We start from the raw sequence: 72,089 nt of genomic DNA on the forward strand, positions 1-72,089 counted from the left end.
TTAATCAATTATTAAATTTGCCAATTAATTATTTATTTCATAAATAAATTTTTATCAGCCATTATTAATTAATTCCTCCACCATTAAATCATTCTCTTTTATGGTGTGACCCTGTAGGTTCAATATTAAGCCGGTAGTAGAAATAAATAATAATAAAACTATTTTATCATTATTTATATAAATTCTCTAATTTATTAAATATGATTAATTAATTAATTAATTACATTTATTCTACATCGTGAGGGATACTTCTCAGCATATCGCGACTATCCGGATAATATGAATTCACTGCTTAGAATACCAAGAACCTATTCAGTGAATAGTTACCGTACAATAAACTCCTTCTACCCTACAATGTCTCGATTAAATACAAGGCATGGATCTTGTGTCAAGCCTATCTAATTCAATCACTTGCTTACCATTTACTATGCTTAGTTCTATGCAAATTAGAAACTCCTTTCTAATTTCATTCACTCTGGCCAGAGATTCCTGAACTAGCATAAGTGGATCAGCCTTGAACATTCGCTTCCTTCACTGGAAGGGGTAGATCCTTTATTGATCATACACTATCTTCGTGTACAAATTCCTATACCTAGTAGAGCCCTAATAATTGTCCCTGGAGACTAAGAACTAAACCAAAGCATAGTTCAGTGTACACAAGATGACTATGATGACCTCAAGTCTAATGATACTTGTACAACTATCACTATGTGAACAACTGCTGACACGTGAGTGAACTCCATCAGTTGTTTAGCTGGGCGAGTCATGTTCAGTGAACTTATTCTATAATAAGCACCTACATACTAGCTATAGTGTCACCACACAAATGTCTATGAGAACAGACATCTTTCATAATGAAGCAAACATAGTATGTACCGATCTTTGCGGATTATTAATTACCAGTTAGTAATCCTATGACCAGGAACTATTTAAGTTTAGAGTTATCATCTTTTAGGTCTCACTATTATGATCTCATCATAATCCATAAAAAGCTTTACTCTAAACTATGGTATATCTTATTTAAACACTTAAATAGATAAAGCCCGTAATAAAAACAAAACAAGTCTTTTATTAATATCAATGAAATCAAAACAGATTACATAAAAGTTATTCCTAAATCCTCATACATGATTGGACTTAGGACATATTCCTTTCAATCTCCCACTTGTACTAAAGCCAATTACTCTGATATCTAATACCCATCTTGTCTTTATGACGATCAAAGTGACTTTCATAAAGTAGCTTTGAGAGTGGGTCTGCTATGTTGTTATGTGTGTCAACTCTAATTCAATACAATACAAGAAATGTTACCGCGCTCCCACTAACCCTTTTGTAGACGCATGATTCATCTTCATTTTTGATAAAATCAAACTTTTTGATTGTCTCATCAAAACGTATGTTCCATCTTTCGAGAAGCTTGCTTTAACCACATATGGTTTGCAGCAGCTTACACACTAGGTTTTCATTTCTCTTAGAAAGAAAACCATCTGGCTATTTGCCAGATCTCATAGTCGTAGTAAGCAGCAATCGCAAGCAAAATCCGAACTGATTTTACCAGGGCTACAGGTAAAAGGTTTCATCAAAGTCAATCCATTGCCTTTGTTTGAATTCTTTTGCCACAAGCCTGGCCTTATAGGTCTCCACCTGGCCATCTGCTATAATCTATCTTTTGTATACCGTATACATAGATTCCATTCTGGATTTCATGGCACTATGCCATTTCTCTGAGTCAACACTACTCATAGCCTCATTATAGGTCACAGGGTCATCATCATCAATGATCGACAACTCATTGTCATTCTCAATGACAAGGCCAAATTACCTCTCAGGTTGGCGAGACACTCTCCCTGATCTATGAATGGGCTGTTCCACAAAAGGTTGTTCAGTCAGAACAGGTGTTTCCACTTGATCCGTAGTAGTTTGTGCTTCTTGAACTTCATCAAGTTCAATTTTGCTCCCACTGTTTCCTTCAAGGATAAACTCCTTTTCCAAGAAGGTAGCATGTCTGGAGACAAACACCCGATGATCGGTGCAAAAGTAATACCCTAAAGTCTCTTTAGGATATCCCACAAAACTACATTTTACGGATCGATATTCCAGCTTATGTGGGTCAACTTTCTTGATATAAGCTGGACATCCCCAAATTTTAACGTGTTTAAGACTCGGTTTCCATTCTTTCCATATCTCATACGAAGTTTGAGGAACAGATTTTGGAAGGCACCTTATTCAGTAAATATGCTGAGGTTTCCAATGCATAACCCCATAGGAATACTGGAAGATTTGCATAGCTCATCATGGACCGAACTATGCTAACAAAGTTCAATTTCTCCTTTCAGATACCAATCTGGAGGAGTCCACTGAGAGACTATACCATTTACTTTGAGATAATCTAGAAACACTCCATTAAAGTATTCACCACCTCGATCTAATCGAAGAATTATAATACTATGTTTGGTTTGTTTCTCCACTTCATACTTATATTCTTTGAACTTTTCAAAGGCATCGGACTTGTGTTTCGTCAAACACATATCCGAATCTAGATCTATCATCTATGAAAGTAATGAAGTATGAAAATCCACCCATGGCTTGCTTAGACATTGGTCCACATACATCTGTGTGTACCATTCCTAGCAAATTTGCAGTCCTCTCTCCATGTCTACTAAATGGAGACTGCAGTGCCACTATAAAGTGAGATTTTCATCATCCCTTTTCTTTTATTAGTTTGTTCAATCTGAAGTAAATTATGTCACATATATACAGACCATTATTTAAAGCACCACGTCCATAAAGAATATTATCTCTAAGAATAGAACATTCATTATTCTCAATAATAAATGAAAATCCAGCCAAGTCTAACATGGGAATAATATTCCTCACAATCGAAGGAACAAAATAACAATTATTTTAAAAACAATAGTCTTGCCCGTAGGCATATGTAAATGAAATGATACTACATCTTCAGCAGCAACTCTTGCTCCATTTCCCATCAGTAGAATCACCTCCTCTTCCTCAAGAGTCCTACTTCTCCTTGGTCCCTGCAACAAATTACAGATTTGAGAACCACAGGCGGTATCTAATACCCAAGTAGAAATTTAATTTAATGACATATTCACTTCTATCATGAACATACCTGAATCAGAAGCGGTAGTCTCACTACCCTTCTTCTTATTCAATTCTGCAAGGTAAACCTTGCAGTTCCTCTTCCAGTGCTCCACCTTGTTACAGTAAAAGCAAACAACTTTGCTCTTGGGGTCTTTAGCTTTTGGTGGAACCGGCTTTTCTTCACCTACTTTCTTCTTCTTGGAAGAGTTCCTCTTCCTTTTCTTAGGATTGGAACCTTCACCAATTAGAAGAACAGAACTCTTCTTAGGGGGAAAATTCGATTCCGCAGTCTTCAACATGTTGTGGAGTTCAGGCAGGCTGACATCCAACTTATTCATGTGAAAGTTCACAACAAACTGCGAGAACGAACTCGGAAGCGATTGCAAGACCAAGTCTTGGCTCAGCTCCCCATCCATGGCAAAACCAAGTTGTCCAAGATGTTCAATCAAATTGATCATCTTAAGTACATGGTCATTCACAGATGATCCCTCAGACATCCTACAACCGAACAGCTCCTTCGATATCTCATATCGAGCTGTCCTCCCCGCCACATCATACAACTCTTGTAGATGCATTAGGATAGTGTGAGCATCCATATGCTCATGTTGCTTCTATAGCTCAATGTTCGTGGAAGCTAGCATGATGCATTGAGCAACATTTGCATCATCTATCCACTTACGATACACAACATGTTCATCATTATGTGCATCACTAGCAGGTTCAGTAGGCTTAGGTGAGTCAATCACGTATTCCAGCTTCTCAATCCTGAGAACAATTCTCAAGTTTCGAAGCCAGTCAGCATAATTAGGACCAGTCAATTTGTGAGCATCCAGTATGCTTCTGAGTGATAGTGCAGAAGACATAATGTATATTGTAAATCTGTAAATGATAAACACATAACAACACTTAGCAAATATTCGATTTCATTTTTAAACACTATATGAATCGGGTCTTTATTCATAAGTGGCTCCCACTAGTTTATCTAATTTATTCAACCCCCTACGTGAAAAATTAAGCATTCATAATGCTAGTGGGAATAGGGATCCTACATTTCATTACACAACCCCGGCTGTGGCACGAAATGCCATGTAATGTTCAATAGGCAGACAACTCTTGTCAATTACATCTAATGTTATTCCCTAATCAAACTTTAGCCTCTTGAATAATTGAGTCACGGCTGTGGCACGACAAACTCAATATTCTAAGTCAAGTCTAACCCAACATTCCGTACAATTGAATCAGTCCCCAAAGGCCCACGGCTGTGGCACGTAACGACCTTTAGATTCTTATTCAATGTACACATCTCTATGTAATAGACAAGTATTTCTTACTTCGAAATCAAAGCCCTCGGCTGTGGCACGAAACGACAATGATTTAAAAATAAGAACTACTTTTCTATCATGTTGGAAGGCTATGACCGACACAAGCCCGTTGTGTCATTGGCCAATTACTACTTGATATTATTTAATTTTAGAGGGATTATATTACGTTACAATCATAATCATATTATAAAGAGATTCTTCCTTTTAAATTAAATATTTCAAATCAATAATCAATAATCAGATGATTCCCAGATCGGGTGGAGCATTGTCAAGAGGCGTCACTTAATAACCCTTTCTTACAGATAGAAATCTGTTGTTGACAGAATCATCCTTTCTCTCATATCGAAAATTCATATTCAATTACGTGTTTCATAAACACAAGAATCTCATGATTGTATTCATAATATTATTATTAAGGTTATGAAACAATTTCACTATACTAGGTTGTCTAACAAACGCCTTATGTTCATTTAAGTTCACCTAAATCTATCATCACATGATAAAATAAGCATATATCACATATATAAACATGAATAAATATCAAGGTAGGCATGTTATATCATCTAGCACATTAGTCTAAGCATTATACATCTCTATGTATCACATGAAACATTTAAAAGCAGTTAAAAACAGCTTTAAAACACTTCCGGAAATATAAACAGTTCAAAACTTTTATATAAACTAAAATTGATCACTCCATTAGATCCGTCTCGGAAAAATGAATCCAACGGTATATTGCACGCCCAAAACGGAGTTACGAAACTCCCAAAAAATCAATTTTAATATGGACAGTCGGGCTGTAACGCATTACAGGAACGCGTTACAAGCCCTGTAACGCATTCCGGTGATGCGTTACAACCCTTTTAACCAATTAAAAGGTGTAACGCATTCCGTGAATGCGCCACAGGGTGTAACGCATTCCCGGAATGCGCGACACCCCTTTTTTCTTTCTTTTTCAGCAGCCGCCGTTGCTTTCCTCGATCAGCGTGCCGCACCTGTCAACTCTGCCATGTCTGTCTCCTTTTCCGTGCAGCAGTACAACACAGACAATACAACAGCAGATATACAGATATATACATACATACAATTCATATATATATATAATTATTTAATTACGAATTTAATTGCAACAACTTCAAAAATTCATAATAAAAAATCTATACATCATAAAATTATAAAAAAAATACCCAGACGATCTACAACACTTGTAGAACCCAGATCAACATTCAAAATTATTTTGAGAAACGATTTCTCATCAGACAAAATTAAACCATGATATAACTTGTAAAAATCATAATTAATTCATACAAGCACATAAAATTCTGAAATTTTTACCACAGATCTATATGCATACAACCTATGCTCTGATACCAATGTTGGATTTTAATCGCAGCGGAGGCATGGAAAAACACTTTCGCACATATAAAATCCAAATAAAAGCATACAGATCATGAATAAAAATTCGAGGGATCGAATCTAACCTTTAAAATAATTCGGAGACAACGATCAGAGATCCTTAGCAGTTGCTCCTCAAGTGTGAAGCACTCCACCGGTATCCACCAAGAAAACGATGTTAAGGAGGAGGAAGGAGGTGGAGAGAATTGGGTTTTCCAAACTTTTTGGGTTTTGGGGTTAGAATGAAAATAGGGTCTATAATAGTATATTTATAGGCAAAATTTTCAGCTGAAATTTTCCCATAAATAATATTATTGTTATCCCATTTATTATTCTCATTAATAATTAAAACACCTTTTAATTATTAATCCTTTTTCTAAACACTTTAGAAATAATTCTCTCTCTTGATTTAATTTCCAAAAATTAAATCCTTTAATTAATAATATTAAGAACTTTTCTTAATTAATTTATAATCAATTAAATCTCATTTAATCAATTATTAAATTTGCCAATTAATTATTTATTTCATAAATAAATAATTATCAGCCATTATTAATTAATTCCTCCACCATTAAATCATTCTCTTTTATGGTGTGACCCTGTAGGTTCAATATTAATCCGGTAGTAGAAATAAATAATAATAAAACTATTTTATCATTATTTATATAAATTCTCTAATTTATTAAATATGATTAATTAATTAATCACATTTATTCTACATCGTGAGGGATACTTCTCAGCATATCGCGACTATCCGGATAATATGAATTCACTGCTTAAAATACCAAGAACCTATTCAGTGAATAGTTACCGTACAATAAACTCCTTCTACCCTACAATGTCCCGATTAAATACAAGGCATGGATCTCGTGTCAAGCCTATCTAATTCAATCACTTGCTTACCATTTACTATGCTTAGTTCTATGCAAATTAGAAACTCCTTTCTAATTTCATTCACTCTGGCTAGAGATTCCTGAACTAGCATAAGTGGATCAGCCTTGAACATTCGCTTCCTTCACTGGAAGGGGTAGATCCTTTATTGATCATACACTATCTTCGTGTACAAATTCATATACCCAGTAGAGCCCTAATAATTGTCCCTGGAGACTAAGAACTAAACCAAAACATATTTCATGTACACAAGATGACTATGATGACCTCAAGTCTAAGGATACTTGTACAACTATCACTATGTGAACAACTGCTGACACGTGAGTGAACTACATCAGTTATTCAGCTGGGCGAGTCATGTTCAATGAACTTATTCTATAATAAGCACCTACATACTAGCTATAGTGTCACCACACAAATGTCTATGAGAACATACATCCTTCATAATGAAGCAAACATAGTATGTACCGATCTTTGCGGATTATTAATTACCAGTTAGTAATCCTATGACCAGGAACTATTTAAGTTTAGAGTTATCATCTTTTAGGTCTCACTATTATGATCTCATCATAATCCATAAAAAGCTTTACTCTAAACTATGGTATATCTTATTTAAACACTTAAATAGATAAAGCCCGTAATAAAAACAAAACAAGTCTTTTATTAATATGAATGAAATCAAAACAGATTACATAAAAGTTATTCCTAAATCCTCATACATGATTGGACTTAGGACATATTCCTTTCACAAGTTCAGTCCAAATTAGTACACTTCCTTCGTCAAATATCTACCTCAATTTAAAAAATGATTATGTGAATGAAATGAAGATCAGGTTTATATTTATGACTATCTATCCATACATTACATTGAAACATTTACCAATTTTTATCAAATGTTCTTTACTAATAAGTTAACATGTTCTCAATGATCTAAGGCTACAGGAAGAAGGTTACAAATCAGCTCCCAACACACAAGGTTCTTCGATTCCAAGTTCACCAGTGTATGTTATTAAAACTATAACAGTGCAACAGCTCAGCCAGAAGACTAATTCTAATGACTTGGAGGTGATAAAATTTTGTTTTCATTTTTACTTTACTTTTTTTTCTAAGTTAGAATCTATAATTACTAAAGTAAGTGATATGTTGAGAATTACGTAGAAAACCTTAATATGCTCCGTCAAAATATCCGTTGTAGAAGAATCCAAAAGTTGGTCGTATTTGAGCTGCGTACAATGTGAGGAAGATGCGTACAAGTATGAAGGAAGGTACAAATGTTCAAAATATAGTTATATTATGTCGGTGCCTGTGAAGAGGTATAGTACAATAAATAATATGCATAAGTTATTTATTTTAATGATGAGTTTAATATTTATTCTTTGCGTCTAACCAATCAGATACAAGATTATTGTTCTTGCTGGTGATTCCAACGAGGCTTTTAACTTTGTACCAATGGACAAGCCTGTGAAGCGTATGGTTGGCCAAACTGCAACCAAGATGATACTGGACGACAATCCTAAGGTAAACATAACAACTATTTAAGTAATTTAATAGTCCTAACACCTTTTTCCAGTTTCAATGTAGTTTATCAATGCTTAAAATAAAATTATTGTGTTGAATGAAGATGGTTATCCCAAGAAAATCAGAGACATTGCTCAAACTAGTAATTAATTAAAGTAATTATTAATTAATCTGTTAAAAGATACACGTTTTGTTAAAAAAAATATTCGTGATTTTGTTATTAAACTTAATTTTATTTTATAAGTTGGAAAGCCAAATCTATAAGGTCATTGACTGTTTTGATAAAGATTATTCAATCTCTTCTCCTTATGATGCTACAATGGTTGGCTTTGCTGTATCAAGTTATTCTGAGGTAAACAGGAGACAAAAAATGTTGTTAATTAACTGTTTAAAGGATTCTTTGTCCTAAATTATTTCTTCTTCTACTCAGAATATGGTTGATCTATCAAATCATTCTGAAACTCCCAGCTCTGTTCACTCCACTTCGAAGAAAATAAAAATGGTATGATGCATGTTAGGAATATGTGTATTAGTTTGATGATAAGTTAAGAAAAACACTTAAGTAGAAATCTAGTGTTTGTAGCCTCAACGGATAAGACCATCTTGTCTATCCGTTGAAGGAGTAGCCTTACTTAGCAATAAGTTTGGTATTGTAGCACATTTCACTCTCTGGTTTCAAGCTGTAATTCTTAGATGTTGTTAGGAAATAATCAGTCATGTTGACTACTAATGGATGTACAAATAGGAGGGCTAATTATAAATATTTCATGCCTTGTAATTTTGTATAAGTGAAGAAGTGTCAACGGATATTGAAGACCTTCAACGGATAAGAAACAAAGCTTCAACGGATGTCTCTAATGCTTCAACGGATAATATCCATCAACGGATAAGTATTTCAATGGATAAAGCTTCAACTGCTAGAGCATCAACGGATAAAGTCATCAACGAATGAAAGCTTCAACGGATGCTCAGTCTCATAGCAGTTGATAGTGACAGTTAACAAAGCTGACAGAGGTACATGGATTGACAGAGATGTGGTAGCCTATTTCAGGAACAGCAGAAAAAGCAGCCGTTTTTAGTCTGGTTCAAAATCGAAAGTCAACAGATAATTCCATATTACACTGGATAAAAATGGAATAGAAACAAGTGGAGAACTATTTTCTTATTATACTTTATCTTTATCTTCACTTGTAAACTTGGTGATATATAAACCAAGTAGTAGCTAGTAATTAGATGTGAATTTTCCCTGAGCTGTTTAGAAATATCAAGAGAGAAAATCATCTAGTTTGTACTAGGAAGCAGCTGTGATTTAATTTTGAATCACAGATTTTCTGAAATAACACATCTCTGGTGGAACAACAAATCCACCAGAAAAGTTTTTAAGTTCTTTGTGTTCATTACATTTGTGTTTGAATATATATATCTGTCTGCATCAGCTCCAAGCAATTCACACACATTTGATCACTCAAACACTTAGCCTTACAAACTGCTCAAAACTTGAAAAAGTTTTGAGATTTACATTCAACCCCCCTTCTGTAAATCTCATTGTTAGTCCACTGGGAATAACAATTGGTATTAGAGCAAGCTCTTAACATATAAAGAGTTTAAAGATCTATTCTGCTAACATCATGAGTGCATAGAAGAACTCTCCTGTTACCATCATGAATAGGAAGGATATTGGTGTAAAGATTCCAGTCCTGGAAAAGGATAATTATCATCACTGGAAAGTGAAGATGCATTTACATCTTCTTTCTCAAGATGAAAGCTACATCAACTGTATTGAAAATGGTCCTCACATCCCTCACAAGGTAGCCACAGCTGCTACTGCAACAGTTGCTGTTGGACAGTCTATTCCCAAGCCAAGAGCATAATGGACTATTGAAGACATGGAAGAAATCCGCAAGGATAAGAGAGCCATGAACATTTTGTTTAATGGCTTAGATCAAGATATGTTTGACAATGTCATCAATTGCCAAACTGCAAAGGAAGTTTGGGACACTGTACAAATCATCTGTGAAGGTACTGAACAGGTCAGAGAGAACAAAATGCAGCTTCTTATTCAACAGTATGAATATTTTCACTTTGAAGAAGGTGAATCATTAAATGATACCTTCAACAGGTTTCAGAAACTGTTGAATGGATTGAAGCTGTATGGTAGAGTGTACCAAGTCAAGGATTCCAACTTAAAATTTCTTAGGTCTCTGCCAAAAGAATGGAAGCCCATGATTGTCTCTTTGAGAAACTCTCAATATTATAAGAACTTCACACTTGAAAGATTATATGGAATTTTGAAGACTTATGAACTTGAAATGGAGCAGGATGAGTTGTTGGAAAAGGGAAAGAGAAAAGGAGGAACAGTTGCTCTTGTAGCTGACTGTGAGAAGATGGAAGCCAGGAATGAGGAGAAGACAATGCCAAGTCTCAAAGTTGGCACAAGCAAATCAGAATCAAGCAAGGGTAAAGAGCAAGTTGCTGAGGATGAAGACAATTCCAGTCAGGATGAATCTGATGATATTGAAGAACATTTGGCCTTTCTGTCCAGGAGGTTTGCAAAGATGAAGTTCAAGAAAAACACAAAGTTCACTAAGCCAAACAAAAACATGGTGGACAAATCAAAGTTCAAATGTTACAACTGTGGCATTAGTGGACACTTTGCAAATGAGTGTAGGAAGCCAAATTCTGAGAAAAAGAAATTTGAGCAAGTTGATTACAAAAAGAAGTATTTTGATTTGCTCAAACAAAAGGAAAGAGCATTTCTCACTCAAGATGATTGGGCAGCAGATGGGGCAAACGAAGATGATGATGTGGAATATGTCAACCTAGCCCTGATGGCTAATTCTGATGAAAATGAAACTAGTTCATCAAGCAACCAGGTAATTACTACTGATCTCTCTCAGCTCTCTAAACATGAATGCAATGAAGCCATAAATGATATGACCAATGAATTATATCATTTGCGTGTTTCCCTTAAATCTCTAGCAAAAGAAAACACTAGGATCAAGGAGAATAATGTGTTTTTAAGTGATAGGAATGATGTGTTAGAGGATCAGGTAATTGAGCTTGAAAAGATAAAACTTAAATGCCTGACTGTTGAGAGTGAACTAGCAGAAGCTGTTAAGAAAGTGGAAATTCTTTCTAAACAGTTAGAAAGTGAGCAAGAGGTAATCAAGGCCTGGAAAACATCTAGGGATGTCAGTGTTCAGATTGCAAAGGTCCAGGGAATTGAATCATTCTGTGAGGATGCCTGGAAGAAAAACAAAAAGAAGTTAGAATTAATTGATGGATTGTCAACGGATGTGGAATCAACGGATGATGAAAGTTATCCGTTGAAGGAAGAAAAGGAGCATCCGTTGAAGGCTCATAAATTAAAACAGGCAAGTTCTTTTAAAAATAAAAATCTAAATAAAAAGAATGATTCAACTCTCAAGAACTTTGTCAAAGAAGGAGCTAGCACATCCAGAGATGTTAGTAAGGTGAATATAGGACATATGACTTTAGATCAGCTAAAAGATCGACTTAAGTTGGTTGAGGATAAGAAGGAAACTAAAAGAAATGGGAAGGTAGGGATTAATAAACACAACAATTACACACCTGATAGGTATGCTCCTAGAAAAAGCTGTGTGCATTGTAAAAGTGTTAATCACCTATCTGATAATTGCAAATCCTGTTAAAAATACTCCCATGCCTTCAAATCCCTCCATACCTAACATGTCTATGTCATCTCTGCATGCTATGCCTGTTATGTCTCACCAGAATCCCCATGCATATTTTGCAAACATGCCATACATTAACAATCCTTATTTTACTGTATTTAGTATGCCTCAAATGCCATATAGTATGCCTATATGGAATAACATGCTTGCACAACATATGCCTTATCAAATTCAATCAAATGTGTTAAATGATTCTGTGACTAACCCTACACTTCAACCAACCACATCTGAGACCAAGGTTGGCCCAAAGTTACCTAAGTCAAAAGATGCAGGAGGAATGAAGTCTAGGAAAAAGACTAACAAGGGTGGACCCAAGGAAACTTGGGTACCAAAATCAACTTGATTGATTTTGTTGTGTGCAGGGACAAAGAAGGAATCTATGGTACTTGGACAGTGGTTGTTCAAGACACATGACAGGAGATTTCACCCTGCTCACAGAGTTTAAGGAGAGAGTTGGCCCTAGCATAACCTTTGGAGATGACAGCAAAGGATTCACTATGGGATATGGCTTGATTTCAAGAGAAAATGTCATCATTGATGAAGTTGCATTGGTTGATGGTCTCAAACACAATTTATTGAGCATCAGTCAACTATGTGACAGAGGGAATACTGTTTCCTTCAATTCTGAAGCCTGTATTGTCACAAGTAAAAAGGAAAATAAAGTGGTTCTAACTGGAGTTAGAAAAGGGAATGTGTACTTAGCTGATTTCAACTCTACAGATGCAGAATCCATTACTTGTCTTCTCAGCAAAGCAAGCTCAGTTGAAAGTTGGCTATGGCACAAGAAGCTGTCCCATTTGAATTTCAAGACAATGAATGATCTAGTCAAAAAGGACTTAGTTAGAGGAATGCCTCTAGTGAAAATCACAAGGGATGGACTGTGTGATGCTTGTCAGAAAGGAAAGCAAAAGAAAGTATCATTCAGTAAGAAGCTTGAATCTGCAATTGAGGAACCACTGCAACTTCTACACATGGATCTTTTTGGACCAGTCAATGTATTGTCAATTTCAAGGAAAAGATACTGCCTAGTGATTGTAGATGATTTCTCAAAGTTTTCATGGGTTTATTTTCTTGGATCAAAGGATGAAGCTAGTGAAATCATCATCAATCATATCAAGCAAGTCAACAATCATCCTAATTTCAAAGTAAGGAATATTAGGAGTGACAATGGAACTGAGTTCAAGAATTCAACCATGAAGATGTTCTGTGAAGAAAATGGGATCATGCATGAGTTCTCAGCTCCAAGAACTCCACAACAAAATGGTGTGGTGGAAAGGAAGAACAGATCACTAATTGAAGCTGCAAGGACAATGCTTGAGGAGTCAAAACTCCCAACTTATTTTTGGGCTGCGGCTGTTAACTGTGCATGTTACACTCAGAATATTTCTCTAATCAATCAAGCAAAATGCATGACTCCCTATCAATTATTCAAGAGAAGAAAACCAACTTTAAACTTTCTACATGTCTTTGGTTGCAAATGCTACATCTTAAGGAATCAATCTGATCACAAAGGAAAGTTTGATGCAAAGGCTGATGAAGGAATATTTTTTGGTTATTCTGTTGGAAAATCATATAGGGTCTACAATCTAAGAACCAACATTGTCATGGAATCTGTACATGTTGTGTTTGATGATAAAAAGATTGATGGACTAACAAATGAGGGACATCATGAAGGACTCAAATTTGACAATATTGAGATATATTGTGATGATAGTGAAGATGAGAATGATGAAGAAGGCATCTAAAGAAGAAACCAGAGTCTGCCTTTGGATAATGCACAGAATGCTGCATCCGTTGAAAGTCATAATTCAGCTTCCGTTGAAAGAAGCAATGCAGCATCCGTTGAAAGACAAAGTGCATCATCCGTTGAAGTTCATAATGAAGCATCTGTTGATCACAGTCTGTCAACGGATAATCAATTCACCTCATCAGTTGATAGAACTCCCAATTCCTTTCAAAAGATCAGCAACTCAGGGGGAGTTTCAACAAATCAACATTTTATCTCATATCATGACAATACTGAGGCAACCCCATCAAGGGCTAATCTACCACCTCAAAGGAAATGGACCAAGAATCATCCTTTTGAACTGATCATTGGTGATGCTACATCAAAAGTACAAACTAGAAGGGCTACTCAAGATGAATGTCTGTATAGTAGTTTTCTATCACAGGACGAACCTAAGCGAGTGGAAGAAGCTCTTTTGGATCCAGATTGGATTTTAGCAATGCAAGAAGAGCTAAATCAATTTGAGAGGAACAAAGTATGGAAGCTGGTACCCAAGTCAAAGAACAAGAGCTCTATTGACATAAAATGGGTATTCAGAAACAAGATGGATGAAAATGGCATTGTCATAAGGAATAAAGCCAGATTGGTTGCCAAAGGCTATTCTCAACAAGAGGGAATAGATTTTGATGAAACATTTGCTCCAGTTGCCAGACTTGAAGCGATCAGAATCTTTCTAGCCTATGCAGCTAATGCCAATTTCAAATTCTATCAGATGGATGTCAAGAGTGCATTTCTAAATGGAGAATTGGAAGAAGAAGTTTATGTAAGCCAACCTCCAGGTTTTGAAGATCCAAATTTTCCAGACCATGTGTATTATCTGTTGAAAGCACTCTATGGACTAAAGCAAGCACCTAGAGCCTGGTATGAGACTTTGTCAAAGTTCCTTCTAGATAATCACTTCACAAGAGGTACTGTTGACAAGACTCTCTTCTTTAGAAATGTTAATGGCTCTAAGATACTTGTATAAATTTATGTAGATGATATTATATTTGGATCTACAGATGATAAACTTTGTAAAAAGTTTGCTAAATTAATGCAAAGTAAATATGAAATAAGCATGATGGGAGAGCTAACTTACTTTCTTGGTTTACAAGTTAAACAAGTTAGTGGTGGAATTTTCATTAGTCAAACTAAATATATTTATGATCTTTTAAAGAAGTTTGACTTAATGGATTGTTCACCTGCAAAAACTCCCATGGCCACTGCCACTAAGCTTGAATTAAACAAGGCTGAAAAGTCTGTGGATATTACAAGTTATAGAGGCATGGTTGGCTCACTTTTATATTTAACTGCTAGTAGACCTGATATTATATTTTCTACATGTCTCTGTGCTAGATTTCAAGCTGACCCTAAAGAATCTCACTTAGTGGCTATTAAAAGAATTTTCAGATATCTCAAGGGGACTCCAAATCTAGGAATTTGGTACCCTAGAGAGTCTGGTTTTGATCTAATTGGCTACTCAGATGCAGATTATGCAGGCTGCAAAATAGACATGAAAAGCACAACAGGCACCTGTCAATTTCTAGGGAACAAGCTTGTATCATGGTTCAGCAAGAAGCAGAATTCTGTTTCCACATCAACAGCTGAAGCTGAGTACATTGCTGCTGGTAGTTGTTGTGCACAAATACTATGGATGAGGAACCAATTATTTGACTATGGTATGACTGTTGACAAAATTCCAATATTTTGTGACAACACGAGTGCCATTGCCATTACTGAAAATCCAGTGCAGCACTCAAGAACCAAGCACATTGATATCAAGTACCACTTCATTAGGGAACATGTGATGAAAGGTACAGTGGAACTTCATTTTGTTCCAAGTGAAAAACAGATTGCAGACATATTTACCAAGCCACTTGATGAATCAATATTCACAAGATTAGTAAGTGAGTTAGGTATGCTCAACTATTCATAATCTATGTCATCTATATAATCTGTCTTATAGCCTGAAATGAATTTGCTGCAAGAACAAAGTTGGCTTTAATCAAGACTTATCCTGTCAACGGATATTCCCTATCCGTTGAAAGCCAAAATTGTTCTATCAACGGATATTCGTCATCCGTTGAAAGACAAATACATTTCTGGTAATTTTATCCTTCAACGGATAAAATGGTATTGTTCATCAACGAATAACTATTTACCTTATCCGTTGATGTGTCACGTCAGTGAGTCACAGCCGTTGATTCTTTTACTCAACTGTTGATACAGATATATAGTGTTGTATGTATTTGTATTTACGGTAGTTTTCAGAATTTCTACAGTTTTATTTATTCCTGAACGGCTGTCACTTACTTAAAAGTATCATTTAATTATTTTATTTATGTTTTAATTCAAGAAAGTATAAAAGCCCAATTGAATTCTTATTTTCACTTTACGCTTTCTTGCCATTATCATTCTCTTTCTCTCTCAATTCTCAAGTTTTTCTCTGCAACCTCTACTCACAACAATGGCACCAGTAGTCAAAATTATGTCTCAAACAGGATTTGTTTATGAAAAGAATAATTTCATAGTCTTGGTTGAAAAGAATGAAGCCCATTCTGATTATCACAAGATGATGGACTTCATCAAGAACTGCAAACTGAGCTATGCAATGCTGGAAGCCCCAACCATCTACTGTGAAGTGATTGAGGAAATTTGGACAACTGCAGAGTTCAACTCCACAGATATGACTATTGCCTTCTCTCTCAAAGGTAAGGACTATTGCATTAATTGTGATGATATACAATCTTGCTTTAAGTTGCCTGAGAATAATGCCATGACACCACATACTGATAAAGATGTCGCTGCAATGCTAGATTCCATAGGCTATGCTTTTGATTCTGCTAGTTTAGGTAGTATTAGAAGGAAAGGCCTTAGGAAAGAATGGAGTTTTCTTGGAGATGCCTTTATTAAGGTTTTCTCTGGGAAGATTAGCAATTTTGATGTTATCACTTCATCTCTTGTTAATATGCTCTTTATGCTAGTTTCTGATAGGTACTTTAATTTTAGCAACTGTGTTATGCTAGAATTAGGTTCCAGATTAGGCAACAAAGCTAATAGACCACATAACATCTACTTTGCTAGATTCTTTATGTTATTGGCTAACCATGTTGCTGAAGGTTTGGTTATATCCAATGAGAATAATAAACTCAAATGCTGGGCACAAGAGAAAAGGGTCCTTGCAGACCTTTTGAGAATGTACCTCAACAGCCAGGTGCCATTGGTATACTTGCCAATCATGAATGCACCACAGGTAAGTGAGGTAAATATTTCTATAACTCCTACTATTTCCAACCCCAATGTTTCTTTGCCTTCTAGTGTGGCTATGGAACCTGTGTCTTTGTCCAAACAGGCTCCTACCAAAGCCACCAAATCTAAAGTTTCCAAAGTCAAGTCAAAGAAACCTACCTCTGTTGTTTCTCAAAAGACAACAGTTGTAACAACTACCATAAACCCTGAAGGGAGTGAACATGGTGTGAGTGGTGAGGGGAGGGGTGAACATCAAAAAGCCCCCCAGGATAAGGTGGGAGAGGTGAGTGGTACCAAAACCAGCCAAGCCACAGTCTCTCAAAAGACTGTGGTGGTTCAAAAGGAGTCCAGCACATCCCTAGTTGCATCCTCCCAAAAGGATGTAACTATTGAAAATAGTCCCCAACCAGGGACACAGAACAAAAGAGGGAGGGACACTGAAGCTACACATTCACCAATTAAAGCCTTTTCAAGGAAGAAGAAGGCCAAAACCCTAGTTTCCACACAAGGGACACACACAGCATAGATACATCCACCAGTATCTGTGCCTTCTCAAATTTAGCATGATGTGATTCCAGCAAATGTGGAATCACAGCCCCATTCTCTTAATATAGAAATACACCATTCATCAAGCTCTCCAACACCCTCTCTGGATGTGGATATGATATTCACATCAATTCCTGATTCTCCCTCATTAAAACTCAGGGAGGAGCCCCACTCAAAACCTGGTGATCATCATCTTTTAGATGATTTGTTGGATCATCAGCCAATTCTTTCAGATGTAGTTGCAGAATCTGTGTCACCACACTTAAAATCAATCCACACAGATTCAACAATTATGTCACTTTCTATATCTACATCTTTTCCTTCTTCAACGGATATCTCTCATCCGTTGACAAGTGGTTGTTCTTCAATGGATAAGCTTAACAGCAGTTATCCGTTGATACCATCAGTTTCCACTTCAACGGATATTCCCTATCCGTTGATGGTCTCTACACACTTAACAGAAACAATTCCAACTGTAGAGGACATGGCAACTGTACAATCACTTTTAGGTTTGAGGGAAGGGAGTGATTTTTTGAGTGAGAGGCTGGATTGCTCCCAGGCAAAAGGAGAGGTTAAGAGTCACCAAATGCATGCTATTTCTTCCAGCATGGCAAAAGTAAGTGAGAGGAGTGCCACCTTAGAAGGTGAAGGTGAGGGTGTGAGGGTGTGTGTGAGCCAGGGGGAGCCCCTGATGCAAGAACAAAGAGAAATTGAGAGAAAGGCAGGTATAGAAGCTATAAGGGTGGATCCAGCCATTGCTAGTGAGTTAATGAAAGTGGATGATGCAGATAAGGAAAGACAATTTCAGCAACATTACAAAGCTGTCATTGATAACATTTCCTTGGATGCTGACACTTTTACTCACCCTGTTTCAGCCTTTCAATTTTTGGCTGCTCAGGGCAATGTGGAGGCAGAACAGACACTACACATTGTACACACTTCAGAATCTCTTCTCAGAGACAAAGTTGCTGTCAACAGGCTGCCTTCTCAAGCTGGTGAGCCATCTGAAGAATTTGGAGTAAATTCTAATGATGATGACTCTAATTCTTTGAATGAGAGCATGAACTTAGGGGGAGTAGAAGGCCCAAGTTCTGCTCCTGCTCTTCCTGAATGGGCACTGGCCAAATCACCAACACCAGGAGAATTTGGTGTCACTTTGGTCAGACAAGTCATGACAATTCAAAAGGCCTTTCAGGAGACTCAAGATGCTAGTACCAAGGCAATTCTTCAAGCTCATCTGGAATCTCTGCATCTCTTGCAGTTGCAGCATTACCAACAAAATCTAAGTGTGGATGAGCTCAAGCAGGACATTGCTGATCTGAAATCCTACAATGCTGAGAAATTTGATTCAGTTATACCCTATGGTACTATGCAAGATTTTTTGGGGAGACTGAGGAAAGCATCTGATGCTGATAAGAGGCTGGCCAGATTGGAAGATAGGGTTCAAATCATTGAAGACTCTATGGTCACCATTCTTCAGAATTAACAAACTCAAACAAATCTACTCATGCAGCTGGCAAAAGTACAAGGCTTGACCCCTACCCTTGATGATAACAAAAAGGGGGAGAATAAAGGGGAAGGGGAAGGAGAGCCATCTACAACAGTTCAGATTTCTCAAGTGCTAGTTCCTGTCATCACAACTTCTCCACCAATTCAAGTCAAAGGAAAGCTAGATGGAATTGATCTAATCCAGATAGCAGCAACTGAATTGCAAGTCAAAGAGCAAAGGAAGAAGATTGATGAAAAGATGCAACTAATATTTGGTTCTACAACTTCTCAATCACAATCTGTGAAGCATAGCACAAAAGTGGAATCAATTAGTATGGAACTCAAGCCAGTAGGGAGGCATAAGGATGGAGAAACTTCTTCCAAAGATCTGCAACCTATGGTTCTCAAGCCCAACAACAGCTTCAACAAGGACTCTACAAAGAACCCTCTAAGCCTTGCTCAAATGAAAGGAGTGGATTTTCCTCTTCCAAAGCCTGATGAAGACAAGCTTTTGGGTAGAAGTATCATAAAGCTCAAAGAGAACATGGATGAGGCTGTAAGGAGAAACATGGCTGTTATCTTTAGAGAGGGAAAGAACATCTATGTGATGCAAGGACATCCCAAATTCTCAATAGCGAAGAGGGAAGAAACCAAGAGGTTGAAAGAAGAAGCCAAACAGCTAAAGGCTAACAAAAGAGCACAAGCAAAGCTTGAAAAACAGCTAAAGTTAAGTCAGGCTGAAGAACAGAAAGAAATTGAGGACAAAGGTGAAGATAGAGCTATGGGGGACATGGTTGGTACTGAGATGGAGGAAAGAAGTAAGGAAGAATGGCAGAAAGGGAATAGAAAGAAGGTCAATGCAAAGAGAAAGATGGTAGATGAGACTGAAGAAAACCAATCAATATCCAAACCACTACCCTCTATTCATGAACCCATTGTGCCTGACCCCTTCATAAACATTCATGGTGAACCAATCATTCCTAAGGAGGAACCAATTGATTGGGACACCATCAAATTGCCCACCTTCCTAACCTCTTTTACACCATCAAAGAAGCAGAAAAGAAGAATCAAATCAACACCCTCTAAAGCCTCAATCAAATTCACACAGAAGCCTAAGCCTAAACCTCAAACCTCTAAAGATGATTATGTTCACATCAGTGACATAAAAGAATTTTAAGACATTGAACTCTATCTGGATGAGCTGGAGGATGTAAGGGGAATAGCTGCCTACAGACAGCTACCAGAAAGACTAGTGTTCAAATACAAAGGAGCTGGGGAAAGAATATGGCCTCTTCACAGAATTCTGAATGAAGGCTACTCTACCTTGATTAGAGTCTACTCAGCCATACAAAAGGATTCTGGCTTTACCAGGACTGCCAGGACTGAGATTCTCAACAAGATTGCCAACATAAGGAAAACTTGGAGGGAGCCCAATGCCTTGCCTAGAACTTTACTCATTCAAGAGAGAGGTATTATAATTCACAAATCACCTCATTGGTTGATGGAGTTCAGAGACAACAAAGGAGTCAGAAGATTTTTCAGAATTGAAGATCAGCTAAAGATTGCCAGTAATGAAACTCTCAAGGATATGCAGTCTAAGTTAGATATCAATGAAGAAGATGAAGCTGAATTCTACAGACAACTTCAACTTCAAATAGAGGAGAATGACAGGAGGCTAGGAAAGAAAACCAGGGATCAAAGGAAAAGAAAGTAATTTGCTCAGGCTAAAGGAGCACCCTTGGAAACAATGTATTTCTTCAATTTCATCTCAGCACATACACTTTTGTAGCACTTTTGAATTTCTGCTTTTTTACAGTTTATATATTTGTTAAGTGTTTTGTTATCATCAAGCTAAACCCAAATTTATGCCTACAGTTCTAGTAGACATAAATAGGGGGAGATTGTTAGGAATATGTGTATTAGTTTGATGATAAGTTAAGCAAAACACTTAAGTAGAAATCTAGTGTTTGTAGCCTCAACGGATAAGACCATCTTGTCTATCCGTTGAAGGAGTAGCCTTACTTAGCAATAAGTTTGGTATTGTAGCACATTTCACTCTCTGGTTTCAAGCTGTAATTCTTAGATGTTGTTAGGAAATAATCAGTCATGTTGACTACTAATGGATGTACAAATAGGAGGGCTAATTGTAAATATTTCATGCCTTGTAATTTTGTATAAGTGAAGAAGTGTCAACGGATATTGAAGACCTTCAACGGATAAGAAACAAAGCTTCAACGGATGTCTCTAATGCTTCAACGGATAATATCCATCAACGGATAAGTGCTTCAACGGATAAAGCTTCAACTGCTAGAGCATCAACGGATAAAGCCATCAACGGATGAAAGCTTCAACGGATGCTCAGTTTCATAGCAGTTGATAGTGACAGTTAACAAAGCTGACAGAGGCACATGGATTGACAGAGATGTGGTAGCCTATTTCAGGAACAGCAGAAAAAGCAGCCGTTTTTAGTCTGGTTCAAAATGGAAAGTCAACAGATAATTCCATATTACACTGGATAAAAATGGAATAGAAACAAGTGGAGAACTATTTTCTTATTGTACTTTATCTTTGTCTTCACTTGTAAACTTGGTGATATATAAACCAAGTAGTAGCTAGTAATTAGATGTGAATTTTCCCTGAGCTGTTTAGAAATATCAAGAGAGAAAATCATCTAGTTTGTACTAAGAAGCAGCTGTGATTTAATTTTGAATCACAGATTTTCTGAAATAACACATCTCTGGTGGAACAACAAATCCACCAGAAAAGTTTTTAAGTTCTTTGTGTTCATTACATTTGTGTTTGAATATATATCTGTCTACATCAGCCCCAAGCAATTCACACGCATTTGATCACTCAAACACTTAGCCTTACAAACTGCTCAAAACTTGAAAAAGTTTTGAGATTTACATTCAACCCCCCTTCTGTAAATCTCATTGTTAGTCTATTGGGAATAACAATGCCTATTTTTTATAAGGTTTTATTCTTCATAGTAGATAATGGAATTTTTTAAAAGTTGCTACAATTTTTTTGAAATAGGAAAAGTGAAAGAGGATGAAGAATTCTTCGTCGGATATGTCAACATTGCAGCATTTGTTTCGATTAGAAGGAACTATCTTCAGTTCGTAATAAGTTGTATTTGCTTTCCCATTCAGAAGATTGCTTTGATTTGCTTTTCAAACTTATTTCTTTTTAATATTGTCATAATTTCATAATTTGTTGCGGATTCTTTGATAAATGGAAGTTTTTCTTTAAGATTTTAAGATTTAATAATCCATTTATTTGGTATTTGTTTTATACTGCATATTTGATGTAATATAGTAAGATCAACAATAATTGTCTTTGCCAACAAATAAATCGCTCTAAGTTATAAGATCCCAGACCTCTTCTTTTTATAAGAGGATCTGCCACGTATTGATTAACTAATGCATAGTGGAAGTATATATGTTTCTCTTTTGAATATTTTTAGTTGTAACGAAATAATTCCAAAATGTGGTCAATAATCCACACAATCTATTAAACCTACTTTAATTGCTCCATTTTATCTAAATACTTATACTTATATAGTTTTTATCTAATTAGACATATGTTTCTAATCTCTGTATATCACAGATAAAGAAGTGTACAAAAACTAAGAATCTGTTATATATTCAACTCTATACATTGTGATCCTCTAAGACCAATATGAAACACACATTATAGTAGATTATATATATAGCTTATGACTTAGATTTTTTTGTAGTTAATCAGAAAGAGCATTTCAAATTCTAAATGCGAAAAAGATATAATAATTCAAGTTAACATTACTAAATAAATTCCAACATAGCTTGCCCGTCATGATAAAACTTTTACACAAACATAGTCTGGGAATAGTCTGGAACATTAACAGAAGAAAAATTGAATCTAACTTAGGAAAACATAGTACTTCAAGGCCTATCTGGGAAATTCACAAGAAAAACTGTTGCCTCCTCTTTTCCAACAAACTGAAGACAACTGTTTCATGTAAATCAATATTATTATCTCTAGAAAACTGATTCCAACCACCTGAGAATCATGGAAGTTTCCGTGATTTCACAATAGTAACATCCCAATCCCCATCAGCAGTTCTTAAAGTTACCATGTCACCAGCTTCCCAATTGTGATTTGGTCGTTGAATGTAGCCCGGGATATACTACAACGAAGATGTAAAAAAAATTAAAAGGCAAAGTATTAAAAATAGTTGGGCTGCTGTGTTATAATTTTGTTAGTAATTTAGATACCGCAAATTAATTCCGTACTGTAACACCCCCAGATCCGGGGTCGGGGATCCGGATCGTCACGAGTTCCATTTCCCTTAATAACACCCAATCTTAATAATTACTCAACTACTCTGTACTGTGACCCCACAATAAACACACACACCACATGTTATAGTCTCAGAGATGAACATCCAAAAATAACCACAATTATCTGCCAATACACCTTAAAAGGTTTTCTGAATAAATTTACATTTCTTTGCCATTATTACAATTCATAAATATAAATAAATCTGGTACATCAAAAGTTGAAAGCCTAGCCTATTGGTAATTCCTACCTCAGCTACGGCGGCATCAATGCTTCTAGAAAACTGCGGAACGTCTCCTAATCGCTCGCGAATCGGGAGCTTGGTTCTGTTCATCTTTTCTATCTGTTGTTGTGTGATGAAAGAAGAAAGCAAGGGTGAGCAGCAAGCCCACCAAAATAATATGTATAATGATTAATAGTATATGAGCCTACTCATAATACTCATGAAAGTCTTGGTCAAAAGAAATGAACCAAGTTTGATATCTTAATGCGATGAAGTCGCAAAATATTCAGTATATATACATATATACTTTTCAAAATATTGGAATTCCTCTTCCATGCATAATATACACAAAGTCCCAATGAATAACCGTATAAAAAAATATCGTTGCAAGGTGATCTCATATATCTAACCTTGTCTCAACGTTTTTCTGAAAATCTTTGTCATTCATAAGACAATTATTAATTAGATATAAGTTTAAAAGATGAGGTTACCAAATACCCCAATATACTTATATCTTTCCCAATACTACTTGAACTACCACCGTTCAAGTTATAATCAGTTTCAAAAGTTCATCACATAGATGAGATTACAAGACAAGATTTGAATAGATTCAATCTTTGAAATATTATTGAATGAAATAAAGTTACGAGATACTTTATTTAGTCCCGATATATATATATCCACATATATATATATATCTTAAACATTTCCTGGAACCTCTGTTATGTAAAGTATGAACAGAGTTTGAAACATCCAATGAATTTTGGAAAGGAAAAGAATTTTGGCATAAACCAGATATCTTGCTGATCAAGCAAAGATACCAATAAGTAACCTTTTCTACTGTAGATGGATGAATTCCTCACCGGTCATCACCCTGGCCGCATTAGGACCTCGCGCTAGACCGTTACCCGGCCCCTCACGCGTTGATGGACTGCCACACAGCCACTTACACTTTCATAGACCGTACCCCGGCCTGTCGCTTATGCCGACTCAATTAGATGGGCTTACTTCCCGAACGTTGGGCAAGTAATCAATTCATTTACCAAAACTGCAACCTCGTTGCGAATATAAAATACACCACAGAGCCGGATTCCCCAGGTTTTGAGCGAGTATTTAAATCCCCTTAAAAAGGAAGATCTTAAATATAAAAATGAGTTTTGGGATCCGCTCTGACTTTAAAAATCATTTTGAAGACTCGAAAACACTTTAAAGAGTGTTTGGAGTAAAGCTGATTTAATGAAGTAAATCAGTCCCCAGAATATTTAGAAAATGACTGAATATTATTATTTAAATAATATTCCCATAAAGAATAATCTTTATAAAAATAATTGAAGTAGAAGTATTAAAACTTATACTTGAAACGAGTATTAAATAACCAAAGATATACTTATATGAAAGTATTATCTTTATTTGAATAATCGAAAATAAGTTTGATTATTGACACCTTATTCTTTAATAAAATAAAGAATATACCTCAGCAAATAATCGGAGTCATAGATCCTCAAATGAATATTCAAATAATATTCATTAAATAATATAAACTGAGTCATAAGTCCTCGAATGAATATTCAAATAATATTCAATAAATAATATAAAAGAGTCATAAGCCCTCGAATGAATATTCAAATAATATTCAGATAAATAAATAAAAGGAGTCATAAGCCCTCGAATGAATATTCAAATAATATTCAGATAAATAAATAAAAGGAGTCATAAGCCCTCGAATGAATATTCAAATAATATTCATATAAATAAATAAAAGGAGTCATAAGCCCTCGAATGAATATTCAAAATAATATTCATTTAATATAAAGGAGTCATACGCCTTCGAATAATATTCAAAATAATATTCAATAATAAAATAAAGTTAAAGTTATCGAATAAACCTTATTCGATTAATAGTTTTAAAAACTATATCCATATATATATATATAAATAAATATATATATATAATATACTCGGGAACATCGACTCCCGATTTAGAAATATGTTCACCTTTTATCCCCTATACTAAGGGTATACGCAACTACTTACTTATTTCTAGCATAGGTATTATGCAACTATAAGCATTGAAATCAACAGATAGATAACCAGATTACGAAACAGACATGCATATATACCATATTAGCATGCTCCAATATATCGCAAAATTTGCTAATAACAATCATGCAATATCACAAGATAATGCATATACATATATTTACATCACAACAACAGTATAACGGGTAGAAAACTTGCCTGAGCGACTGGGGGTTACGAATGGCTCGGGACGAGTCTGGTAACCTATAAACAACAAGTAAGTTGGAATTAAACCAAAGTCACTTGTAAATCTATACTCTAACCAACTCAGACTCTAATGCTCGTTTTGCGCTTACTGATTCTCTTAAGTCACTCGAGTACCCTCGGCTCCACCATTTTTAATAATTTAACCTTTACGAGTTTTAAGGCGATTCCTTCGCGAGTGTCTTACCAACTGCCTAACACACTTACCATAAATGTTTCATGCATTAATTAACCCTTTTTGGTCTTTAACCTATGTTTCAAAGTAAGGCGAGGGGAAAAGTTTCGTTCGCGAAACGCCGTTACTTGAAACGGTCGTTTCTCCTAAACCGTGCATCGGAATCGAACGAACTACATATCAAAACGAAGCTCATAACATGAGCTATCTAAACATGGCAGTGGTCATAATCTAGCAGGGGGTTCTCGGGTCCTAATGTTATGCACAAAAACAGTCCAAAGAAAATCGGACGTTACGACGGCTATGTTTACGCGATTTCCAAATTTTAAACCATTCAAAAACCATCACAATTCAACCTCAAATCAATCATACAACCAATATTCCTCCAAACCACATCATAACAGCCCCAACAAATCCACATTAACCATTTATACTTATTCCTCACATGAACTAAAAGCTTTACTTAGGTTCTTTAACTAATTACCAAGATTTACAACTCCAACAATGCAACAAAACCAACTAATCTCTACAAACTCAACCAAACTTCAACCAATCAAGCATCATGCTTCACATATGCTATATCAAACACATTCAATCCTAATTACTCAAAACTAAAGCTAGGGTTTGTAGTTTATACCTTCCTTGGAGAGGTGGGATGAGCTAGGAAGCCTTAAGAAGCTTTGAGAAGTCTTAGGAAAGCTTGGATCTTCAAGAAAACAAGAAAACTTCAAGTTAAAAAACTTGAAAACACTATTCATAGTCTTCTTCTTTGATTAAATGAAGAAGATTGAGAAGGAATTGATGGCTTAAACTCATGGTATAGCCCTAACTAAGCATGAAGATGATTAGGGAATTTACTCACCAATTTAGGAAGCTTGGATCTTGAATTTTTGAAAATTCTTGCCTAATGAATAGTAAAAAGCCGAGAGCTTCAAGAACAAAGCCTTGGTTGCTTTTTGATTTTTGATGAAAATGATTTTTGCTTGGCTTGGTTGCTTGGTTTTTGTGCTTGATTTAGTCAATTACCTTCTTGCCCTTGAATTTTGTGTGGTTACAAAGCCACCACACCTCCTTCCTTCCCATGTCATGCTTATGCCATCCTCATGATGTCATCCTCCCTTCCTTGTCCTCTTTCTATTGGTTGGATGACATCATTCCCACTAATCCCTTTGATTAACTTCCTAATCGTTTGCCTAATGACCGCTGATCTGTTATACGGTTCGCTTAACTTTCGTTCTCGTTTATCGTTTGAAGGATCATACCCGGGATCTTATTACTTAGGTTCCTTTAACCTTTCTCAATACATTATATTCCTTTTTATGATCCTCTATTATAATCCTTTAATTTAAATCCTTTTTATCCTGTTACCTTATACTCAATTCTCTCCGTATCTTGTGGATTTCCGGGAAAAATCAAAGTGTTCGGAATTGGATTCTGACGATCTTTACATACACTTATATACCACATAGAGTACTAATAATATCCCATAAGATCAATAACAGAACCCCTACATAGCGTGGCATGAACAGTTTTCTCATTCAGCAAAAACACTATTCATAAGGGTTTCAAAAATTTCCAAAAATTGGGGTTATTACAGTCTCCCCTCCTTAAAAGGATTCCGTCCCGGAATCAAATTGAAAATAAATGGGGATACTTTCTTAGCATTACACTTTCTAACTCTCGAGTCAATTTTCCCACATTGTGGTTCTACCACCAAACTCTGCCTAGTTTGATAATCCTTCTCCTAAGCACTTGTTCCTTTTCACTCTATAACCCTTCCTGGTTGCTCCATATAGGTTACGTCGGGTTGCATGTCTATGCGCTCATATGCCCCTATTTGACTGGCATCCGAATTACACTTCCTTAACATTGATACTTGGAACACGTTACGACCTGCTACATGTTCGGGGTTAGGGCTAGCTCATATGCTAACTTCCCAAACGTCTTAATATATCCAAGGGTCCAACAAATTTTAGACTTAGCTTTCCTTTCTTTCCGAACCTCATCAATCCTTTCCAAGGGATACCTATATCATTACTAGGTCCCCTATTTCATACTCTTTATCCTTTCGTGTCAAATCAACATACTTATCATGTCCATCTTGGGCTACTACCAGCCGTCCTTTGATTAGATCTATCATATCCTTGGTCCTTTGGACTACTGCGGGTCCGAGCATCTTGCGCTCTACAACTTCATCCTAACATAAGGGAGATCGACATTGTCTTCCCTCAAGGATCTCATAAGGCGATACCTCAATACTGACATATGATCTATTGTCGTAAGATAACTTAATCTGAATTAAGTGATCATTCCAAATTCTTTCAAGTCTATTGCACAGACTCTCATTATTGCTTTTAGCATTAGAGCTTCTGCTTCTCAATACCCATTCTTTTCCAGTTCGTAATCGCTACTACCTTCCGTTCCTAATATTATACCGGTTATACTTTTGCTCGTTAGCGTTCTATAACCTTTTAATAACCATGCCAACCTTAGTATCACGAATGTGTTTCCATTCCGAATACTACCACAACTTTATTACTCCTTTTTCAGCTGTTTCTATTTTTCCAAAATTTGATCAATCAAATAGAAGTAAAGGAATTTGTTGAGAGATCACTATGATCATGAACACTTGTTATATCACATAGTTAGTACAGAAGGTGGCCAGCCTTTAGTACTTGACAAGCAATTAAACAATAGCTGGTATCCTACTCGGCTTCTATCACACAGATAGATAGTCATTCGGTAATACCTCCCCTTCTGGAAGGGTTATTCTTCTCAGCTTACATGAAATGAAAAGAAGAGAAAAGAACGAACTGAAGAGATTTTTATATATGAAAAAAAAATATATTGCCACAAAATATCTGGCTTGGAACCTACCTCTGAACTATAGAGGTTTGTCATAGAAGAACAAAACATATTTGTATTTATATCAACATCAAGCATTATAGCATCGTATTTCCCATGCCTAAATATTTCTATTCCGTCCATCATTCTATGGACCCATGCTCTTCATCGAGCTTACACAATCACCTTTGAAACTCCCTCGACATCGAAAATCGAATCTGGGATCTCATTCTATACATCATCGTTACTAGAATTCTATGCTCGCACCGCAACCTTCCTCGTATAATAATATGACTCTCTTATTGATAAGAAAGAATAATTATTCACTAGGTAGATACTCTACTTAATTAGTCTATCAATGATAACTTATACACTACCACGACCCGATTAGTGGTACTCAATCTCAACACCCATTCCAATACAACTCTCACGGTTGTAATCAGCTCAATACTCGCATAATCATTGTTGCCTTACCATGGTCCACCACTGACCTACTGTCGTCATTCACTTTTTCCATAAAATCTTAATATCTAACCATACGGAGTCCATACATCTCGTATCTAATTCTCCTAAGGAGTTAACATAACCACCAATCACAATTCATGAAGAACACTCCAAACTCTGACGTACTTACATGACATGAAGCAGATAAAAGTGCAGAAGAGTTTCAATCAAAGCAATGATAGCAGGTTAATACCATTCTTAATCATACGCCCTAAATAGAAGAATTAACTCAAGGGTTCATCTAGTCCTTTTTGAAACATGGTTCTGGCTTATCTCAAAATAGGACCTTCTAAGATAGATAGCCCGTTTATGGCGATTACACAGATTAAACCTTTACCAACTACTATTACGGTTGGGTATTGCACAGTCATCAGAAGGAATGTCAATCTTCCAAACCATAATTCAACCTTCAAATTTTTAACCATCATCACTGTATTCTTTTGGCACACGCGCCTATAATTATCCACTTACCTTTAAAGTGTCGGCCACCTCTTTGGCCTTCCCTGATAGTAAAATTTCCTTACAGTCAATGTCACTTTAACCATCTCCAAATAAATTTTCTACCTTATTTCAATCACAGCTTATGTGAAAATGCTTTCCTTAAAATCTGATGAGTAAAAAAAAATCACCATTTTTCCATAAGTTATTGCCTCAGTCTTTAGAGGTTAATCACTGTCATGACTGACTCTCAATCATAATTAGAACATCTTTTATCTTAAGTCCTAATTGCCCTGAATAATTTCGACCATTACTGGTTCGATCCATACTTTCTCGTGGTTTAACACGTGCCCCACTTGGCATCATTATAATTACGTCATATTTCCTTTATCCACATTTCTATTCTTGAGAATTTTGAATATTACCTTTCTCCTTGTAAAACCTCTAAGGTTATCCTTCAATCGTTCCTCCTGTATTCCCTAGATACAGGGCATATCAAAATACCATTCACTATTACTAGAACCATTGTCTATATACTTCTGAAAAATTTCTCCACTGATCCTTAAAGGTTGTTGTTACCTTAACCCTTTCCAATTCATCTTGTCAAAACTCATACTGTCCCTATTAAGGGTGACATGCCAACCTTTATGCAGTCCCCTAGGATTCATTTTAAGTTACCAATGTTCTATCCTTAATTCCACCTTTAAAAGGTACCTGCATCCTTCCATGGATAAATCAAGTCATATATCCCTGATAAGGGTGTCTTATTCAATCATTCCCACCTCGATAGTCTATACGTAACTTCATAATAGCATCCTTATTCAAATTGAGGTCAATCCATATGGCCTCCAAAAGATAACAATGGTCATCCACTTTTCTTTCTTGATTTGGTAATGATAACATGGATGTTCTGGAAGATATTGGTCATGTTCAACGTGAACTTCTTCTTAATAATTCCTTATTTACTTTTGTTGTTTATCTCAACAGTCATCTCAATGTTGGGATATCTTTCATATCTGGCGTCTCCCTTTCTGGGTATCATGCCACCGGTCTTACACTTTACCTTCTTGAAGGTCACTTCCTTCACCCAATTTTCTTAATTTCTTACTTTCTTGTCTCCTCAGTCTATCCGCGTCTCATTATTTATCCTTCGAATTATCTCAAGGTTTCCTCAAATCTTCCCAACTTACAGGGGATAAAATATATGTATCTCTTATACCTTCAACCATCAATTTAACTCATGGTGAATCACTCTCATCCGGACGATTACCTACTTTTCTATTTCTATTTCTACGAGTCTTTAGGGTTTCCTCATACCCAACTCCCTTATCATTCCTCAAACTCTCTTGCCTTTATATTCCTTTCTCTTATCGTTATTTCATGCACCAACACAACATAAGCATTGATTTCAAACATCCCGTCATTCTGGATTCGTGTCTTCAGAACGAATCTTGATAACTTTTACAACTTAGATTCATAATTCATCATACTCGTCTGCCTTTGTTCTGGCTCTTAAGCTTTTACACTATCTCCATAACCTTGGGAAGTACTTTCCTGAAAACAATTGACTGAACTTAAATCAGTTTATTATAATCTCTTGCTCCGTGCCTTCCTTGGCCTTTCACCAGCGGGTGGTCTCTCTCTTAGGAGGGTAAGTGACAAAACAGTCTTTTGTGGTTCGTCAATCATTTAGAATCTCAAATGATTCATCTATTTTCTTTAGCCAGGCTCTTGCCTCGACTGGGTCAGCTTGTTCCTTGGAACTCTGAGAGCTTAGCGACTTAAAGGTCATGAAAGAATTTCCCACCGCACTGTCTCCTCAGGGTGGTGGTTGGGGATAATAGTCTAAGTTCTCTTTAGACAGGTCCATGAATTGCCGTATAGGGGTACCATCTCGGGTCTCCTGTCCTTACTCGACTTTTGTTTCCTCAGTCTAAATATTTCTTCCTACTCCCCATAATTGGGGTCATCTTACATAATTTAAATCCTCATTTTCCACTTCATCATGTTATGGGTTCCTTTTGTCTTGGTGGCAACCTCCCTGACTATCACGTTCAGGGTTTGCTCTAACTCTTATTCCTCAAACTAGCTTTCATCTAAGATTTCATCTTTAAGCTCTTAAACCTTTGGAACCCAAATTCTATAGGAATACCTCATTATTCCCTTGTCATCACTCTCGGTATTAATCTCATACCTATTTGTTGGCTCTCTGCCTTCATTCATCACTTTTACTGGCACAATATGTTCTTTTCCAATACTTCGGGCTGTATTGCTATCTCAAACAGCTTTTCGGTACCGGCTCCGGTTACCTTCACTACTATTTCCATTTTCTCAAAATCTCTTATAAACTCTCCAAAAGACATTATCATCTTGAGTCTCTCCTTTTTACTAAGGGCATCAGCCACCATATTGGCTTTCCCCGAATGATAAAGAATCTCCCAATCATAATTCTTGATTAGCTCTAACCGCCTCCTCTGGCGTATGTTGAGCTCTTTCTACTTAAGAATGTACTAGAGCACTTATGGCTTAGGTAATTCTCGCACTTCTCTCCATACAAGTAGTGCCTCCAATCTTTAGGGTAAAACTATTGCCACGAGCCTAAGCTCATGGGCGGGGATATTGAATTTCATATTACCTTAATTGTCTTGACGCAGACGGGATTATCTTGCTGTGCTAAGAAGCACCCTAATTCCTTATGCGAAACGTCACTTACAAATCACAAAATCTCCTTTTTCCATCCGGCAATGCCAGCATAGGGGCCATCACCAACCTCTGCTTCAGTTCTTGAAAGCTGTTCTCGCATTTCTCTGTCCATTCGAACTTCTCAGTCTTACGAGTAAGCCGCGTTAAAGGGGCTACTATCTTTACAACTTGAACGAACCTCCGGTAGTGACCGGCCAATCCTACCTCTGGTAGTCGACCAAACCATGGTCATCAATTCATCAGTGGTCCTTTATCCAATCCTGTCAGGATCCTCCATGGGATCCTCCTCAGCAACTATCCCTTCTAGGACAACATCCTCAACCGCTACATCCTCAATATCAACATCATCCGGTCCCACGTTAGGACGCTCTATTGGATCCATAATCTGATCCCCAATAAATAATAAAATATCATCGCGTTGATGTTCCTCAACTTCAGGGTTCGGAGTCCCGCTACCATATACGATAACGAACTACGCTTCTATCGCTACATTTATAAGGGTTCCCATAAGGGTTTTAACTGTCAGTACTACGTTAGGTAGTCCGACTATGAACTTGGCAAGAGTTCTTATTATCTTAGTGAACTTATTATCTTAACGTCCCATCATCTCTGAGGTTTATAACGCTTAGCTCTGATACCATTTCTGTAACACCCCCAGATCCGGGGTCAGGGATCCGGGTCGTCACGAGTTCCATTTCCCTTAATAACACCCAATCTTAATAATTACTCAACTACTCTGTACTGTGACCCCACAATAAACACACACACCACATGTTATAGTCTCAGAGATGAACATCCAAAAATAACCACAATTATCTGTCAATACACCTTAAAAGGTTTTCTGAATAAATTTACATTTCTTTGCCATTATTACAATTCATAAATATAAATAAATCTGGTACATCAAAAGTTGAAAGCCTAGCCTATTGGTAATTCCTACCTCAGCTACGGCGGCATCAATGCTTCTAGAAAACTGCAGAACGTCTCCTAATCGCTCGCGAATCGGGAGCTTGGTTCTGTTCATCTTTTCTATCTGTTGTTGTGTGATGAAAGAAAAAAACAAGGGTGAGCAGCAAGCCCACCAAAATAATATGTATAATGATTAATAGTATATGAGCCTACTCATAATACTCATGAAAGTCTTGGTCAAAAGAAATGAACCAAGTTTGATATCTTAATGCGATGAAGTCGCAAAATATTCAGTATATATACATATATACTTTTCAAAATATTGGAAGTCCTCTTCCATGCATAATATACACAAAGTCCCAATGTATAACCGTATAAAAAAATATCGTTGCAAGGTGATCTCATATATCTAACCTTGTCTCAACGTTTTTCTGAAAATCTTTGTCATTCATAAGACAATTATTAATTAGATATAAGTTTAAAAGATGAGGTTACCAAATACCCCAATATACTTATATCTTTCCCAATACTACTTGAACTACCACCGTTCAAGTTATAATCAGTTTCAAAAGTTCATCACATAGATGAGATTACAAGAAAAGATTTGAATAGATTCAATCTTTGAAATATTATTGAATGAAATAAAGTTACGAGATACTTTATTTAGTCCCGATATATATATATCCACATATATATATATATCTTAAACATTTCCTGGAACCTCTGTTATGTAAAGTATGAACAGAGTTTGAAACATCCAATGAATTTTGGAAAGGAAAAGAATTTTGGCATAAACCAGATATCTTGCTGATCAGGCAAAGATACCAATAAGTAACCTTTTCTACTGTAGATGGATGAATTCCTCACCGGTCATCACCCTGGCCACATTAGGATCTCGCGTTAGACCGTTACCCGGCCCCTCACGCGTTGATGGACTGCCACCCAGCCACTTACACTTTCATAGACCGTACCCCGGCCTGTCGCTTATGCCGACTCAATTAGATGGGCTTACTTCCCGAACGTTGGGCAAGTAATCAATTCATTTACCAAAACTGCAACCTCGTTGCGAATATAAAATACACCACAGAGCCGGATTCCCCAGGTTTTGAGCGAGTATTTAAATCCCCTTAAAAAGGAAGATCTTAAATATAAAAATGAGTTTTGGGATCCGCTCTGACTTTAAAAATCATTTTGAAGACTCGAAAACACTTTAAAGAGTGTTTGGAGTAAAGCTGATTTAATGAAGTAAATCAGTCCCCAGAATATTTAGAAAATGACTGAATATTATTATTTAAATAATATTCCCATAAAGAATAATCTTTATAAAAGTAATTGAAGTAGAAGTATTAAAACTTATACTTGAAACGAGTATTAAATAACCAAAGATATACTTATATGAAAGTATTATCTTTATTTGAATAATCGAAAATAAGTTTGATTATTGACACCTTATTCTTTAATAAAATAAAGAATATACCTCAGCAAATAATCGGAGTCATAGATCCTCAAATGAATATTCAAATAATATTCATTAAATAATATAAACTGAGTCATAAGCCCTCGAATGAATATTCAAATAATATTCAATAAATAATATAAAAGAGTCATAAGCCCTCGAATGAATATTCAAATAATATTCAGATAAATAAATAAAAGGAGTCATAAGCCCTCGAATGAATATTCAAATAATATTCAGATAAATAAATAAAAGGAGTCATAAGCTCTCGAATGAATATTCAAATAATATTCAGATAAATAAATAAAAGGAGTCATAAGCCCTCGAATGAATATTCAAAATAATATTCATTTAATATAAAGGAGTCATACGCCTTCGAATAATATTCAAAATAATATTCAATAATAAAATAAAGTTAAAGTTATCGAATAAACCTTATTCGATTAATAGTTTTAAAAACTATATCCATATATATATATAAATAAATATATATATATATAATATACTCGGGAACATCGACTCCCGATTTAGAAATATGTTCACCTTTTATCCCCTATACTAAGGGTATACGCAACTACTTACTTATTTCTAGCATAGGTATTATGCAACTATAAGCATTGAAATCAACAGATAGATAACCAGATTACGAAACAGACATGCATATATACCATATTAGCATGCTCCAATATATCGCAAAATTTGCTAATAACAATCATGCAATATCACAAGATAATGCATATACATATATTTACATCACAACAACAGTATAACGGGTAGAAAACTTGCCTGAGCGACTGGGGGTTACGAATGGCTCGGGACGAGTCTGGTAACCTATAAACAACAAGTAAGTTGGAATTAAACCAAAGTCACTTGTAAATCTATACTCTAACCAACTCAGACTCTAACGCTCGTTTTGCGCTTACTGATTCTCTTAAGTCACTCGAGTACCCTCGGCTCCACCATTTTTAATAATTTAACCTTTATGAGTTTTAAGGCGATTCCTTCGCGAGTGTCTTACCAACTGCCTAACACACTTACCATAAATGTTTCATGCATTAATTAACCCTTTTTGGTCTTTAACCTATGTTTCAAAGTAAGGCGAGGGGAAAAGTTTCGTTCGCGAAATGCCGTTACTTGAAACGGTCGTTTCTCCTAAACCGTGCATCGGAATCGAACGGACTACATATCAAAACGAAGCTCATAACATGAGCTATCTAAACATGGCAGTGGTCATAATCTAGCAGGGGGTTCTCGGGTCCTAATGTTATGCACAAAAACAGTCCAAAGAAAATCGGACGTTACGACGGCTATGTTTACGCGATTTCCAAATTTTAAACCATTCAAAAACCATCACAATTCAACCTCAAATCAATCATACAACCAATATTCCTCCAAACCACATCATAACAGCCCCAACAAATCCACATTAACCATTTATACTTATTCCTCACATGAACTAAAAGCTTTACTTAGGTTCTTTAACTAATTACCAAGATTTACAACTCCAACAATGCAACAAAACCAACTAATCTCTACAAACTCAACCAAACTTCAACCAATCAAGCATCATGTTTCACATATGCTATATCAAACACATTCAATCCTAATTACTCAAAACTAAAGCTAGGGTTTATAGTTTATACCTTCCTTGGAGAGGTGGGATGAGCTAGGAAGCCTTAAGAAGCTTTGAGAAGTCTTAGGAAAGCTTGGATCTTCAAGAAAACAAGAAAACTTCAAGTTAAAAAACTTGAAAACACTATTCATAGTCTTCTTCTTTGATTAAATGAAGAAGATTGAGAAGGAATTGATGGCTTAAACTCATGGTATAGCCCTAACTAAGCATGAAGATGATTAGGGAATTTACTCACCAATTTAGGAAGCTTGGATCTTGAATTTTTGAAAATTCTTGCCTAATGAATAGTAAAAAGCCGAGAGCTTCAAGAATAAAGCCTTGGTTGCTTTTTGATTTTTGATGAAAATGATTTTTGCTTGGCTTGGTTGCTTGGTTTTTGTGCTTGATTTAGTCAATTACCTTCTTGCCCTTGAATTTTGTGTGGTTACAAAGCCACCACACCTCCTTCCTTCTCATGTCATGCTTATGCCATCCTCATGATGTCATCCTCCCTTCCTTGTCCTCTTTCTATTGGTTGGATGACATCATTCCCACTAATCCCTTTGATTAACTTCCTAATCGTTTGCCTAATGACCGCTGATCTGTTATACGGTTCGCTTAACTTTCGTTCTCGTTTATCGTTTGAAGGATCATACCCGGGATCTTATTACTTAGGTTCCTTTAACCTTTCTCAATACATTATATTCCTTTTTATGATCCTCTATTATAATCCTTTAATTTAAATCCTTTTTATCCTGTTACCTTATACTCAATTCTCTCCGTATCTTGTGGATTTCCGGGAAAAATCAAAGTGTTCGGAATTGGATTCTGACGATCTTTACATACACTTATATACCACATAGAGTACTAATAATATCCCATAAGATCAATAACAGAACCCCTACATAGCGTGGCATGAACAGTTTTCTCATTCAGCAAAAACACTATTCATAAGGGTTTCAAAAATTTCCAAAAATTGGGGTTATTACACGTACCGCTCCGTGACATGTGTTGTCCACATTGGATGTTGTCATAACATGAGTAAAAGTCATGTTGTCATTATTATGGACATCAACTTCCAAATTTGCAGGAATCAGAATAGGTTCCTGAACAATCTCCATATCTGATTCTATATTATAAAGAACAATAAGTTAAAAATAAAATAACCGGATATGTAAAATAGTTCAAAAAAATTACATAAGCTGTGAAGTAAATATAACCTGAACTGGATGAATCTTCATCAAGCAACATTGCTTCAACATTTGATTTGTCAAATATCATAATAAACAATTTTCCTTCACCGAAGTAGGTGAACAAAACTTTCTCAGTCTCGCTCAAACCATTGCCTTGCACAAGATCTTGAAAGCCATACATTTTCTTCTCAGTTTTGGAACAAGTTCCTGCATATCGACTTCCATTTCTCATGTAAAACTGGACTTTAGGTGGGAGCAGCTTCCCAAATGCCCTCCAGAAATGTCCGGGTATTGGCTATTAATGATTAATAATTAGGTACCAACTTTAACATGAAAAAGTCTTAAGTTAAACAATTACTAAAGTGCGGCTTGCTTATAGTGCATGTAGAAACTAATTATCAAAATTTCCGAAAAAAAATTAACTGACTGTAACAAGAAAATAGGTTTCTTATGATTTCTCCGACTTGAACTGTAGGATTATTAAGAAACACCAGGAACTTCCATCCTATATCAGTCACTAGGTCTGAAAAAATAGTTCATTCATAAGCAGCAAAATTCAAGATTAGCAGTCCAACAGTTTAACAAGGAATAGTTTGTGTATCGTACCTTGATCATAGAATGTGCCACATGGAATTGTCATATTCTTGAAGTATATAACCTCGCAGAGATCATTCTTTAAACAATTCACAAAGAATTTCATGTTCCCCTTATAAGAGTAAATCATAACGGAACCGAACAAACCGCGACAGTCAATATTGAATTCTTTCATATGACAGAGAGACTGTTCAGACCTCTTGAAACTCACATACGTTTCATGTCCATTAGCAAGTACAAGTATTGCTTTGCTTGGAATAGATTCTTCAAGACCATTAATGAAGTTATCAGGTAGTTTCTGGAATTTAACAAAATGATGTATGCATTAGTACTTTTAAATTATTAAATATTAACTGCAATTTCACTTTTCAGTCATGCAATAAGATTAAATCATGAGAAGATACACATTAGTATTAGAATACTAATTTCCATACCATTTCATGAAGGTTTCTATCTTCACGTGGAAGAGTTGCAAAGAACGATGGATGTTCCTTGTTATAGTACCTAAGCTGATGTAGACATATATCAAGAGTACACATCAAATTTAGAGGCAAAACCTCTGTATATACGATAGTAGATTACAATCATTATAGAAAATTTTAGTATACCATCTCTGAGTCCTTCAAGGTCTTCATATTTACACTATGGAAACCAGAATTTCCACTCATTTCTGCAATATAAACAACCAATATAGCTCTTACGGAATGTCAATAAATGTCTGTTAGCATCTCTGTAAACTTATTAACACATATTTCACGTAAAAAGTAGAAAGACAGCTCCGATGCAGTGTAGTAGGTGTGTTTATTTTATGGGATCATAACTGAAGAAAGCAGAGTAAAGCGAGATTCGAGATCAAGATACAGAGTCAATACATATATATCATAATTTTATACGTACTTAACACTAAATCCCAAGATAGATTAGAACTAAATACAGGCACTTGCTAGATATACCTTATCAAACGGATTAGGTAATATATAACAATTACTAAAGCCCACCATATTCACCGTTACTAAATAATCAAAATTTTGGCACCGAGTATATCCACACCTAATGTACAATTATGGAAAAGTAGCAGATATCGAACTAATGCCCATGACTTCAAACAATTAAAACACATAATTGGTTTTTCATATAGCAATTTCTACATTAAGCTCAAAGTAACAAATCATGTAACTGCTCATAACTATATGATAAAATTTACCAATTTATGCAGTTGGACCAAAATATATTAGAAATACATTTGAAACATTATACACGGTGGAACTTAATATTTATCTTTGAATATCTTTCTATGGTATCACAACTGAAGAAAGCAGCATAAAGTAAATGTGAGACCAAGATTCAAAGTCAAGACTGAGATATCATAATTCCATACGTAATTAACACAAAATCCGAATAATAATTAGAACTAAATAAAATGCACTTGCTAGACATACGTTATCATATAGATTTTTTTCACTTAGTGTATAGTATGAAATTAACAGAGTAGACCACAATTCAAGATAACAGAGTAGAGCAAGATGATATAATCGAAATTGGGCACCGATTATAACCACGGGTAATGTACAATTTTTGTAAAGTATCGCATTTCAAACTAATTCCCATCACTTTAAACAAATAAAACACATAAATGTGAATGGATATAGAAATTTCTACATAACTCTGTTTAGTACCAGTAACTATTCAAAAACAATAACGATTGGATTAACTCTTTACATGCATTAGTTAAGAATAATACAAATTGGATGACTAATTCAATTAGCATACAGATCAGTCCACAAAAATTATAACTATAACTAATAACCGATTGAGACAATTGAAGGATAACAGAGTTTTGTAGAAGTAATTGGACATGAATAACAGTAATTGGGTATGAAGAATTAGTACCTTTTACAGATTTCGGAGTGATGCAAGCTTATCGAGGTCACCGTGAGGATTGATATGCTGCCCGCAAGGGAAGATATTGTCCGAGAATCCTAAATCTGCATGCAGCCTCCTCTTTGTACCAAGGTAGAAGTCAATTCAACTATTATTCTTATATATCCTCTTTATGAAATAATAAAGTAAATTTTATTGAAATGATTTAATTATTTTTGAATATTATTGTATCACTAATGATTTTATAACTAATTTATTTTAATTACTTAATAAATAAAATAAAATATGTTAAAAATATATAAATTTTGCACAAATCTTTATTTTGTATAATTGTTCGTTCATAAAAATATTTAGGTCAATTATAGTAGATTTTGGCATTTTTTATATCTTTTTGAAAAAAAGATGAGTTTATGGACGGAATTTTGTGTTAACAGAGGAAAGTAATATTTTTTTCATTTTTTTTATAAAAATTATTAAATGGAAATTCAGGAAAATATTTTGTTAATTGAGAAAAATTATGTGTTAATAATAACTTATTGAAACGAAAGTAGTTCTTTAAATTTAACAATAACTTCTTGAAACGGAATTAGTTCGTTAAAACGGAAGCAGTTCGTTAAACTCCCTATTAATGATAAACTAAGATTTTGTGTCAGGGAATGATGCTACTATTTTTTATCACTTGACAATATTATGTCATTATAAATGTTTAGTATTAAATAATACATATATTACATTTTATAACAATAATTTATCTATTGCATAATTGTTTTTTGAATATAAATTAAGAATCTCAATATGAATAATATAATATTGATGAAATTTTTTGTAGAAATTTGAAATTTTATGATATTATTTACTTAAATCTAAAAAATAAAAAATATAACATGTGCGTGCCACAGTAACATTATTTGAGAACGAAAAGGAAATATGGTCAAAACTTATTTTATTCGAAGATGGGCCATCGGATCTGTGATCGTGGCCAAAACATGAATATAATCACTATCCAAGTTATTAGTATTCTTTTTACTGAATATAGTCTAAGAAAATGTCAAATTTTTAACTTCTTACTTCATTTTTTTTATAATTACGAAAATAACTAAACTCGTGTGCGTAGCATGGGCATATTGCTAGTTTAACTAAGTACACAGTTGGAGTCAGTCTCACAAAAAGATGCCCTTAAAGAAAATATTACATTACGTAATTTCCTCTTGTAACATGAACATAGTACGCCAGAGCTCCATAATGCATTAAGAAAGATTCAAGATGAAGTATAAGGCGACATCAATTTTAAAAAGATGCAGGTTACAATTAAGGCTTACTATAAAAATGCATCTTAAAAATCTATAATTTTGATGTAAATGTAATTATTGATTTATATATTATATGGGACTTATATTTATTAATAAAAATATTATCTTATAAATTTAGTGAATTATTAATTTAGCATAAAGGGCCCGACTCAGGGTTACAAGAAATTATTAATTTATCGAGTATTAATTTATCGAGGTTTAACTGTAATGGATACTCATACAATATTATATTGTTAACAACTTTACATACCCATTCTAATAAATTCTTAGGTACTAACAGTCGGTGACAAAACAATGTTGGATTATTCTTTTGCGGCTCTACAAAGTATTTAAACAGGAATGTACATCACAATTCCTTAGTACTGTGGTTTTTTAATAAAAAATTTGAAATATTATTTACATATTCTTTGTTAAGACTGCTAAAGTGTAGTTTTTATTATATATGTGATATTAAATATTCAAATAAAGTAAAAAAAATTGTAGTCCTATTATATGTACTGAATAAATGACCATGCAGATGTTGAATTCCTCTATGTATAATGATGGAGATGATGTTGACAAGGTACTAATCACATCTAAACTTGTTTAAATGTTTACCTTTATTACTCTATTTATTTGGAATAAATCAATAATTAACTTGATAACATTATATAGGAAATTCAATCGCTTCAAGAACAACATGATGATTACGAACGAATGGGTGAGGGTGACAAGTTAAGAGACCAAAATTTCATAAAATACAAATACGATGGACGTGTAGTTGCTCTGAAAGATAGTTTCTTTGGTATGAATACTGACTCAAACTGGATAGCTGAAACTGTATTTGATAACCCTCTACCCCAACTTTACAAACAAGGGCCATGTTCCCTGACAATCATGTGTCAGGGAACTGTTAACTAACACACTATCTCCTGGACGTTGGATCATCGATCCAGCGGCTAGGATTTAAAAAAAATCCCCTTTCTGCGCTTTTTTTTCTGCAGACCACTGCCTTTCCGTGCTTATTTTACGCGGAACGGGTAATGACAAAAATGCCCTTAAACTGTGTCCGCTCTTATTTTACGCGGAAGACCTGGAGAGTCGGTTAAACACAGTTTTCAACCCAGATAGCAGTTAGTGTAAGTTTCAAACACTTTTCAACACAATATAAACACGATTTTGGAGGAGTGGAGACGGATTGGAGTCGGATTCGAGAGGAGAAAGCATAAACACGAATCAACAAGCGTAAAAGGTTTAATTTTTATTTTTTTCTATATAGTTTGTTCGTGTTGGGTTGGGTTATTGGTGTTTAATCGAGTTATTAGGGTTCTTGAACACGATTCGTAATTAATTAGTGTGGGATTATGTTGTTGTTGTTAGTAATCCGTGTATGTAATCGTATATAATCGTGTATGTATATATTGTGATAATCGTGTTGTCTGGACAGTTTATAATCCGTGTATAATTGTGTTGTTAGAAATTCAATTGCGTAATATGTTGTTTAATCTCTCTTATTTGTGTAATGTAATACAGTTGTCTAGACACTTCTTTTTTTGTAATAATAATGGTTGCATTATTGTATATGTTGTGATCTTGTGACTGCATTATTTTAAATTGTCAATTGTTCTGCGATTAATAAAATTGATTGGTTACTCGTACACTGCAGATGAATTTGGCAGTGTATACGTGGCTAATGCATTGAACTTCTATTTTGTGTAGTTTATACAACTACATGATGTCGGCTAATGTTGATTCATAGAATATAATGAATATTATATAGATTTACTTTATGATTTTCGTGTCCTTATTGCGAATGATTGTGTAGTTGTATATATAATTCAATGATTGCGTGAATGTTATAGTTGCGAATGATTGCTGAGAACCATGAAGTTTTTTTGATAATGTAGTTCGTTGTATATTTAATGGGATGATTGTGTTATTCATTCGGGAGATGAACATTGTCTCTGAAAGTGGTTAAATTATGGAATAGAATATTTAAAATATTGCTTATATGATTGATAATTGATGTGTACAGTGCCGGCCCTAGACTAGTGCTACCAGTGCTCTTGCACTAGGCCCATTGGATCCAGGGGGCCCAAAAACATTTTAGCCCAGTATATGTGTAAGTATAAATCTGTATTTGTATAGAATTCTGGGCCTTATTTTTCTTCGCGGACAGGACTAAGCCGATTTATCTACTAAACTAAAAATTCATCTTCAATTACCCGAAGGATCACTTCAGCAATCATCACAACAACAAAGGTGGATATTATCATATTAACAATCAATTCACTCCAATGTTGTCTACCAAGTTCCAATTTTGGGCTTAAAATATAAAGGTAATTTCAATCTTTTGATTTAGTTGTTTATATACTATGCCAAATTTGTAGCAACTACTTGTTTCTCTCCCTAGTCAGATGCGAAGACCTTAAAATCTACATACTTACATGTTCTTTATACTTTTTATGATTTGCTGAATTTTATATAATTATAATTCTTTAGTTATATATTTAATATTTGAATTGTAATAATGTGATGTTGAGTTGATTTGATTGTTGCGGCCTAACCCTTATTGGCACTTGGTTGTATGAATTATAATTATTAATCCATTATATCATTTAAATAGTTTTTATAAATTTTTTTCAGTGTTGGACTTGAGTTCGGACTTGATCATTGTTATTAATTTGGAATTGAAGATCCTGCTCTTGCTTCACTACTTCAGTGCTTGTTAGTTCATCTATCCAGGTTTTCTCATAAGTCTCCTGCATGTTGCTTTAGTGCAAAATCTGCTAGCTGCTTTAGTGCAAAATATGTTTACTAAAAAGTATCCATCTATTAATGATAAAAGAAAAAAAAAGGAAGAGGAAGAAAAAATTAATCCACTAAATGGATCTCTTGAAAAACTTTGGAAGAAATCCAAACAATCTGATGTGTCTATAGATAAAGAAGAGTCTGACATTGTCGAAAAAGAGGTGTCTCAAGTTCATAATACTTTTACACAAGAACACAATGTAATTGATGAAGAGTGTGAGAACGAGATAACTGAACAAGAAACCGAAGTGATTGAAAATGTGGTTATTGAAAATAGGGAAGACAGTAGTCCTAGAGAGTCTGGTCCTCTAACTTTGAATATTTATGATCCTCGGGTATGGGATGGATTATATAGTAAAATGAGGGATTTGCTAGTTGAAAAGGGGCCTATTAGAGAAAATATGATTATATTTTCCAAGGATAAATGTAGTATGGGGTTTTCAACCTATTATTATGATCAAAAATTAAGAAATGGTGAACTTGTCGATAGAAAATGGTTAGTATACTCAAAAGAATTGAATAAAGTATTTTGCCTTTGTTGTAAAGTGGTAAAAACTGGTCATTCTAAAAGCAATTTAGCAAGTGTTGGAATAGATGATTGGGTACATTTAGGTGAAAAGCTTAAGCAGCACGAAGATAGTCTTGAACATCTTACCGACCTTAGGGCGTGGGCCGAACTCCAAGTTAGATTGAAAACAAATCAAACCATTGATAAAGAATAGCAAGAGCAAATTAAAAAAGAAACTGAACATTGGAAGCAGGTTATGATCAGAATAATTATTGTTAAACGCCTTGCGATGTATAATCTGGCATTTCGTGGGAAAAATGAAAAAATATTTGAAGATTCGAATGGTAATTTTTTGGGTTTTCTTGAGTCAATAGCTGAGTTTGATCAAACAATGAAGTACCATTTCAGAGTCATTCAAGATAAGGACATTCACTATCATTATCTTAGTCACAAAATACAAAATGATTTGATAGTAATGTTGGATTCGAGTGTAAAGAGTGTAGTAATATTAAAGAAAATCAAAGAAGCCAGATATTTTTCAGTAATTCTTGATTGCACTCCTAATGCAAGCTGTATGGAATAAATGACTTTGATGATTAGATGTGTTGATGTTGTGAGTCTCCCTGTAAAAATTGATGAGTATTTCCTAGAGTTTTTAAATGTGGAAAATACTTTCGGGTTGGGCCTGTTTGGTGAGTTAGAAAATGCTCTTAAATCTCTTGATTTAAATATCAATGATGTGAGGGGACAAGGATACGATAATGGTTCTAATATGAGGGGAAACATCAAGGTGTTCAAAAAAGATTACTTAATGTTAATCCTAGAGCTTTTTGCATGCCTTATGGCTGTCATTCTCTTAACCTGGTACTCTCTGATATGGAAAATTCTTGGGTTGAAGGTAAATCTTTTTTTGGAGCATGTCAAGCTATATATAATATATTTGCTAATTCCACCAAGAGATGGAATCTATTGTTTGAATTTCTTGATGATTTGACTTTAAAATCCTTACGTGTGACAAGATGGGAAAGTCGAATTGAAAGTGTAAAGGCAATAAGAATACAAGCTCCAAAAACAAGCAATGCTTTAATGAAATTAGCAGAAGTTTCCGATGATCCAAAAATATGTTGGGATGCTGAAAAATTGGCCTCAAATGAATTTTCAAGTTTTGAATTTATATTGAGTTTGATTATTTGGCATGATATTTTGCACAAAATTAATTTGGTGATTAAGAATTTGCAATCTGAAGATATGTGTCTTGATGTTGCTATTGCAAGTTTAAAAGGGTTGGTTTCTTTCTTTGAGAAATATAGAGAAAATGGGTTTACATCAGCTATGATTGATACTAAAGAGCTTGCTAATAAAATGGATATTGAACATGTTTTTCTTATAAAGCGTAGGATTAAAAGAAATGGATAGTTTGATGACAATCCTGATACCGAAAGGGAACAATAATTTGCCTTGGAAAATTATAGAACTGATTATTTTCTTGTACTGGTGGATATGGAACTTTCTCAGCTGAAGATAAGATTCGAACAAATGGAACTTTTTGAGTCTGTTTTTGGTTTTTTGTTTGATGCATCCCGGATGATTTCTTTTGATGATGAAGGATTAAAAAATTGTTGTATGAAACTTGAAAAAACCTTAACTCATGGTGATGATTGTGATATTGATGCAAAATGGTTACTTTCAGAATTACAAATCTTACATGAAATGCTTCCAAGTGTAGCATATGAATGTGGAACACCATGGAATTCTCTCAGAGTCTTAGAATTTGTGAAGAAGATGGATATGTTTCTAAATATTTTAGTTTCTTATAGGATTTTATTAACTATACCTATTACTGTGGCATCTATAGAACAGAGTTTTTTAAAGATAAAGTTAATTAAGTCTTATTTGTCGACAAGTATGAGTCAAAAGAGGTTGAATGGATTGGCGATTTTGAGTATTGAGAAAAATATACTGAAAAATATTGATGTGGAGCATATAGTTGCTGATTTTGCTTCTAAGATAGCAAGAAGAGATCACTTTAGTTTTTATTAGGATGAAGAAAGGTAAGGCTTAAACGTATGCAATTTTTTTTATTTATGATGTACTATTAGTCGCTAAGCACGCGCTAATAATTCACACAAGTATACACGATCGCAAGTAATATAGAATTCTTTCTAGTTCCTTCCCACAGAGACTGGTTTAGGTTAACTTTGTGATTTATGCACTTATGCAAACCACGTTGATGATGAGTCCATAAACGTTACTTTGTAAACAAAGTACATCATAATCGTTTAGTTTTTGTAAAAAAATAGTAAACAAAGTACGTAATCCAGAGTATTAGGTTCAACAAAACAAGAAATGAGCATCCAAGATTATAACTTAGAACAAAGATTCACAAGAATAAACTAGATCTTCTTCACCTTCATTGAATTGTGCTATACGTCTTCTTGTCATCTTCTCCTTAAGCTCCACTATAAAAAAACATCTTTTTATTGTCTTTAAATAGCTCCCAAATTAATCCAAAAGCCCAGAAAATAGTCTTCTAATTCAAATAGGAAACTGAATTCCTGACCTGGCACGGCAGCGCACTTCACCAGCGTGGGTGCGCTGACATTTTGTTCCTCTGGCGTTGCCGTGCGCTAGCACAGCGCGGGCGCGCCGGTCTTCTGGAAAAACTGAAATTGCCTTCTTTTATTACTGCAATGAGTTGGTCTTCACGAGCTTTATTCCTTGGACTCCATCCTAACACCATATTAGCATCAAATCAATGCTAATTCACCGGAATCCCAGATTAATGCCTGAAATGTAAAAACACTAGAAAACATATTAAAACACCAAAAACTTGAGTACATATACACCAATTCAAAGCTTAATGGAGAGTTATAAAGTTTCATAAATGCCTCTCAACATGTACTCCTGCCACTTTTTTATGTTTATAAGATATCATTTGCTTTACTCTATTCAATTATAAATTGATTTGAATTTTTTCTTTATATTTATATTAGTAATTTTTAATAAAAGGGCCCTGAAAAAAAATTTCGCACTAGGCCAACTAAGTCTCAGGGCCGGCCCTGGATGTGTATTATTGTCGTTAGGATAGCTTATACATACAAATTTGTTGATTATATGGTTTGTGTTTAGTTTATTGAATTGTTTTTATATTTATTGTTTCAGGATGGATAACATATTGTCGAGTCCAGTTAGTCATGACATTATCTTTGATAACGAGTATCATGTGAGTTCAGATGTTTGGGAGGGACATGAGCGGGTTCCTTTGGAGTGTTATTGTGGGAACATGAACATGTGTATGTGGGTTTTGTCTGATGCACAGAAGGACTTGTTGCATAGCATTGGTTTTGGTGTGTTTACCAATCCGGGTGTGGTTTTGCAGAATGATGCGAGACTTGTCACGGCACTTGTGGAGAGGTGGCGTCCCAAAACCAACACCTTCTTCATGAGACACGGGGAAATGACAGTGACTTTGGAGGATGTTGGCTATATATTGGGTTTACCGGTTGCTGGACATGCGTTAGTTGGCGACGGTTTGGAGAGTAGTTTGGGGTATTTTTTGAGACAGTGGTTTGAGCCGTTGGATGAAGAGGAGGTGAAGGTGGCATGGGCCAGAGCCGGCATAAAGTACACATGGTTGTATCAGAGATATGGGAGGGCTGATCCGGGTCTTGATCTGAGGAGGATTGTTATCCACACATAGGCATACTTGCTCATGGTCGTTGGTTCTGTTCTATTTCCTAACAGTAGTAGGAATGTGGTGCACCCGAAGTACATTGGACACCTCCGCTATCTTACGGGTGTGCAGAGATGGTATGGGGGTTCTGCGGTTCTTATATATATATATATAGAGGACTCGAGCATGCAACACAGAAAGGAGCGAAGAGGATTGCTTGTTGTACATGGTTGTTACAGTTGTGGGCATATGAGCGATTCTTGATTGTGAGACCTCTTCCTAATCCTATCAGGGATTCATATCCAGTAGCTAAGTTCTGGTCTAGGCCGGTTGATGAGGTGGTAGCTGAAGGGAAAGTAGGTAAAAGGGAAGCAAGGGAAGGAGGTTAGGGGGAGGAAGGTGACGGAGGTCAAGAAGGTTATGGATAAGGGTAGGGGAAAGGGAGGGAAGGGTAAGGTGCATGCTGATGTTGTTCTTTATGATCCTATGGATGAGGATGTTCCTGAAACTGGGATTGTTGTTAAGAGGAAATGAGCTATAGGTAGGCGTGATAGTAGATTGGCGCCTCATCATAGTTTGCCATATTATATAGGCGAGTTTGATGGAGTTGCAGCTGATATTATGGCGTGGATGCCATATGCCCACTTTCACGAGGTGGAGGATGATTCAGATGGGGATCATGACATATCGGCTGAGGATTGGGAGGCTCATTACTTTGGTCTTGCCAGGGTTCCAGTGCTATGCTATGATATTATTGAGTATCAGCATTCTGATAGGGTGATGAGACAGTTCGGGTTCATACAGGGTATCCCACGATCACCTGTTAACATGACAGAGTATGGGAAGCCTATGATTCCGTTTAATCCCTATGACTGGTGGGGTATTTAGTTTACTGACATTGGTGAGTGGACTAGTTTAGTCATCACCCCGAGGTTGTAGTGGCTCATCAGCCATACTTAGTGGATGACACAGGCTCTATGCAGTGGTACGCAGGCATTGCACGGATTCGTGTTGGGAAGCCACATCCATTGCTAGAGCCACATTACAGCACTCGGGAGTTGTTTAACAACTCCCAGGCATTTGACCTTGTAAGTTTGTTATAATTGTTTCCCCATTTTTTTAGAATTGTTTCCTCTTTTGCATTATAGTAGCATCTGATTATATGCCACAAATGTATTTTGAAAATAGAAAAGGGGTTGGCATGTCTGCAAGCTATGGATAACAGCATTCCCCCCGAGTATGAGCAGGAGTTTGGTAGGATGTTAGAGGTTCGGCATATAAGGCTCCAATGTTCCAGCATGTTCAGCTATCTCCCGAGGCGATGAGGCCTATAATTGGAAGGATTCGAGAGCCCGATGTCATTAACATGACACAGCCATCTCAGCAGGTGTCACAGGCCCCTACACAGGCATCTGTATTTACATCAGGATCGTCTTCGAGGGCTGAGAAGATGGATATCCGCCGCCCTATGGAAGAGAAATGAGAGATAAATAAGAAACTAAAGTGGGAGAGGATGGAGGCTATTAGAACGGATTGGGGATGGGGAGGTTTGCCCGGGAGTGGTCCTATTCAACACGATCTTATGTGGACCTTGGACACAGATGTTATGCAGAGTTTGGAACCCAAAGGATGGCTAGATGATAGGATCATATATGCTTACATGGTATAATCTTTGACGTTCTTTCATTTATGTTGTTCCTTTTATTTCACTTTAAATTTTTATATGTTATAATTGTTGTGTGATAACCTATTTCTTGCAGTGGTTGTTGCGTGATCGTGAGGAAGTCATAGCTGCCGCGGGGGTGTATCCGAGGAAGCCTTTATACTACTTCATGGAACCACTTTTTATGGAGTTGGCGAAGAAAGTGGACTACTCACATCCCTATTTTGCGAAGACCATGCATTTCTTTCTTACTTGGGTGAGTTATGGGGTAGGTCCACCAATTAACCAGTTGGACTACATATTTGTTCCCGCGAATGTGAATCAGAATCATTGGACTCCCATGGTATTTTTTGTGAAGGAATGGGGTGTGATGGTACTTGATCCTATGAACTACAACGCTAAATATCCCGAGGAAGAAGAGTGTGTGGTAATAGTTCCTCGACCACACCTTATATTGTAGTTTTGAAATCTTTCCTTATTACTTTCATGAACTGATGTTGTTTTTTGTTGTGTGTTAGGTTGGAGTTGTTGTCGGTATATGCTTCATTATGTTGGCAAGAATAAAAATGTCCCAGATGAAGAGCCTTTATTTCATGTTTGGGATGCAATGCCTAAACAAGATAACTACTCAGATTGCGGTGTGTACGTGTGTAAATATATGAACTACACCTTACAGGGATATGACCTCGCTAAAGTGCGTTGGGATGCCTCGGACGTGGAGATCTTTCGTTATAGGATTGCGATGGAGTTTCAAAGAGGGATGGCTAAACCCATACCAACACATCACATGAGGCAAATGATGGAGAGGGTAGCCGGAAAGAATAGTAGTTAGGTCATTCGTCTAGTTGTGTAGTTTAGTTGAACTTGTGAGTTAATCTTATGCTTGTGTAGTGTAGTTGAACTTGTTTTATTACATTCGAACATCATCGCGTACCCTTTATTTGGTTTAATTACAAGTGACACTTGTTTCATTTATATCGGTCGTTTATCGATCGTGTCCCTTTCCCGTTCCCTTTTTAGTTTTTTAGTTTTTGTTTTTTATTGATTTGTATATATAATGGCCCGCATGCACTTATGTGCAAATTTTAAAAGGTTTGGAGAACCTTCAAAATTTTAGATTTTGTAAATTTTTGGCGATTTGGGCCAATTTGGAGGGGTGCCTAACTTTGGAAAGACAGTGGTTTGCGAAAAAATGCGAAAAGGGGATTTTTTTAAAAAAAATCATGTCCGTTGGATCATCAGAAGACAGTGTGTTGGTTAATAATTTCGTGGCACATGATTATTAAGGAACAAGATCACGTAAACATTAGTAAATGCAAGTTTGAAAGCCCGGCGTGCAAACAAGACTACATAGACTCTGCTTATAAGAGTTCAGACCCAAGTGGTTCAAGTTTCCAGAAATTAATTTTTTTACTGATAATACTGTCTTTTTTAATTATGTTTAAATTTGTCTCAAGCACTAGTAAAAATTCTGAATTCTGGTTTAACTTTTAAAGCTTAGTATGATGTACTATCATCCAAGACATTATAAGGATCATAATTTCACATCTGGAATTCAGTAAGTGTATGTTATACACTTATTATTGCATAAAATTTGTACAAGAATACTGAAAATGTTTGTAGCAGAAGTCTATTTTGAGAACTAGGTGCCTTACGGATTAAGAAAAATTTAAATATTTTATTTAGTAATCATCACAACAACAAACACCTCAGAACGAGGTGCATTACAGATTGATTAAAATTTAAATATTGTGTACTGTAATCATCACAAAAGACACATCATGTAATATGTTACGATCTTAAAAATTAACAAGAATAACTTAATTCATTTTGGTTATAGATATTTACCAAGAATAACTTAATTCATTCAGGTTACTTATCAAGAAAATATGATCCTCTTGCAAATTGTAAGCTACCTTTGTCAACTAAATGCACAATAAGAGAAATCTTTTATTCATTTTATAAATAAAAAATTAAAAAAAAAACAAGTTCAATATACAGAATCTAAAAACCCACAATCTACATTAGCAAGTACCTACATATTAAATAAATTTTAACATTATGTAACACTAAAAATAAAAAAAAATCTAGCCAGGTGATTTATAATTAGAACCTTTAGTTAATGTTGCTAGTCTCTGTTTAGATCATATAAAAACAATTTAAGATTAAAAACATAAAATCAACTAGTACTTAGTAGTTCCCAAACCCAGCAAAAAACTGTTAAACCTCAAATATAGATAAATATGATAACAGCAGTAGAAACCATTATCGATAAATTTGATAACATTATCAGCAAATAAAATGTTTGAAAACATTCTCGAAAGGAACTTTTAAGTCTTGTTGACCAAAGTTATTGAAAAAACCCGACTAAATAACAAAAAGTCAAGTTATTGCTCAATTCTTGGTAGGACAATTCCTTGAACAAAAGTTCCAAACAAGTCTTGCGCATCCTCTTTTGTCGCTTAGTTCCACAAACATTTTTTTGTGCAGGACCTACCATCTTCTTCCTGCTTCCCTTAGTACTACTCTGACTGATGATGAGGTGGCTGTATAGTAATTTCTTCAATAACAGTTGAACCAATATAATCTTCAAAATTCTTTCCATTTAGCACAGCATCACCTTGTATCTCTGGATCGTTAATTTACTCCTGAAGAGCTAGCAATCCATTGTGTAGGTAGTCAAGTTGTCATACAGTAGTAGAGGCAGCATCTTTTAAACATGCTTGAAACAAAAACCAACAATCTCTTGTATTCACAGATTTTCTCTCCTCTTCTGGGTTCAAACTAGAAGGCCCTCCAAGATCAAGATTAGCAAACCTCTCTTCTGCCCTTTTAACCATCTTTTGGAAACATATTGTCGAGGTATCAAGTGAATACCACTTATGCCTAGAGCATAAAATGCATGGCTGCATAAATATCCAACCCTTGTATACAATTTACAATAACACTTAACGATGCATGTCTTCGTATCAACCTTAACCAGTAAGAAAATGTAAATACTTAAGAATATACTAAAAATTTTTATACTCATAACTCCAAATTTTACCCTTGATCCTCTTCTAATCTCACCTGGATTTGGACTCCATTAACGCGGGAATGTAAGAGAGTAGAGGTTTAGCTGTAGGTAGGGCTCGTGTAAAACAGAACCGGAGAGGGGTGGCGGCCCCGCCGCACCTCCGGCGTGAGAATGAGATGGGATTTTGGAGAAGAAGAGTAAAATAAGAATTACTCAAATATATGTGGTGTGTGTATATTTGTGTAGGTGAATAATCAATGTCCCCCCTCAAACCCTCTTTTTTGGAGCCTTTTATAGGCTTCCAATTAGGGTTAGGGGTTGGTACCTTGGATCCTAATCGTTGGAAGGTTCTGGAGTCGAGGTAGGTGGACGTCCCTGATTGGAATACGTGTCCAAGTCATCTCTGTCATTGGAGTGTGCCGAAATAGGGTAGGCATGTGCCTAGAGCGTGATGGCGTGTGCTTGGAGTGCGATGTCCCGTGGGAACATGTGAGCCATGATAGGAGGGAATATTCTGAAGTGACAAGGCATCTTGAGGTCCACAACGTCCTGGGGTCACAACGTCTTGGGGTCCACTAGCGCTCTAGAGTCACAACATCCGGGGGTCCACTGCCATCTAGAGTCATATGATCCATATTGAATCTGGACTCATTTCTCTTGCGCTTTTGGAGTCTTATTTGAGCTGAACTGTATTATGGCCTATCATTTTCCTCCCACTCCCTTATGCGGGTTTCTCGGATGGGGGAGTAGTAACGAAATTGTTGTTTCCTTGATTTACTTAAAAGGAAAATTTTAGATTTCTCTTTGATATGTAGCCCCCAAACTCCGGGGTGTAATGTAGGTTTGACTCCGGAGTTGACTCATAAGTCCAAGGTTGGATGCCTTGAGGTTGGGTACCTTGATTTACTTTGAAGAAACTTTTCAATTTTAGTTTTTGACTCCGGAGTCTGGGATGCGATCCTCGTTTAACTCCGAAATCTAGAATGTGATCCTCGTTGGGCTCTGGAGTCCGGAGAATGATGTAGGATGGACCCCGGAGTGACTTGGAAAGTTTTATTTTGATCCGGAGTCTAGGGTGCGATCCTCGTTGGATTTTGGACTCCGGAGCGACTTGGAAAGTCCTTTGATTTTGGTTCTTCACAAGTCCAAGGTCAGGTACCTTGATTTACTTGAAAGAAAAAATTAAACTTTAGATTTTGACCCCGGGGTCTGGGGTGCAATCCTCGTTGGACTCCGAAATCTAGAATGCGATCTTCGTTGGGCTCTAGAATCCAGATAGTGATGTAGGTTGGACTCCGGAGTGACTTGAAAATCCTATTTATTTTGGTTCCTCACAAGTCCCAGGTGAGGTACCTAGATTTACTTAAAAGAAAATTTCAGCTATATTTTTTTTTTGGCCCCGGAGTCTGGGGTGCAATCATCGTTCAAGTCAGGAATCTGGAGTGTGGTCCCGTTGGACTCCAGAGTTCGGAGTGCGATGTAGGTTGGATTCCGGAGTTAATTGGAAAGCCTTTTATTTTGGTTCTTCACAAGTCCAAGGTTGGGTATCTTGATTTACTTAGAAGAAAATTTTAAACTTTTTTGACCCCGGAGTCTGAGGTGCGATCATCATTGGATTCTGGAGTGCGATATAGGTTGGACTCCGGAGTGACTTGGAAATGCTTTTTATTTTGGTTCTTCACAAGTCCAAGGTCAGGTACCTTGATTTACTTAGAATGTTTTTTCAACTTTATTCTTTTTTGACCCCGGAGTCCAGGGTGCAATCATCGTTGGACTCCGAAATCGGGAGTGCGGTCCTCGTTGGGCTCCGGAGTCCGAAGAGGGATGTAGGTCGGACTCCGGAGTGACTTGAAAAACCTTTTGATTTTGGTTCTTCATAAGTCCAAGGTGAGTTACCTTAATTTACTTAGAAGAAAATGTCAGCTATATTTGTTTTTTACCCCGGAGTCTGGGGTGCAATCATCGTTGGACTCGGGAATCTGGAGTGCGGTCCTCGTTGGACTCTAGAGTTCGGAGTGCGATATAGGTTGGACTCCGGAGTTACTTGGAAAGCCTTTTGTTTTGGTTCTTCACAAGTCCAAGGTTGGGTATCTTGATTTACTTAGAAGAAAATTTAAAATTTTTTTGACCCTGGAATCTGAAGTGCGATCCTCATTGGATTCTGAAGCACGATGTAGGTTGGACTCCAGAGTGACTTGGAAATCCTTTTTATTTTGGTTCTTCACAAGTCCAAGGTGAGGTACCTTGATTTACTTCGATTTTTTTTTCAACTTTATTCTTTTTTGACCCCGGATTTGGTTCTTCAGAATTCCAAGGTGAGGTACCTTGATTTACTTAGAAGAAAATTTCAGCTATATTTGTTTTTGACCCCGAAGTCTAGGGTGCAATCATCGTTGGACTCGGGAATTGGGATTGATTGGACTCCAAATTGATTGGAGTCTGGATTTTACTAAAATTAATGATTTTGTGTTCCTGGATGGAGTAGATCGTATAAAAGTATCACCACCACAAAATTTGGGATTTGACCCCTCCTTCTAGCGCCAATCATATTCCCAGATCACCCTGGGGTCCTCTCCTTGTTCTACCCAGACTCAAACTCCATTTGGACGGAAATAAAAGCGGCGCGCGGTGTAGCTGTAAGGTGGGCACCTACAAAATCGAACCAGAGGGGGGTAGCGTCCCCGCGGCACCTCCGGTGTGAGAATGAGATGGGATTTTGGAGAAGAAGGGTAAAATAATAATTACTCAAATATATATGGTGTGTGTATATGTGTGAAGGTGAATAATGAATGTTCCCCCCTCAAACCCTCTTTTTGGAGCCTTTTATCGGCTTCCAATTAGGGTTAGGGGTTGGTACTTTGGATCTTGATCGTTAGAAGGTTCTGTAGTCAAGGCAGGTGGACGTCCCTGATTGGAATACGCACTACACCATAAACGGTCTTATACAACATTATTAAGTGATGTTACGGTAGAAAATGTTGCCATAACACAACATTAATCTAACCTTTTATAACATATTTTATTTATGTCAGCAGATGCATGAAAAAGTGTTGTCAAGACATATTATAAAAAAATGTTTAATTTTTATTAAAAAGTATTAAAATTCTGCTGATGTGTCAATGAGGGTCCCCACCTGACGTGGCGGCTGTGAGGGAATCAATTAATTCTTTAGTTAATATAAAATTTTAAAATTTATGAAAAATAAAAAGTAAATAAATATATTTAATAAAAATGAAGCAAGTGTAACAGAATTAATTAATACATTTTTTGTAATATAAACAGTTGTATATGAATTTGGTGAGCGGGATATAGACCGCCTAAAAACTTTGGGGGGGAAATTGAAGGGGCCTCTTCTTTCAAAACCGTACTGGCTCCCCTAATTCTCACTCACAACCCTAACACAGATTTTACAATTCTATCTCCATCTCCCTCTTATTGGATCCACACAGCACACACTTTCTCTCTTCATAAAGCTTGATTTTTTTGATGTTCTACAGACTCTAGTGAATCAGATCTGATTTTCACATGATTTGATTATTATTTGAATTGGATCCAATCTGGACTCTAACAATATCAAAGATGCAGTCAAATACTCTGCTCAGATTCTCTCCCAAATTCGCACTTACACGCTCTCCCACACACACGAGCTCTGTATTCTCTCTCTCTCTCTCTCTCTCTCTCTCTCTCTCTCTCTCTCTCTCTCTCTCTCTCTCTCTCTCTCTCTCTCTCTCTCTCTCTCTCTCTCTCTCTCTCTCTCTCTCTCTCTCTCTCTCTCTCTCCCTCCCTCCCCCTCTCTATTTAGTTTTAATTTTTTTAACTCCCTTTATTCTTTACATTTAATTTTCCTAATTCCCTTTCTTATTTTAGATATGAGAGCATTTGATGAACTCCGAAAGCTCGAGATATTCTTCAGAAAATACACTGAACGTGGTTGCTCTATTATTGAGCTCTATGAATTCTTCTAGCATGCTGGTAATATCTTACTTGGGCTATAGGTTATATTACCCCGCCTATAAGATATATTACCCCACCTTTCGTAATTTCACATTGCATATTTATCAATCGATTAAAACCAAGAGATGATAAATATGATGGAACTAGTGAGTTATTTTTTGTGTTTTTGGTATCACTAGCCTATATTGTTTTAGTTCACAAATTGTATAGTGTAGGTCCTGCTAAGAATATTGCTAAATGAGTTGGTTTATGATATTTTTATAATAACTAAGTATATAATTGTAGCAACTCTAGCGAGTCAAGTGCCTTTAATATTGATACACATTTTTAATTTTAACAAATGCACTGTGTTAATATATATCTAACAATGCATTTTAACACATCATAGAAAAAAACTTGAAGGTGATAAATAAAGTACTACACTAAGTGATCCCTTTGCTGTTTTCTTTTCTCAGGTAAAATTCCCTACTATACAATGCCTCCAATTAGGGATGTGGGAATTCCTTTAGAATCAAAAATTGTAACAAAACTTGGAAAGGAGTTCAACATCATAGAAATATATGGGATTCTAGCTGCTGCTAGCACCATTGTTAGCACATTCCTTCTAGTCTTTGTTGCTGAGTGGGCTGATAAATCATTTTTCTCCACAATTAGTGAGTCATATTATAAATACCTAATGTTTATAGGGTTATTCTGATGATATCTTTTACAGATATCTTTCTATAAATTACACTTAAAACTTCTGGTATTAAGCTTCGCACAGAAAGTTTTGAATTATATTTTATCTACCTGGTTAACTAGCTGATGACTGATGCATGCAGTGATACAGTGGTTTGTACTTGAGATTAAATGGCTTTTGACCTTAAACTATCACTGAAAACTGTGTGCAAAGATGTACAACTTAAGTATATGTAATGTCTGATGTCATGATAAGTTCTCTATAACTATAAGGTGGTCCTTCCCTAGAGTCTTCATTTTGTAAAATTTAATAATTATCGATTTTAACACTTGGACATATGCACATGTAATATATTGGACACTTTCCGCGAACTCAGGGTGACACAGGAAACACATCATTATCTTTATCATGTCTAATATATAAAACCTTTTAAGACTAGGATTGCCTCAGTACGACTTATGATTGACTGTTGGATCCTCTTGCATTACGAGTACACTACACTATTTGTGCCTCCACTACTCACCAATGCAAGTCTTGTTTTTCACAGTTTTCTACTGATAGATGCTCGTTTTCGTCTTATGCAATACTTGTTGCGGCCTCTTCACCTCTTGGAGTCATAGGAGGAGCACTTGCTGGTCATGGATCTGCAACTTTGGTATAAGCTTCACTACTTTAAGAATTCATTCCTCCATATGAAAAATTTACAAACTAACTGAATGCCTATATACAAGGAAAAGAGTGTTCTATTTAACAAAATTTTGTCCATGCAAAATTTCTCATAAAATTTCTCGTAAGAGAAAAAGTAATATTAAATGTGACTTAAGTTTTATATTTTTGAAAAGGAAATCTAGCTGGATTGGCAAGTAAGTATAGCTGTAACTATATTATTTTCCTCTGCTTCTGGACTTTCTCCTAGAAAATTAGCTCTCCTTGCAGCATCTCAATTTGCAGTCAAGTCACCTGTTATCTTATTGTGTTCATGTATAAAATAGTATATCAATTTGAATCATATAATAAATATAAGAACTTCTCAAATATTCTTTTCACATGCTACTATTCCATCAAAAGAAATATCCATCAAGAACTCACCATGTCAATGTTCTTGTGCAGCTTGCGGTTCTGAGAGGTTCTCTACTTGGGACATTCTTATCAGAGAAGGTGAGATTGTTATATAATTTCAAGAATTGTCCTTATATTCTAATATACATGACAGACATCTTTATATGGACAGGGTCAAATTCTAGTAAAAACTATGAACAGAAACATAAAATTGATATTAACATGTACATGTTCATTCCTTGTACAAAATATAAATCCTTCCGTAGACCAGATGAACTATAAGATGAATTCTCTTGGGGAACTTTCACGACTAAAATTTAATCCTCGAGAAAAACAAACTTATGTTTGAAGAAGCGGAATCCTTTTAAATAACAAGCCATCTTTTTTATTTCTATACCAACAGGTCATTACATATGTGGGAGGTTTCCTATATCTTGTGTCCATTTACGAATTTTTTTATTATACATTAATAATTTATTATAATTTTTGATTCATAAACTTGGGGCGTAATATTGGTATAAAATGATCTCCAAGATTTAATTTATAATTATTTAGAGTTTTCTGTTAGTTCATGTATTGTGATAAGAAAAATGCCTTTTTCTGCGATTACTTCAATGTAGAAACCTTTCCAAGATATATTTGATATATTTATGATCATTGTGTGATTGTTCTACAAGACACATTTTTAGTATGAATGCAACACTTATAGCTTCCTAATCTATTTATAGATTTTTGCAAGTCCAATATGAGAATCTGGATACAAGATATGGTATTAAAGGGAGTGCATTGGCATTTCACAATTAATTGGTTGAATCAAAAGACACTTTGGTAGTTCGTTAGGATTATTATGTACTATGATTTTGTATAGTGGAAATGAAAAAAACAAGTTATCTTGATTTGGATTTTGTATTGATTCGGTTGTATTGATTTGAATTTTTTAATGATCTGGTTGTACACTGATTTGGGTTTTGTACTGGATAGCATGTGTATAAATTTTGCATTTCTTTAAAATAGAAAATTGTTGTTGTTGCTCTTCTAAAGTGTTGTCTAAGAGAAAAAAATTATGTTGCCATAGTAATTCATCCCACATGTGGGTTACAATAGGCCCCACACGTGGGGCGTACATGTCAGTGGGCCCCCATTTCAGTGGACCCCGCATGACAGTCCACGTGTTAGTACACATGTCGATCCACATGTCAGTCCACCTATCATCTGGGTCCCACTTTTTTGCAAAATCATACTTCTTTGGCAACATAATTTCTGGTATTTCCTTAGATTATGGAATGTTGCCTTTGAACCCTAAGGCAATATCGAAAATACTTACATCAGAAATGTGTTGCTGTTGAAAATTTTCAATATGTTGCAACATTTTTTGGGCCATTTGCAACTTATTTGCAATGTTGCAGAAAGCCATTATTGGCATAGTGACGTGTCCAAGTCATCTCTGTCATTGGAGTGTGCAAAATGGGCTGGGCATGTGCCTGGAGCGTGATGGCGTGTGCTTGGAGTGCGATGCCCCGTGGGAACCTAAGTGTGGGAACATGTGAGCCATGATAGAATGATAGAAGGGAATATCCTGAAATGACAAGGCATTTTGAGGTCCACAATGTCCTGGGATCACAACGTCCTGGGGTCCATTAGGGCTCTGGAGTCACAACGTCCTGGGGTCCACTGCCATCTAGAGTCATATGATCCATATTGAATCTGGACTCATTTCTCTTGCGCTTTTGGAGTCCTATTTGAGCCGAATTGTGTTAGGCCTATCATATACTATAACAATAATTCAGTACAAGGCAAGATTATAACCTCAAATGTATTGTTCTTAAACAGAGGGTCTTTGATCTTCACTACTTTTAAATCACCTTAGTATACCAAGCCTCAATAACCATATCACCAGTGGTATGTGAGATTTGTTCCTCGATCTTGTAAAACATTGTTCTGATATATATTTCAGCAGCATCCCTCTCAATTTTCTTTTTATTAGTTGTTCTAAAAGTGATATTGTTCTAATGGTTCAAAAGTTTATTCATATTCCTTTGATTTTCAAGAGCACTCTAATAACACAGATAGAACTCAGACAGTGTATCTCCCCTTTTACACCAATTGGTTGAAATAAAAGTTAGAACTTTAAGATCTTGACGTGCTTCTAATAAGTCCAACCATTGGCTCATCGTTCAAAAATGCAGGAATCCATGTCGACCTTAGAACATACATATCCTTCAGCCAATTGTTATCATTTAGTTCATATTCGTCTAAAAACCATCCAAGTTCGAATTCCTCGTTTGTTGAATGTTCACTCCAAACCAAATCTTTCATTTTATCCATGAAAGGGGGCTCAGCACAAAACAATGTTCCTAGCTGTATACATCCAATAAAAGAAAATTACAGGACAATTTCAGAATAACATCTCAAGTAGTACTAATAGCTGAGTCTGATAACAAAATGATGACAAATTTATATCATTAATTCCATTTAAATATTTATACCTCTGCAAATTTCTTCATTATGTGTCACACACAGATAAGGGCGGACCCAGAATTTAATTCCTACAGGGGCTTTATTAAATTTCTTTTACGCAAACTCGATAAAACCCAATAAACGAGCAAAATAACTTAAAAATCTAAAATCGGAAACATAAGTTTAATCATACTATTAATTCCAACGTATAGATAGAACATGTAATTATGATACTAATTTACGAAAAAAATATTAACAGGGCAATTTAAAATACAAACTCTGTTTCAAAGTCAAGATAAAACAAAAAAACCATTATTAAACTAAACTCATCTAAATTCATCAAATAAGATGTGACTAATTACAAGAATTAAAGAATCAAATCATAACATAACTCAATTACTTTTCAAATTTTTTATTACAAAATTCTAATAAAAACATAAATTATCACCATCCCACATATTTAAAACAAAAATTGGGGCAAATAAGAAATAAAATTGTAATTTTTATTACTAAATCAATACCAAAACCTAGGAAACAAAATCGGGACATATAAGAAACAAAATTGAAAATTAAAATCCTAATTGAATTGCCAATATGAGATTATTTTGGACAAAAATTGGATTGATGCATATTTAATTTGATTGGACACTAATATATGGGTTGTGGGATTTATATATATTGACTGTTTGTTTTACCTTATTCATTTATATGTTAGGATTACCTTATTCATATAAAACATGATATGATCTACTTGTTTGGGCTAGTTGTTTTTTGATGTTTGGGCAAGTTATTTTTTCCAACCAGGGTCGGATAGCATTGAAAGGCATATATACTAAAGGACTGCTGGATTTTTGACCCGGCCTGGAGCCAATCTCAGACTCTGTTTGGGAGTCCTGTTGAAAACTGATGTACTGTGAGAAAAATTACTGGTAGAAAAAGTGCTCTCAGAAAAATTAGATGACTGTTTGGTTATTTTTTTTAATTTATGCAAATTTTAAGATATAATATATAAAATAATATTTTTGAGAATGTTTGATGGTGAAACAGATAGCTAATTCCTACAAAAGCTGAAAACAGCTTTTTTCAAAAGCACGGGGGACATACTTTTTGCTAACAGCAGCTTTCGGATCAAAAGCACTTTTCCAGATAGCAGCTTTTAGAATTTACCAGATACCTTTCTGACCGCTTTTAAGCAAAAAGCTGATGTAGCTGTATGCGATAATAATACCAAACGGAGCCTCAGTCCCTTCTAAGGTCCGCCCCTGCATTCAAAGACAATGTTTAACAGTCAGGAAATATTCTTCAATAGCTATTTTCATATATAGATCTTGCTTTGTCACTATGCACTTCAAACTTGTCCAAAAAATTTTTTAAATGCCTCACAATCCCATTTATAATTGTCTTTATCTTCTCTTTCCAGCAACGCAGATGCTATCGTCACACTTTTAAAGTGGTTATCTATTCCAATGAATGGAACAAAAACCATCCCATATCTACACAAATGGCAGAAATTTTGTTAGTCAAGAAAGTTACATATTTACTCTTATAAATAAGAGATTAAACATGTATAATCACACTTACTTGTTGGTACGATAAGTCGTATCAAATGAAACCACATCATCAAACACTTGAAAGTTTCTTCTACTAACACTACTACAAAAAGTAGAATAAACATCGCCTCATTTACATCGGTTGCTTATTTCGCCTCTTAGACATCGGTTTTGAGCAAGCGATGTCTTTTGTGCTTATAAACATCAGTTTATTAGAAGAACCGATGTTAAATATTTGTTAAAAAAAATTCAGTAGCGCGCCTTCCCCATTCCCCCTAGCCAAAATTTCATTCCCTCTTAAATTTCCCCCGTTTTTCCTTAGATTATTTTCAACTCTTCCCCCTCTTTTCAACTTTATCCTCAAATATACATTTAAAAAAAGATAAAATCAAATCTATCAAAGCTATCAAAATTATCAAAACTTTCTCTCTGACGGAAGAACATCTCTCTCCCCCCATCACTCTTACTTCCCCTCTCCACCCATCTTTCTGAACTCTCAACGTAGAACCCTAAATTCAAATCCTAACTTTCCAAATTGAAACCAAGAACTCACAATTAAGATCCCTAATTTGAATTATATATTTCAATTACATGAAACCTAACTCTTGTTTTCAGTAAATCGTTCGATTTGTGTTAAGTAGGTGCAGATGAAGTTCCAATCGGCCTATCTATGTTGTTATTTATCCTTATTCCGCTCGAATTGGTAAGTGGTTTTTAAATTTCAATTTTTAGCTTTTTAACAGATTTGTTGTTGTTTTCAGTTATATATATAACTAATTGTATCTCTTTTTCTTTTATTTTTGTTTCTACACTTTTGTTTTAGTTTTTTTGTTGTGTTTTTATTTTTATTGGATGTGAATTACAAAGAACTAGTAGTGCTCATGGTGATTACTGTGAAGAAAGCCCGTTGCCTGTTATCTGGGACGCGTTACCTTCAATTACGGTCGTCGGAGGACAGGGTACTCCTCTTTTCTCCTTGTTTTTTAGCTCTGTCCATAACATTATCGTTATATTCAAGACGAATCTGTGAGCTATGATAAGTCAGGTTTTCCGGTTAATGCTGAAGATGTTGTTCCATATGATATCAAATCAGTTTGGTGACTGCTTGTCATATTTAACTGTTTGAAACTTACTACTTTGTTGTAAATTTAATAAGTCATAATAAGGAGATGCTTGAAACTAACATTCTGCTATTATTTGCTGAAGCCTGGTGGCTCTACCTCTTGCATTTTTTGATGTTCTGTATATAAACAACCATTTATATTGTGTGCTATATTTCAGATAACAAGACTAACGTTATTATGTCTGAATAGAGGTTTCGTACTTCAAAATACATGACTGAGCTGTATAATGATTGCACTTATCCTTTGCAGGAACTCACTCAAAGCGATAATTTCCTCAATAAATTAGGCGTCGTGAAAGAAATTGTGGATGATGAAGCGGTTTCTGCTCAGGTTGTATTAGTGGTGTCATTATGATCTTCTTGCAAATTTTCTGTGACCTGTGTTGGTTCTCTCAACAACTCTATTATTTCAGCTTGTTAGTTCAAATCAATTGGAAGAAGTGGGCGTTATTGCGAATACTCGAGTGGTAGAAATGTATGGGCTTAATTTACTCACTGAAAGTATACAGGTATGATCTACTCAATTATTCAAGTCCTGTTTCCTTTCAATTAGCTTCAAATGAAAACTAACCAATGGCTAGTGATGATCTTTTAGGTAGAGATTGACTGGAACTTTTGTCCAACCAATTTCTACATCGACAATATAGTTCTTTTTCATCGAAAAAATGTGTTAAGTATCAACAAAATTGCCGAAATAAAATTGTACATGTGGGGCAGAGGAAGTTTTTTAGACATTTTGCATAAGTGGCATTAGACTTTTCACTTTCTTTCTTTTTCTATGTGCCTGCACGTAAATGTTTTTTTACTAGATAGAAGAAAATTTTCTGTGAAAAAATGTAGACCGTAAATTCAAGTAAAAAGGAAAAGTATTGTGTCCAACCTTTTTAACCATATTTCAATTTTTTACATCTACACTCTTGTTTTTTATTAGCTCATGATTAAACAAAATTTCATAACTTCAAACTACATCTTTATCTTTCATAATTCACCTGTTCTGCAGGATGCGGCTGATAACATTACTCGTTCTTGGGTACTTTCAAGATATCCATTAGTTCCGAGAATTGATAAATCTTTTAAGGTAGTAAATTTATTTACTCATTTTAATTTTTTAAAACCTTTTTACGTAAAATATTTTTTTTTACTTCTAGACAAGTATGGAATTCACTTTAGAAGGCCTCGGAGAATTATAAAAAGCCTTGACGGTTTTTACAATGAGACAGATTGAATTGACTAAGGTATCATTGCCTCACATATGGTTAATAAATGTCCTACTCCCTGAAGGTGGCACTGGTTACAAATAGTTTTTTTAATTGTGATTTAATATTGATTGTCGGCCACAAAGGAATAAACCAATGAAGGTTGTCGATAACTCGTGTTTAAGATAGCATGTGTGGAATTATTTGCCAGCTGCTGGTTTAGGTGTTTGGAACTAGCTAATATAGGAATACTTGTATACATACAAAAGCATATTGGCCGAGTCTTACTGAATGCTTGTCCTCTTCTCGGACCTTTAATTTTTCTCTTATAGATTTATATGTTGTATATCTGTTATGCTTAGCAGATCTGAGGTTTTTTTTCTTACGCTTTGATGCAGCCTCCACGCTTTGATGACAAAGAAACTGGAGAGCGGGTTGCAGCACTTGGGATATCACTTATCAGTTGGATTGGTATGGACTGCATTCGGAGGAGAGGTTCAATTTGTGGATGCTACGTCTATGGTGGGGAAGGGTGACCTGCATCTCACTGGTCAACTTGGTGATGTTATTAAAGAATCGGCGCAGATTGCACTTGGGTAAATCTGTTGCATTTTTTTATGCCAAGCAGAAGCATATATATAAATTAAGCTAACATTTTCCCAGAAAAGTAAATCTGATCTGAGTCTTGGTCAATTTTTCTTATTAAGAGAATACGACAATAAGCATCTATTTATAGCTACTTTCAAGTTGTGGTACCATATTCTAGACATGACACAGCAGTTCCAAATATTTCTTGAGATTATAGTATTTTATTCCGGATCAAGAGAGGGTTTAAGTTGTGTAAAACTATTGTGTGTTTCGGTACAGTAATGGTATTTTGGTATTGTGTATAATGCTATGAAGTAAAAACGGTTTCACTGGTAGATAAGATACTCATTTACTCATATTAATGTTTTCTATGTGTGACTCTGGATGCATGTTTTATTATGTCATGTCATGTCAGTATCGTATATATATTTTCTCAGTGCATAATTTATTTGCAGCATCACTATAAAGTTTCAAGCAGAACAGATCAACTACCAAAAGATGTATAAAATTACTTCACATGACATATAGTCTTTCCTAATATGATTCTTAATTTAGGTAAGATCAAGGGCCACTGAGCTTAAGTTCGCCGCTGTGAAGGAAACAAGTCTGTTGGAAGGACGGGATGTTCACATTCATTTTCCTGCTGGTGCGATACCTAAAGATGGTCCCTCTGCAGGTGTCACCCTTGTAACAACCCTGGTGTTACTGTTTAGTCAGACAAAAGTAAGATCAGATACAGCAATGACAGGGGAAATGACACTACGAGGTCTAGTTTTACCTGTTGGTGGTGTTAAGGATAAGGTGCATATTCTGCATGTTTCTGTCTACTTATTAACCTTTTATGGTTGTCCGTGATAGACGCTCGTCTTAGAGAATAGAGTTAAAATTTCTAAATGCCTAAACTGATCTCTTCTTGTCGCATTTTTACAATGCCTTCATTATGGAATTGGGCAAGTTTAATATAAGTTAATTTTGTTGTCTATCAGACCAGTTCAATTATTCTTTATCTATTATTGTTTCTTTCGTTTAATACCGGGTTTTTTGCTTGAGTATAAATTGTTGAATCCCAAGATTGGCCTGAGATTACGAAGTATGCTATATTAGTTTGTGCTCAAGCCTATAGATAGGAGGAGCTCATCCAGGATTTGTACAAGAGCTGGAAGAATCCAAACCTGGGAGGGACTGAAGTACACGGTGGTATGATAAGGCACGCACACATCAATACATCTGATAGAAAAAAGAGTTATGTTATTCTTTCTTCAGAATAGTAAAGATATAAATTACTTTGGATGTTATTTTTTAAAATAGATGTAGGATTGTTATTGTTGTATCTTTGAAAATTATATGTTTCTGGTTTTTCAGTCATTGTAAGACTTTATCATCTTGATTTGGTAATGATAACTGAAGTTTTGTAACTAAAAAATATATTAATTTTAAAATGTGCATTAATAAAACAAGTACATACATCATTGCAGTGCAAAATGATGTCTATCAAAGTTTAATACATCAGTTTTAGTTGAACATTTACATCAGTCGCATCAAACAAAACCGATGTTAAATACTACAACAAAAAAAATTTAAAACAAAAAACCGATGTTATAAAGTTTTTAGACATCGGTTTATGACCAATAGATATCAGTTTAAAGTAAAGAACCAATGCGAAAAGTTACTTTTATATCAGTTTTAATTTAAAACCGTTGTTACTGGTATTAGTAACATCAGTTTAATAGGTAAATTGAAATATTATGCTTAACTCACATATGTTTAAATTGATAAATTTATCATTATATGATAATATATGAAGATTAGATGTGCATGAGAAATTCAACATTTTTAAAAACTGATGTTATAGTATTCTTTAACATCGTTTCAAAATCGATGTTAAATGGGGGGCCTTTAACATCACCCACGAAGACATCGGATTTTTTTGTTCATAGACATCGGTTTTTAGCCGACGTTTATTCCACTTTTTCTAGTAGTGTAATTCCATCTGCCCAAAATAAGTGAGTATGGTGATCAATTTGGGTGATGTTTAAAAATACCCATTTTTGGGGTCCAATGGCTGAAAATACCCATTTTTAAAACACATGGCTGAAAATACCATTTTGGATACGCATTTTGTAATTGGGTAAGTGTAATACGCATTTGAGAATTGGGTATCTCAGAAAATTATTAAAGATACGCATTTGTAGTTTGGGTATTACCATTGAGATACGCATTTGCCAAATGCGTATCTTAAAAAAAATAAAAATAAATAAATTCGATACCCATTTGAAAAATGCGTATCTAGTACAAAACACGATACCCAAATGACAAATGCGTATCCAAAACGGTATTTTCAACCATCCACTTTCAGAATGGGTATTTTCAGTCATTTGCCCCAAAAAATTGTTATTTTTAACATTCTTTTGATTAATTTCATCAATTTTGTACTCGAACCTGAATTCTTTATCAGATGAATCCTGAATGCCTTTAAATTTTTGTATTATCATATCAGCATCATACTTTCCGGTATAATCTTTTATGTCACGTGCAAAATTCTTGGAATTAATAATGCTCACGCCCACACTCTCATAAGAACCGAACTTTGATTTCAAGATAGCATGGGCTCGCGTAGCCCCAATGTTAAGTTTAGTACAATCCATAATAAACTTTTTATGAAATCTTGTTAGTGACCTGCTGTATCTTAAGAACTGCATTCCACCTTTTCCGGTAAATGAGTGGTTGTGTTTCTCTACAAAATTCTTCACCGAGAAACCATTACCATCAACAGATTCAATGACCACCTTAGCAGGGCAGTTACACTTCGAAGACTCTTTTCTTCTCTTGCGTTGTACAACCGAGTTCATCGTAGTCAAATTTTTAGCATTTCTTTCCGGTGAACATAAAATGTATTGCTCGACAGTCTTTCCATTTTTATCATTTCTCTTAGTAGAACGGTGAGTATCGAAACCACATATATGGCCGTAATCAACATAGAACTTAAAGGCAGAAACTATGCTTTCGAAAATCTGGCGTACAAATGTTTTTTATTGGGCACTCAGGAATCCAATCATCTCCTAAAACTTCAATCTGATGACCCCATTCTAGCTCTGAATAACAGCCTCTCCACTTGGCTGTCATGAGCAAGTACATTTACCACAACAACAACAACAACAACTGTTGGGTCCCAATGTGTTTGTAGAAGGGGGGTTGAATACAAACAGTACCGAATAATCGAATTAAATGCGGAATAAAAAATGTGAAACAAAATTCAAGTTAAATAAAAATATTATTAAACTTGAAAGGTGTTACAACAACTGTATCGATTACAAGGAATTAATCTCAAATTAATTATCACAAATCTAGAATAAATTCGACATGAACTTTTTCTATTTTTGTAATAAAAAGATTCAAATGCTAAACGCAATTTGAGATTAAGTTCTAGGGATTTTGATCCGCTAGATTGTTACACAAGAACAAGATAAATAATTCTAGTGGTTTGGATTTAACATTAACAAACTAGAAATTGATCTTGAATTTCTGCAGATGAAGATGATTTTATATTTCAAGGCGGCTGCTCTTTTGTTCTTGACTTGTGTGGATGATTAAAATGATATGCTGCTTCTCTGCTTCTATTTAAATCAACAAACGAATAGAATTGACTTGGCATGACAATCCTATAGCTGGCAAGACTTTCGGTGAGACAATTGAATGAACTAGCAAGACAATCTGAATGAACTAGCATGACAATCAGAATGAACTAGCAAGACAATCATCCTCCTAGAGTAACTTTCGGTGTGACAATTGAATATGGCCTAGCATGACAATCGGTATGACAATCCTGATTGTCATGCTAGTTCATTTTCAATTGTCTTGCTGATTTAATGCTTGAATTTAATCCAATTAAACTTCTGAAAATTCCTAAAATTAATTCAGAATTAATTAATCAATTAATTCAATTAATAAATAAATTATTCTTTGCAGATATAATTTATTTTCTTAATTAAATTAGATGAATTAATTAATTAATAGAGAATTAATTCTAGTCTTGAGCAGCAACCATTCTTCTGCAAATCTTCTGAAAATCACTGAAAATTATGAATCAATTCCACCACTTCAACGTTGACACTCGATGTACTGTCTGGTTCATGAGTGACTAACTTCCGTGACGTTTCTTCATGTCTTGACTCTGACACTTTGATTTTCTTCAGATTAAATCCTTGTAATTAATTGATACTCTGACGAGATCTCTGTCACTTGATTAAATCCACGATCTTGACTTATATCACTGAGGCATGATCAATTTCTTGAACTTCTTCCAGTGAATTAATTCCTCAAGTCTGTAGATGAACCTTGTCTCTGAATCCTTTGACAGATATTATTTTGCGAGATCTCTCTGACGGTCAATCCACTATTTACTTATTATATTCTTATTTGAGTTGAGTTGAATCCTCGAATATACAAATAGGCTATGACATATGACTTACAATCTCCCCCTATTTGTTTGTTAGACAATAACACACAAATACCTAGAGGATAACTCAACTAACAAATAAGAAAAAGATATAAATATACATGCAAAGTAAATAGTAGAAAAGTTCTGGACTAGATTTAACATTTTCCAGATTCCAAGTAGATGTTCCTCTAGACTGAACATATCTTCAAGTAGTTTCATCTTCTTTTGTACAACCACATTTCCTGTTGAGAAGCACATATCTCTCTTGCTTCTCCCCCTATGAGAATCAACTGATTAAAGAAGATCACCTTCGTTTTACCACCTCTCCCGTACAATAGGATCCGCAGATAAAAACCAATGGTACTCCCCTAACAGCTTCTTCCCTTACTAGGAAATCACCTTGTGTTTACCACCTCTCCCGTACAATAGGATCCGTAGTTACAAACAACAATGGTGTGGTGTAGTGTACAAGTAGGATCTTTTTCTTACTCCCTGCTATTTCTCCCCCTTAGTTGAGGAATCCTCCAAACTATTACTTAAGCTTCTATCTCCCCCTTAAAGAAGGAATGTATGCCGTCGTCTGAAGGAGTTCTCATATTTCACTTGGTTGGAAAAGAAATAACAAGTAGTTTCTCTTTCTTCCTCACTGTGAGTGTGTGATCCTGTTTTAGTGTACCTCACATGTGTTTCACTCTTCTCTCCACTCGTGTTTACACTCATTCTCACAAGTGTATCACTCTTCTCTCATAGCTCCATAATCCAGTTGTACCTGCAAGGAAAATCACCTTAGCCATCCTTAAAGGAGGTCACAGGTGGTGCAATGGGAGTTCACAAATCCCCATCCTTGTTAAACTCGTCAGATGAATCTGAGTCATAATTTACAAGTTGCTAGTTTCCCTTTTAGGGTTCCAGATTTGAATTCTGGGAAGGTAAACAATGATCCAAAGAATTTAGCATAAAGATCAAAGTTCCCTTCTAATGTCTGTGAAGACATTTCCTTGTGACTTATCAGGTAATATCTGAATCATTGTCAACAAGTTGCCGATCTGCACCTATGTCAGATCCACTATCCGCAGATGCATCCAGGGGATTTAAGCCTGGGGAGGTAGACACTGACCACTGACATATGGCTTTTGGATCAGTATCCTCTCCTAACACCTGTAAAGGCAATTGGTCCACTAACGAACCTTGAACAATCGAATCTGACCTTAAAATGGTCGAAACTCTTGTTTCCGTCAACTCATCCTTTGTGTGTGTAACCTCTCCTTGTGCATCAAGAATTGTTTATGTTTGAAGTGGTGACACTACATCGGATACCTTGGCCGACATGCAAAATTCAATAGACTCACCCTGTTGAGAGAATGAATCTAGTAACTGTTTTTGTGCCTTTTCAGCCATTACATCTTTTTGAGAAGATGTATGGGGGCTAGCAGTTGTCTCGGTTTAAATACTACTCATCTATGTAGGAGACAGAGCTACTGGGTTGACTACAGAACCTTCCTTATGTGGTGCACTAGGCACTATCTCCCTCACGCTCATTCATACTACTTTTAGTGGTAAAAGAGTGTTGGTTGGTTCTGTTTTTGTGTTTGTCTTTACAGTCTGGGATAGATGTTGTGGGTTTTCAACCTCATGACTGTCAATGAAAGAAAGTCATAGGAGACTGAACCTGTATCATAGAACATATGGTAATAGAGAGAAAATGATTTACAATAGTGATTTCAAAAGATTTTACATGAAATAAGAAATCACTAATGTAGAAAGAAGTTTGATTTTGTTTTTCAATATGAATGAGTTTTTGATAAAACATTGATCACTTAGGGTAAAGTCTAAGTAATTCTCATTCATGTCAAAAGCTTACAAATATCTGCAACATAATGTTAACAAGATATCATTGACCGATACTTGTCAAGTACTTTAGATACTAATTGTTATGTTGCATTATCAATATACCACTGCAC

General features: G+C 35.4%; 2 protein-coding genes and 1 long non-coding RNA gene across 4 annotated transcripts; all 3 read left to right on the forward strand.

Moving 5' to 3' along the window:
• Positions 1-45,608: 45,608 nt before the first annotated feature.
• Positions 45,609-46,148, forward strand: LOC141719008 (uncharacterized). Its single transcript, XM_074521385.1, has one exon. The coding sequence runs from the start codon at positions 45,609-45,611 to the stop codon at positions 46,146-46,148; it is 540 nt and encodes a 179-aa protein (XP_074377486.1).
• Positions 46,149-49,918: 3,770 nt separating this feature from the next.
• LOC141719010 (ubiquitin-like-specific protease ESD4) lies at positions 49,919-50,900 on the forward strand. Its single transcript, XM_074521386.1, has 3 exons — positions 49,919-50,068; positions 50,166-50,490; positions 50,587-50,900. Exons 1-3 carry the CDS (start codon positions 49,919-49,921, stop codon positions 50,898-50,900), a joined length of 789 nt encoding a protein of 262 aa, XP_074377487.1.
• Positions 50,901-56,422: 5,522 nt separating this feature from the next.
• Positions 56,423-59,794, forward strand: LOC141716905 (uncharacterized). 2 transcript variants are annotated; one of them, XR_012573427.1, is made up of 6 exons: positions 56,423-56,735; positions 56,952-57,056; positions 57,494-57,691; positions 58,265-58,372; positions 58,828-58,875; positions 59,505-59,794. It is a non-coding gene; the product is annotated as an uncharacterized LOC141716905 (long non-coding RNA). The 2 variants fall into 2 exon arrangements; XR_012573428.1 differs by lacking the exon at positions 57,494-57,691.
• Positions 59,795-72,089: the final 12,295 nt, after the last annotated feature.

The sequence above is a fragment of the Apium graveolens genome, chromosome 4 (assembly GCF_009905375.1).
Source record: "Apium graveolens cultivar Ventura chromosome 4, ASM990537v1, whole genome shotgun sequence".
NCBI lineage: Eukaryota > Viridiplantae > Streptophyta > Magnoliopsida > Apiales > Apiaceae > Apium > Apium graveolens.

Excerpts from the sequence above, each read along its gene's own strand:
- LOC141719008 (XM_074521385.1), top strand. The coding sequence starts at position 45,609 with ATGGAAAATTCTTGGGTTGAAGGTAAATCTTTTTTTGGAGCATGTCAA.
- LOC141719010 (XM_074521386.1), top strand. The coding sequence starts at position 49,919 with ATGGAGGCTATTAGAACGGATTGGGGATGGGGAGGTTTGCCCGGGAGT. Across the intron at positions 50,069-50,165 it reads GGATCATATATGCTTACATG|TGGTTGTTGCGTGATCGTGA; the intron begins GTATAATCTTTG and ends TATTTCTTGCAG. Across the intron at positions 50,491-50,586 it reads ATATCCCGAGGAAGAAGAGT|GTTGGAGTTGTTGTCGGTAT; the intron begins GTGTGGTAATAG and ends GTTGTGTGTTAG.